Source organism: Hyaena hyaena, unplaced genomic scaffold (assembly GCF_003009895.1).
Source record: "Hyaena hyaena isolate Hyena2069 unplaced genomic scaffold, ASM300989v1 scaffold_632, whole genome shotgun sequence".
Lineage (NCBI taxonomy): Eukaryota > Metazoa > Chordata > Mammalia > Carnivora > Hyaenidae > Hyaena > Hyaena hyaena.
In genome coordinates this window covers 1-69,342 of record NW_024081263.1, presented here as the reverse complement: position 1 = coordinate 69,342, position 69,342 = coordinate 1, and the positions used below count along the sequence as shown (strand labels likewise).

The following is a 69,342-nucleotide window of genomic DNA, read 5'->3' as shown; positions in this document are numbered from 1 at the left end:
AAAATAAAGGTGCCTCTTGTACTTGTCCTAAAGGAGATTGGGCATGTCAGGGCCTGGTTCGGATCGGAGCCCACCGTAGGTGTGAGGTCCTGGGGTGATGGCTATCACACGTATTTACTGCTAAGTGAATCTTACAGCAGCCCTGCAAAGCTGGCTGGGCCAGCTTTCCCATTTGATTGACAAATAAACGGAGGCCAGGAGGCCAGGGGAGCACAGACATTGGGGGGGGGGGTCCACATGCAGACAGCTCTAACTCCGCCAGACAGCATGGAGGGTCCTGATTGTACTTTTCTGTCTGTCTCTGCTTCTCTCCCTGCTGAGGGCAGAGAAGCCGGGGCTGGACTGGGGCTGGGCCGGTTGCCAGCCTGGTGCCCAGATAATGGGCTCAGAATCCAGTTGTACCCTTATAGGGATGCCCCCCTCTCCCTCCTACTGTGCGCGCTGTGGGCTATGCTACCAAGCAGCCCTCCCACCCTGGGGGTGGGGCGGAGGGCAGCATCTCAGCTTTGGTGGAGGTGCTCAGAATGTAGGGAGCTTGGCGGGAGGTAGGTACCCATGTGACCCCCATCCCCGGGGGCTGGAGTGGCCTCAGGTGCCGACAGACTGCATCAGCAATGGGAACATTATCTAGAGCTGCCTTTCTTGATAGTGCCATGTGCTAATCAGTCTGGGAAAGAAAAGAAGAGGGAATCCCCAGGGAGCGATGGCAGGGAGGGGTGAGGAAGGATGGGGCAGGAGATGCAGCCTAGGAGACCTGGGGGGAGGGGAGGGGAGTGTGAAGGTGCAGGCAACCACCCCTCCCCCAGCCTGGGATTGCAGGGTGATAGAGCAGAAAGGCACCGTGTGTGCGTGTGCGCGCGCGCGCGTGTGTGTGTGTGTGTGTGTGTGTGGCAGGGGGCACGGTGGACGCCTTCACCTGGAACACAAGCCTATCTGACACGGCAGACAGCTCTGACTGGGGAGGGGAGGGCACTGCGGGGCTGTGGGCTGTCAGCTGTCGGGCCTGGAGGGGCGGGTGGGCGGTCTCCTGGGATTCACCGGGTCAGCCGGAGGTGGGGGATGGCTCTCAGGGTGAGCCCGGCCACTGGAGGGGCCCAAGCAAGCGGTTCTCCCAGATGGGGGTAGCCAGTTGTAGTGGGGGTGGGGGCAGGGCCGCCGGCTGGGGCGTCAGGGAGGGAGCCCCCTCCATGCAGGCATAGCTGGGCGCTCATGTGGGAGGGGGTCCCATGAAGCCCCTGAGCTTGCCCCGGGCAGCTGCCTCCCCTAAATGCTTCGCTGGGAAATCTCCGCAAGCTGGCGGAGCTGCGGACGCAACAGGCTTCTTATTGACAGTCATTAAGTCTTTAGCAAATGGTTCAGGGAGAAAAAATAGCCATGATGAGGATTTATGTTGGGCGCCCATTCCAGATCTCATCTGTGAAGGCTTTCGTGCTACTCGGACCCCCCTGGGGCCAACGATGTCCCGCTGCAGGGGAGCAGGGGGCGGGGGTGTCCAGGAGACCTGTTGGGAGCTGGGGGCCTCGGGGAGGGTGGTGGCAAGCTCAGTCCTCACAGCCGCCTTAGGACGGCAGTGCTATTACTTCTCTTCCTTCTCTAGATTCTCCAGATGCTGTAGCTCAGGCCCCTAGAGGCCAGGTTGCGTGCTCAGGGTCACACAGCTGGTGGGTGATGGGTGGGAACGGAATTCATAGCTTACGAAGCGGGGTGACTGGGACAGATGATCAGAGCCCCTCCACCCCACCCCCATGAAGCGGCGGGGCCAGGCCTGGCTCCCCAGCTCCCCAGTTCCCCAGCCACCAAGGAGGAGGATTCTTCTGGCCTCCGGCAAGTCCCCAAGCCTCCCTGAGCTTCAGTTTCCTCTCCTGTGAAGTGGAGCCGCCAGCAACGGCCGGGCTGGGCCTTGGGAAGAAATGTGTAGGAAGTGTTGGGAAAACTATAAATGCCAGACACACAGGACTTCGGCAGAAGCTGCCCGAACCCTCCTTGCAGGCATCAGAGGGCCACCAGAGGCGGGCAGCAGGTGGGGCTGATTCCAGCCCCACCCGCTGCCACTGCCACTCCCAGGGGAGGGGTGGGCGGAGGACCCGATGCTGTGTGGGGAGGCGTAGCAGACCCAGTTACTATGGACTGGGGCCCAGGGGGCCCGCCCAGCTGATCCGGGGCAGATTTAACAGGACTTTGAAAAATAAAAAAGGTAAAACAGCAAACGGCTGCCCGCTCCTCCCGCTGCAATAAAAATGGATTTATTTGTTCGTGGAATGAAATTTAATAACTTAGGTGGGAGATGAGGCGTGAACAATAATAGTTTTTTTTTTTTTTTTTTTTTTGCTCTTTCTCATTTTGGAAGGGGGGAGAGGAGAAGGAGTGAGGCGGGGACCGTCTGGGACACTGTTGGGGAAGCGGGTGGTCATGGGTCCGTGTCCTCCAGAGCTTGGTTAAGTGAACCCAGGAGGGCTCTGTGTGTTCATCGCTCCAGAGAACAGTCCATACCGTTCCTTGAACCTTCGCGCTTCCCAAGCTGGCCACACTCGTCTCTTCTCCACCTCCCCCACTCCCCTCCACCCCCTCCCCCGTGCACCTGTGAGAGACACTGGGCCTTTGCCCCTGCTGGACCCTCCTCCCGGACTGCCCTTCCACCTTCTTCAAAATTCTGTTCATCCTTTGGAGCTCCCTCAGGCTCCCCTGGTGCCCCCGGCTGGAAGAGCTCACCATTAGCGCCACCCCTCTAGGGGAAGCCATGTCATTTGTCCCCCAGCAAGGGGGCCGTGGGGTGCTCCCAGACACCAGGATTCCTGGGGCCTGGCACAGAGCAGCTCTCTGACAGTGTGTGTTGAATGAACAAGCAAGTGAAAGTCAAGGTCGGAGAGACTCGGTGTCTGCCTTTTTGCATCACCTGTGGCTGGGGCCAGGGCTGGGGCCATGGCTGGGCTGAGCCCAAGGAAAGAGTCCCCTTGGCAGCTTCCTAGGTGGCCGCTGCTCCTGGACCAGACTGAGGCCAGCCTGGGGCCTGTCCCAGGCCATGGAGTCTGCTTCCGGAAATCCTGCTTCTCCAGCTAACAACTTGTGTCACTTCACCTCTCTGGGCCTCAGTTTCCCCATTTATGAAGTGGTGGAGGCATTGCCACGAGACCGGGGCCCTCTGTCCGGCGGCAGGTCAGGCACGGCGGGAGGCTGGGCCATTGGCTCCATCCTCCTGAATGGGACCTAAGACGACGGAGGAACCCAGATCTTTAGGGGGGACCTGAGTAGGAACTCACTTAGGCCAGGTTGTGTGCAGGGGCTGGGAATGGCAGGGGGCCTGGGGGGAAACCTCAAGGAGCTCCCCAGCCTGCCCAGAGGCCCCTCCAGGTCCAGGCTCCACAGCCTGAAGAAGCCTGAGCAGCCAAGGGGGACCGGCCGCTCATGCGCTGCACTAGGGGTCAATAACAAAACAAACGCACTATTGACCAACTGCCGCGCACTAAATCCTCCCGGCAGACAAGATGATGTGAGCCCGGATCGACTGCTGGACTCTTAACCCGCTCAGCCCTGCCCCGCCCGCAGCCAGAGGAGGCAGGGGTGGGGTACAAGGCCTCTCTTCCTCCTTACGGTGCCCTGGGATGGAGGGGCTGGACCTATGTCCATTTCACAGATTGGGTCCCTAAGAATGCAGCCCGTTGGGTGCATCTGGGCGGGGCCCTCTGGGGCTGGAGATTTTGGAAGCCGAAGTGCAGAAATCCCAGAAGCTAAAATTTAGGACGTCAGCTGATTCAGCTCTTTCGTTTTTAATTAAAATAACTTCAGATAAATATGAAAAAAATACATGTGGCATCCCTGTAAGTTATGAAGCGTAATGATAAACTGCACGCTCTGAATCCACCACACAGATTCAGCCCAGCAGTTAAATGCGCTGACTGCTGGGTTAAAACACCCGCCATGTCACTTCCTGCTGTGTGGCCCTGGGCACTTTACTTTACCTCTGTGTCTTGGTCTCTACAACCATAAAATGGGGTCATAAAGAGCACCCCACCCTGCCCCAGTTACAGGCTTGTTCTGAAGATTACATATGAGTCTAAAGCCCTGAGAGCACAGGAAGAGGTAATTGCTCTAGGAGTTTGGGGGGATTTGGGGTGTATTTCTTCCCTGCTTCCTGTCCCAGCCTCACCCCGGGTGTGGCCCAGGGCTCTCTCACCTGGTCTTCTGGGGGTCTGTGGACCCCAAGACTCCTGTGTAAACCTAAATGTCTGGGAAGGTTCATATTTTCCAGGAAGTAGATCAGATTCTCAAGTTGAGCCCCTCCCCCCAAAGTGAAGACCCCTGATCTGTCTCAACTACCCCATTTTATGAAGGGTCTTATGCCCCAGAAGTGGGTAGAGACCCGGCCACCGTCAGCCAGAGACAGAGCCGGCAGGCCCGGCTGCCGATGGCTCAGAGCCACTTACATCTGCTTCAGGATGCCCGGCCACGTGTGCAGGGAGCCTGGGGAGGGGGCCAGAGACCCCCCACTGCAGGTTTCTGAGGGCCGTGGGCCTCGCGCAGAGCCCCAGGCTGCCTGATGTGGAGACCTGGTGTGTGCGCATGGGGTCTAGCCGGGACCAACAGGCGCTCTCCCAGCCACCCTCCTGGGGTTTCTGCAGGCGTCCCCGGCCCCTCCACCCACCCTCAGCTGTGGAGGTGGCACAGGCCAGGGGCGCAGAGGTCTGCCTTTGATCCCTGCTTGTCGCCCTCTGGCTTCCGCTCTGGCCAGGTTCCTTAGCCCCCAGAGCCGCATTTTGTCCATCGGATGGACAGGCTGGGACAGGCTTGGGGAGGATTAGCAGAGGTCACACGAGGCGCTTATTAATTCAAAATCAGCACCCGCTCCCTCCCGGCCGTGGCCTGGGTGCAGGAGGGGCCCAGAGACGGCACTGGGGGTGCGCATCTGCGGCGGGGCTGCGAGCCCGTGTGGTCTGGCGCGTCAGATGGTGTGTGAGTGTGTGTGCGCGTGGGTTCTCGCCTCCTCAGCACACTCCTCGGGGAGTAAAAGCTGGGCCTCCGCAGGGTAAACACTGCAGCTTCCCGGGGGGAAGCCTGGGAGACTCAGGGAGGGGAGCCCCCGAAGGCCCCCGAAACCCTGCAGGGGCCAGAGCGGCAGCTGGGACCCATGTCTGGCCAGGCCGCCTCTGGCTGGGCTGAGTCGGGTGGTGGGGAGGGGGAGGCTGGGGCCCTGACCAGCGGGAGTGCCTTGGAGGCCCAGGCACCAGGGAGAGGTTGGGGGTGGGGGGGACACGTTCCCATCATGACTATACCCAGGGCGACCAGTCTGCCCAGCGAGTCAGAGGGATGTTGGGGGGAGTGCCCCCTCCCACGCCAGTGCTGCCTCCCCCGCCAAGCAAGAGTTATCTAGAATGTCAAGAGTAGACATGAGCCAGCACGGGGCGATGTTCTCCTTTTATGATGGAGAAACTGAGGCACAGAGAAAAGAAGGAATTCCCCAAGACCCCAGAATTGAGTCTGTGAGTGTGAATTGAATGAGAGAGATTCCTTTACTTTTTCTACAACCAAAACTTCTTTTTTTTTTTTTTAAACATTTATTTATTTTTGAGAGACAGAGAGAGACAGAGCTCGAGCAGGGGAGGGGCAGAGAGAGAGGGAGACACAGAAACTGAAGCAGGCTCCTGGCTTTGAACCCGACACGGGGCTTGAACTCACAAGTTATGAGATGATGACCTGAGCTGAAGTCAGACGCTCAACCGACTGAGCCCCCCAGGTGTCCCAGTGTGATGGTAGCTTTCTACGTTGAGCCCTGGCTGAATGTTTCCCCACAGGGTCCCACATGGCAACCCTGGAAGAGAGGACTCATCCTCATGTTGTAAAGGAGGAAATGAGCTCAGAGAGGTTGAGTTTCTGGCCAAAGTCACACAGCAAATGGGGGTAGACAAGCAATTCCGATGTCACATCTGTGCCCCCAGCCTCCCCGCTGCATGCACTCCACCGCAGCCCTTCTCACATCATTGAACTGGGTGGTTCTCGAGGGAGGGCTGGCACCCCTGCACGCGAATGGTCAGACCCTCTTTCTCCTAGGAGCCAGACATCATTAAACTGCCCTGTGAGTATCGAATCAGATCACGCCCAAGTTCCTGGCGCTTGGGGTGGGGAAGGCTATGGTTGCCCCAAACACCCCCATTTCTATCTAGGAAATCTCTTGCATGGTCAAAGAAGAGACCAAGCCGGGGCTAAGGGGTTACTTCCTCAGCGCTGAAAAAGAAGCGCCTCTTCTACTCAGAGAAAGTGGGGGGTGAGGCTGACCCACAGGGCTGCTTAGAGGGCCCTCTCCAGGGAATCAAGGCCACTGTAGACAGGCTGGGACCTGCCTGGACAGCTCTGGGTCCTACCCTCCCGATGACCCCACCATCACCCTGTCTTGACAGAAGGTGGCCCCCTGGCTCTGAACCATTCCCGGGGCGCCATCTGAAGCCTGGCATTGTAAATACTTCATGTGTTTGGACCCCGATCACAATGTACTGTTGTTCTCATTTTATAGATGGTGAAGTTGAGGCTCAGAGAGGCTAAGTAAGTTGCCCAAAGCCATCTAGCTTGTTGGTGGCAGAGCCCCAGGCAGGCTCAAAGGGAGGCTCAGGCAGTGGGACAGATGATCCGGCCCTAGGTGGCTGGATTCTTGTTCCAGTCCATCCTGATTTGAAGTGGCGATCTAGCACTCCTGAGGAGGGGACAAGGAGACCTTGAACCTGGCCCTGGGCTGGAGGGAAGCCAGAGGGTCCGCCCAACACTCCTTGCCATTCTTACTCCCTTCGCTGCCTCCTCATTGGTGCCCCTCCCCCCAGCCCACAAACAGAGGCATCTCCCTAAAACCTACTCACCCGCCAGTCTCCTGCCCAGCCCTGGAGCCCTGGTGAGATTATGGAGGGCTTCCCCCCTGACCCCAGTGACCTTTCACATCTCCTGACCCAGTCGCCTGTCCCCTACTCTCCCTGTGCCCCTTGAATAAACCACGCTCATGCTCCTTGCTCCTTTTTAAAAGAAATCATCTTTTAAAATGTTTATTTAATTTTGAGAGAGAGAGGGTGCAAGCAGGGAAGGGGCAGAGAGAGGGGGAGACAGAATCTGAAGCACGCTTCAGGCTCTGAGCTGTCATCACAGAGCCCGACACGGGGCTCAAACCCATGAACTGTGAGACCATGACCTAAGCTGAAATCAGACACTTAACCAACAGAGCCACCCAGGTGCCCCTCTTTGCTTCCTTTTTGACTCACCCTGCGGGTTTCTACCACTTCAGCAAGGCTCTATAGCCCCTGGTCAAGGGCCCCACACTGAGGTGCCCCCAGACCTTCCACCTCCTGGGTCCAAAGATGCCCCTCACTGCACCTTGGTATAGCAACTCCAAGGGCAGGATAGGATAGGATTGTTCTAGAGGCTCCCCAGGTGCCCAGAGCAGCCTAGCACTCTGATCCCTGACCTGTCTCCAGTACCTGGAGCAGTGGCGGGCAGATCACAGGCTGGCCATATGCTCTGGGTGAAAGAGTGAATGAATGAATGAATGAATGAATGTTTCCTCTGCGGGGCCCTGTGCTGGCACTGAGGGTCTGAGAGAGCTGACTTTGGTGTCGCTGCTCTAAGCTATCACATAGTACCAGCTCATGTAATTTTTTTAACGTATATTTATTATTTCTGAGAGACAGAGCATGAGCAGGGAAGGGGCAGGGAGAGAAGAAGACACAGAATCCAGAGCAGGCTCCAGGCCCTGAGCTGTCAGCACAGAACCTGACAAGGGGCTCGAACCCACCAGCAAGAGAGCATGACTTGAGCCAAAGTCCGACGCTTAACCGGCTGAGCCACCCAGGCGCCCCTCAGCTCATGTAATTACACAGCCTTATGCAGTGCACACAATTCTCATCCCCATTTTTTAAAATGTTCACTTATTTATTTTTGAGAAAGGGAGAGAGCAAGCAAGGCAGAGGAGAATCACAAGCAGGCGCCGCACTGTCAATGTGGAGTCCGACACGGGGCTCAATCCCAAGAACCAGGGAGATCATGACCTGAGCCGAGCTCAAGAGTCAGCGCTTAACGGACGCAGCCCCCCAGGTGCCCCATCATCCCCATTTCCAGAGCAGGCAGCTGAGGGTGAAATGAAATTGCCCGAGGGCACACAGCTGGGGAAAAGTGGGCCCTTCCTGTCTGCTCCAGGCAAACGCAGGGACTGGGATGAGGTGGGTGGCTTGGGTGAGCGTGCGGCCAGGATGGAGACGACACCTGCTGGCCACGCCCACGTTGGCGGCTGAACCCGCTGGCCACGCCCACGTTGGCAGCGGCACCTGCTGGCCACGCCCACTTTGGCAGCTGCAAGGCTGATGCTGAGAGGTGGAGAGAGACTCTCTCCAAGGAAACAGAGTTGCCAGATTTAGCAAATAAACAGACCAGATGCCCAATTAAATTTGGATTTTAGAGAAATAACCAATCATTCGTATAGCATAAGTATATCCCACGTGATCTTTAGGACTTACTTATGCCAAAAAAAAATCTTATTTGTTTTTTTTTTGAAATAGACATGTAAGTGGGTTCCTATATTTTATCTGCCCGCCCCATTAAAAGATAGAGGGGACCTTAGGAGGTGAGAGCCCGGCGGTCCTGTGAGATTCAGCCCACCTTGAAGCGGGAGAAACCGAGGTCCAGAGCAGGCAGAGGCTTGTTACCTACCGACAGAGCTGAGGTGGGAGGCGGGCTCTGGACTCACACCCCTCCTCTTAAGTGGGCTGCCCTGGGAGACCAGGCCTGGGGTCCCCTGCCTCCACCTCAGCCCAGCAGAGGCACCCCAGCCCCGCTGCAGGCCACACGCCACCAGCATGAGGGGCTCCTCTTCTGCTGCCCCGCCCTCCCTCCCCTTCTCTTGCTCCGCCCTTGCTCATCCCCTCGGCTTGGGGCTAAGACTTCCACGCTTGGGAAGGATCTGCACGGAGTGAATTTTCACAGTTGGGTTATCGCCTCCTAAAAATAGGGCTGAATGATGGATGTGAGCTGTCGCCAGGCCCTCTAGCCGTGGGGCATGGGAGTGAGGGAGGGGGATGGGCCCGGGGGAAGGGTCCCTAGACCCCAGCCAGGACCCTCAACCCCAGGGTGACTCCCCAGCCCAGTGTGAGCCCGGAACACCCCCCCCACCCCCCAACGGCAACGGCAGGGGAGAGGCTGCTGTGTGCTTGAAGGCTTCAGAGCTGGGTTTGAGCCTCCAGGAGGAACTTTCTGGACAGCATCCGCAGCACCAGGCCCAGCTATTCATCTGCCCGACAGGCGCCCCCGCCGAGCAGCCGGGAGCATCGGGCAGGGCTGCAGCGTGCCTGGGAATCGAAGACCTCGGTTGTAGGAATGCCCTGCCTGCTCCCCTCCCCAGCTGTGCCCCGCTCTCCACTCTTTCAGCTTTTTGGTCGGTAATGACCCGTCTCGGCCTGGTGTCAGGATCCAGGTGTTGACGGGTGGGCGTCGGTGGAGATGTGGCTGGGGGCTTCAGGCTGCAGATGGGAAGGTGGAGGGCACAGGGGCTCCTTGCTGTCACCACACGTACATACACGCTCGGCCCAGGCAGTGACGGACACATAGACGCTGATGGGCGCGGACCTACCCGTGCAGATGCACTGGCAGGCACCCACCCGCCTCTCCCTTGGTCTCTCGGAGGGGCCTGCCCCACAGTCAGGCCTCAGGTTAGCACAAAGCACCCTCTGTGTGCCTGGGGAACGTCCTTCCCTCCCCTCCTCACGCCCTGTGCGTGGTCCCGCCCACAGGTGCTGGAAGAACAGGTCATGTCCATTGCCAGAAGGGTACTGCCCCTCCCCCACCCAGAGATGTGCCTGCTGGCTCTGCTCAGGGTGAGAGATGTGAGACCCCCTGCCCTTGGCCTCTTCCCCAGCCCAGAGCCCCCCACCCTGTCCCATCTGCCTCTGTTGGCCGATACTCTCCGGGGGTGAGGTGGCCTCGGAATTACGATATTAAATGCAGCTGCACCGAAATACGGCCCCAATCCAATTATGCCAGGAAAACAAGAGGAGCCGCTTAGGCTAATCTGGTTATTCCGCCCCGGCCTCCCTTGGCAGCCACGTAGGGATGCCCAGGAGGGGCAGCTGTCTGGGTGGGCAGCGGCGTGAGCGTGGCCCCGTGCCCCACCGGGACCCACGGGGCGGCCGCACGACCGGCGGCCTGTCCCACCTCGACATGCCAGGAGCACACAGCTCCTGCCGGCAGGGGATGCTTCTCGGCTCCCAGCCTGGTGGGAGAGGACTTCATCCCTCACCCTACAGATGCTTCCTGAGCTCAGATCTTCCAGCTCCCGGGGGCCTCATCTGGACAGGGGCACCCCGCAGGGAAGGGAGGGCCGGGGCTCCGCCCTCAGGGAGGGGACCCGGAGCTGGGGAGACAGGCCAAGAGCAAGGTCACAACCCGGTCTCAGGTGGGTGACGGCAGGGAGGGAGAACCCTTGTGAGGAGGTGACGCCAAAGGAAAGGCCAGGCGTGGGGGCCGTCAGGGCAGAGGGAAGAGTAAGGATGAGAAGGGCCAGAGGTGGGAACTCGTGGGGACCTCTGTCTGCTCTGTGTGCCCAGGAGGGGCCTGGCCAGCCTGCGGGGCAAGGGAGCTGGCCCATCACCCCAGGCCCCTCCTGGCTCCGAGCCTGGACCCCCCCGGAGGAGGAGGATTTGGGAAAGCAGCAGAAGATAGCGTAGAGGGCCGGGAGCAGTGACGGCTGGAAAAGCCAGGCCACACTCAGCGTGGGCCGAGGTGACAGTTGGGGCTTGGGGCCAGTAGGGAGCTGGGCCAAGTGACTAAAAGGCCAGGCTGGGGCCAGGAGCCGGTCCTGGGGAGGGAAACAAGGTCATAAGAATCAGACCTCGGGGCCAATGTGGGGTTCAGATTGAGGTGAGGCTCAGGGACCAGGGGAGGGTCTCCAGGCTGGACCTCTGCTCTTCTCCACACCATAGGCTCAGGGCACCCTACATGGGATAAGGCCGGGACTTAGGGGTGTCATCAAGGGTTTCTCCTTTGAGAGGAATCTAGGGGGGATTCCTGGACTTTGGCATTTAGAAGGTTAAGACCCCCACCCAGGCCTTCTTCCCTTAGCTCTGATTTCCCTGGGACCTGGGAGGCACCAGCCCTCAGGGACAGGCCACCTTGTGCCATCTACCCAGCACGGCCTTCTTCCTTCCCCCCATCTGTCCTTGCCCGGGCTCGTCTCCCTTTATGCCCTCTCTTAGACACAATAGCTCCCACGTGCTGTCTGCACCTCCCAAGTGCACCAGTTCTGGCTCCCAGGCACTTTCTCATTTCATCCCACTAACAGCCCACCGGGTAGGCCTCAGTCTCCCTAGTTTACAGGTGAGGAAAGCAAGGCCGAGGGAGGTGAGGTGACTCCATATTGAAACATGAGTAAAGAGCAAGATTTGAACCCAAGCCCGCCTGCTTCAGAACCTGTGATTTTCCACCCCACCAAACTCCTTTCTCTTGATCCTCTCTTATGAGGTTGTATTTCTGTAAGCTGCCGCAAATCCTTTAGGATGAGATGGGAATAAATAAATAAATACATAAGTAAATAATGAGAGGCTGCCACCAGACAGATACCCACACCAGCGACAGCCGGGAGCGGGAGGCAATGTGCATAGTACCATTCCCAGGCCCTTCTGCTAGTGTGTGTGCAGGATAGGGAGCTCCCGAGGTACCCCGGCCTCAAGACTGGGCCTGCAAAGGTCAAGGGTGAGCCAGGGGCTAAGTGGCACCTGCTGGGAGTGCGGGGAGGGCACTGGTGTGGGCAGGAGTGCGGCCAGCAGCTGGCGGGGGCGTGTCCAGTGTGTGGGGTTGGGGAGGAGCCTGACTCTTCACAGGGCTGCTCACTCCTCAGAGCGAGCCCCTGTGATCATGCAAATATGTTGACGCTGCTAATCCTGCCACCTTCCAGAGCCTTCCACACCTGGAGGATTAGCTCAGCACTTGCAAGGGACAGCTGAGTCCCCAAGTAAGAAGACTTAGGGACGTCCGGCCCAGACTGGAGCAGAGGGTGGGAATGGCCAGTGCAGTTGGGGGAGGCCAAATCCAGGCTCCTGGAACCTAGGGGGTCTGAAGAAAGGACCCTGTATTCCTGGGGGGGGTGACTCAAGGGTAAAAGTGGCCCCCAAGGGACTGCTGTCCCCTCCAGCACCCTGGCCCCGGTTCTGCGTGCAAGGGTGCTGGGCAGCTCACTAAGGTCCAGCGTTGGCCAGGAGCTGGCGCCAGTCAGCGCAGCCTGGCCCCAGGCCGTTGCCGTGCGGCGTGTGCAGGGTCTTGTTAGGAAGCTGGAGGGGAGAGGTGCTGGCATCAGGCCCAACTTTCACTGGTCCTTCAGGAGGCTGGGCTAGAGGTGAGGACGGGACGGTGGCCTCTGAAGCTTGTCTCCCCATCCTGCGTGTACCTGTTTGAGTCTGTGCGTACGTGAGCATGTGCATGTAGGAGGGAGTATGGGTGCACAGGTACATGTATGCATGAGCACACACGCCTTCTACCAAACTCTAGATTACTGTAGCCTCCTGCCCCGCCAGCCTCCTCCCCAGGCCAAAGGGACTCAGCCTTGGAAGGTGACATGGCTATTTCCGAGCCTGGATTCCTGCCAGTGGCAACACGGGGTGTGTGTGTGTGTGTGTGTGTGTGTGTGTGTGTGTGTGTGTGTGTGTGCGCGTGCATGTGCACTAACACACATACACTCACCAGAGTCCAGGAAAGGGATGGTTCTGTCCCTCAGCAGAATGGAGGGGCCCCCAGGTCCTGCCCTGTCTCTTCCCGGCCTGAGGCAGCCCAGCTCCCCCTCCCCTGTCTGTGACCTCAGGCACCCCCCCCCGGCCCGCCCCCCCCGGCCCGCCCCTTAGACAGGAGCTGGAAGGTTGTGGAAGTTGCAGGGGACAGCGGGTGGAGTGTGAGCTCTGGGTCAAAGGGGCTGTGCTTGGGTCATCCCTGCTGACCTCTATAGAGCCCATGGGCAGTTTCTTCACCTCTCGGAGCCTCACTTTTCATATCTGTAAAATGGGTACACAGTGCTTACTCAGGGAGGGACCCAACATGCACTAGGTAGTGGGGTGAGAACAGTGATGGGGCCCCTCAGAAGGGAATCCGCCAGGATGAAACCGGGCTGTGCGCAGGGGCCGCTCTGTCTGTGTGCTTGGGCCACCACACCGCATGCCCCGGGGGCCTCAGTGTCGTTTCTTATCCAGCCAGACTGGGCAAATCCAAAGCTACGCCCCCAGCTCCAAAGAGGTGAAGGTGGGGGCTACATGTAGGTGGTATTCTAACCCTTTATGTTACCATGTAAGCTCATGACAGTTGGTGCTGTTTTATAGACTGTCCCATTTTACAGATGGGAAAACTGAGGCTCTGAGAGGTTCAGCTGCCTGCACAGGATCCCCCAGCATGTCTGGGACTCTAGCCCGGCAGTTGGGCCTCAGGGAGGACAGGGTGCCAGGGACAGAGGGCAGCTGGGCGGGGCATTTGTGTGTGGACAGGTGGGGTGCCCAGGGCTGCTGCCCCTGGCGATGGGGGCTGGAGGGCTTGGGGAGGCTCTTGGAGGCAGTGATGTCCCTGGAGGCACAGGAAGTCCGGGGTGGAGGCAGTCCTCGCCCAAAACCAATTGTGTCTAGTTCAATTTGGAGCTGAAGTGCAAACGAGGCTCATCACCCGCTGTTCCCACCCCAAATCAAATTCAGGGCTGTGATTTCTCTGTGGGTGGCGGCCTTCCGGAGGAGGCAAGTTAGGGAAGGACAGCACCAGGGCCAGGCCCAGCCCCCAGGGCTAGTGGGCGGGAGCCAGCAGGGACAAGGCCATTTGTCTGGGGCAGCTGGCTTGGATGGCCGGGATCTTCCACCCAAATTAAATTTTAACCCGGCTCATAAATCTCCCAAGTCCGTCCCCGGCCACCCGGCTACCGTGTCTACCACAAGCCGCAGCCTGGGCGGGCACTGGGGACAGTTTTGTCCGGTGTTCTGTGTGGCAGGGGGACAGCAGGGCCTGCCTGCTTTGGGGAGAAGGGACAGTAATGCATAGACAGGCCTGGGGCTCCCACCGGCCACCAGCCACTGGGGATGGTCCTGTCCCAGGTAGCAGCTTGGGGTCATTGGGCTGGGTTCCAGGGGGGCCATCGGTGGGCTCTACCGTCAGAAAGGCCCGGGTTCAAATCATAGCTCCACCTCTTGCCAGGAAGGACCAGCTTCGGTCAGTTTTCCGACTTCTTGAGGCCTCAGTTTGCTCAGCCATGAAATGGGGGAATAACAGCCTCCCTCGTAGGTAGGGGTGTGAGGAGGAATAAGGGAGGTGATGTAGAGAAAACTCTTGGCCAAGGAAAGTGGGCTCCTCCCAGGGGCCATGACCAACCGGGCCCTGTCAGAGAAGTGGCCTGGGTGCCCCGCCAGTCCCCACAGCCCCCGTCCCCACCACATGGCGAAATGGCCTTGTACCTGTCTGCAGAAGCCGGTTGGGAAGCCTGCGGGCCTCCTTCCTCTGCCCCCCTCACCCAGAGCGCTGGGGGGGGGCATGCATTTTGCGGTGCCTGGAGGTGGGTCCTGGCTGGGAGGCTGGGCTGGCGCGGGGAGCCCCCAGGGCTGCGCTGGGGGATGAAGGGCCGCTCACCGGCCGCAGGCCCTTAGGCATGGCCAGAGGGAAGCTTCCGTTATTTGCTAAATTTGCTGTTCTCTGGGGGTGTAAATACACCAACCCAAGTGTAGAGCTTTTTACATACATGTCTTGTTCCCTGTGAACACCTCCCTGCTCAGAGGATAGAACATTCCAGTGTGGCCCCCAGCCCTCCCTTCCCCCAGCTTTCTACCCTCAAGTCCAACCTGTCCCTCCTTTCTCCCCTCTCCTACTGTCCTCAGGGTGAAGTCCGGGTCTGGACCCTTCCCATGCGACCCCAGCTACTGCCCACCCCCCCCCCCCCCCCCCCCCCCCCCCCCCCCCCCCCCCCCCCCCCCCCCCCGGGCTTCTCCTAGTACCCGCACAAAGCCAGCCTCCTCCCTGCCTGCTGACTCTGGCCCCTGCTTCAGGAATTAGATGGTAGAAGTTCAATCCGCATTTAGGGGAGAAAGAAACGGAGGAAATCGCGTCTGCAGTACAGGTGACAGCACTGAGGGGTCTGTGACGTGCCCAGGTCCCCAGGAAGCATAGGGGCAGTGGTCGGACTTGTACCCTCGCCCTCTGCCCGCCCTGTGACTTCTGCAGCCCCGGGGGGAGGGATGGCGGTGGGCAGGAGCCTGCCAGCCTTGGCCTGACACTGCAGGGGTGGACGCGTGTCCCCTCTTCTTCATGGCAGGGGCACAGAGAGGCAAACCAGGGAAGCCTTTTCCGCTACAGGTCCCCTCACCTGCCCCCCCCCCCATCTCCTGGCTGTCACCTCCCTGGAATACACTGGGTCCCAATGCCAAGTGCCTGGTTCACCCCAGACCCGTTCCTCGCCCTTCACGACCCCTGTGCCCAGCCTTCGGTCCACCCCACAGTCCTGCCTCTACTCGCACAGCAGCCACTTGACCGCCTCCTGGGGCGGCCGCCACGGTGATCTACGCCCCCCAAATGCATATCTGTCCCCCGCCAGCAGCGTACAATTAACATTCCCACCAGTAAACGATGCGGGGCCATATTTCACCCGCACCCAAATGTGGACCACAGAGGCATTAACAGAAATGATGGTGCAGTTAAGTGAGGCCAGGATTTGCGCACGTGCACGGCGGCTCGCAGGCCGGGAAACACACTCAGCCTGGCCTCCGGTTTCCTCCTCGGGACCCCGGCCCCATCTCAGTGCCCAGAGGTGGACCCTCTGCAAGGCCCCCAGGGACACAGAAGGGAAAATAAGCCTGCTGCTGGCCCCTCCCAGAGGGCCAGACAGGGGAGGCTGCTTCTGCTGCCTGGCGGCAGGGGGAGACATGGGGGCAGATTAGGGCCAGGGAGTTGCCCCTTCATGGAGCCCATCACCCAGACGCCCCTCCTCCCCTTCCACACCCTGCCCGACCTTCCCAGGCTGTAGGTCAGGCCAGCCCCCCCACACCTTGGCGCCCCTGTTCTCCCCAGGGCTCCTGCTTAGGGCACCAGGGAGCGCCTAGACCAAGGGAGGGTTCCCTGGGGTGTGTCTGCTTCCCACCCAGCAAGCAGTGCCGAGCCAGGCACCCCGCGCCCCCACTGTCACCACTCCCTGCTGGAGCTTGGGCTGGGGAGCAGGGACCCCAGTCCCAGGCTGCCAGGTGCTACCGTGGATGCCCTGAGGGGACAGTAGCCAGTGGAGGGGGCACAGCGTCAAGCCGACCTCACTCTCTGCAGCCTGGACGTGGCTGGCTGGCTGGCTGGCTGGAGGCCGGAGGGGAGGCTGGATGCCTGGCCCAGCGAGGGCTTCTCTGCGCTGGGGTGATCCACTGACCACTTTCCATGGGCTGTTCTGGAAGCTCAGAAAGGGCGGGCGGGGCAGATGAAGGCCTAGGTCCTCATTTGTGGGGTGAGGAAGAGGCGGGAGAGGGCCGGATTATGTAGGGAGGGGAGTCCACGCCCCCATCACCGCCTGCCTCTCCTGGCCCCCTCCTCTGCTCCTCGCACGGGCTCCTGGGCCGCCATGAACCTCCTGCCCTCACCCCAGGGCCGCAGGGACTCTGCTACTCAGAAAGTGCTTGGCAAAAATAAAGGTGAGGCACCTGGGGAACTCCTCCAAGGCAAGTCCGTAGAAGTTGCTGCCTCCTCTGGGGAGGTGCCAGGCTTGCCCCAGGGAGCCGTAGCTAGGAGATGGGAAGGCCTGTGCGTCAAGAAGCTCAGGGCTGGGGAGGGGCTCGGGGACCTGGGGGCAGGGGGACCGGGTCCAGCCACAACTCTGCCGCCAAGAGAGAGACCTTGGACATGGCCGCTCTGGGAGCTTCAGATTTCTCGCCTGTGAAAGGGAGGCGCACACATGCTCCTTGCAGGGCTGCGGCGTGTGAAGGCGAGCCGGGGCACGTATGCCAGCCTCTCCTTCCCCTGCTCACCCAGGACAGCAGAAGGTGAACCCTACTCTGACCTGCAGGTGGCAGCGGGGGCAGTGGCCATAGGCTGTGGAACTGTGGGACACCACAGTCCCCTGCTGGCTTGGGCACATCTGCCCAGCTGGGGGGTTCTCAGGAGGTAGCTGTGTCTTCCCTCCTCCCCTCCCTGGACGGCTCAGCGCAGCCTCCAGATTCCAGCCTGTCACAGCACCTTCAGGCAGGCCCCTCGGCCTCTGTACCCGTCCATCCATCTGGAAGGTACCCCCACAGGCGCAGCACTGGGTCACGTGCCCCGGACACCGTCCCCCCCTGGCAGCACCGCCTCTGGTCTCTAAGCTCCAGGCCTGCCAGCCCTTTACAGTTCATCTCTCCTGGCCTTGAGCGGGTCCCTCCTCCTCTGTAGGTTTTAGTACTTCATCAGCACAGGCTCAGAGCCAGGCTGCCCTTTATCAGCTCTGTGACCCCTTTCTGGGTCTCAGTTGCCTTGTCTGTGAAACGGGAACAACAGGCTTCCTCAGAGAGTCATTAAGAACATGAAAGCGTGGGGCACCCGGGTGGCTCAGTCGGTTAACCGTCTGCCTCTTGATTTCGGCTCAGGTCATGATCTCCCGGTTTGTGAGTTTGAAGCCCCACATCAGGCTCTGTGCTGACAGTGCCCTTCTCTCTCTGCCCCTCCCTGCGTGCTTTCTCTCTCTCTCTCTCTCAGAATAAATAAACAAACTTACACCAGTATGAAACCAGCCCATGCAGAGAGTAGAAGACTGTGAACACGGGAGCACGGCACACAGTAGGCTCTCAGCGGGTGGAAGCAGTATTCTTATTACTTGGTAGGGATCAGTGTGTATTGAAGGGGCTGTTCACAAAGTCATGGGCGGCGGCGGGGAAACCAGCAAGAGAATGGCTGAGGCTGTCGAGAGGGTCACCCGAAAAGGGAGGGGATGCAGCCAGGGAACCCTAGCTCCACCAGGCCGTCATCCTTCCCTCGGAGCGAGCCACAGGGGCCCCCTGTGGCCAAGGCCAGCCGGCAGCCACAGGTCCAGAAGTCAGCGGGTGACCAGCAGCCTCCTGGCCCCAGAGCAGAATGGGGAGTGATCTCAAAGTCCCCCGGGCCCCAGAACAAGCTGACGGCGGGTGGGTGACGCTGAAGGTGGTGGCCTTTCATGGCGATTTAGAGCACCCGTGGACTCTAGGTCAGCAAGAGCAGGGTACAGCCTTGGCGGTTACTAGCCGGGAGACCGGGGTGAGGCGGCCACCTGTCCCGGGTGCCCAGCTGTGACTGGGAAAGTCGCAGGCAAACCAGGACCCGCAGCAAGGTCCAGCTCTGTCCCTCAGTCTCCCCATCTGTAACATGGAGAAGGAGCCCTCTAGCTGGTGGAGTGGGACCGGGATTCGACACAGGAGGGTCCCTGGGAAAACCAAACCAGACCCGACAGGGCCCATGGATGAGTGTGTGGGTCTCCAGCCCTCGCCTGTCCTCGGGAAATGGATCCGAGGCTGTTTTTCCGTCCGGGAGCCTAATAGTCAGCAGTTATTCAGCGTCGCGTTTCCCAGTGGGTAGGAAAGCCACAAATAAGTAAATTCAGCCAGCAGGGCACAATTATTGAGCCCAGTGCTTTATTTCCCATCTCGTCTCCAGCCCCAGCCGGCATCGGGTCGATAATAATTTATGTCACAGCCCCCGCAGCGGAGGGGAGGTGGCCAAAACGTGCTTACGTCTGCTTGGAATCACCCTGCCTGTACCAGCCTAGCGTTCACAGGTGGCTGCCGGGGCCGGGGTGGGGACTGGGGAGGCTGCACCCAGGGAGGAGGGGGAAAGTGGAGGCCAGGGGCAGGGCCAGCTGCCTAGATGGGAGGGGCGGGCATCCAGAACACTGTGCAGGCCCAGGCTTCGTCCCTGACCACCAATCAGGCCCATATTCCATGGCAGGTGCCGTAAGAGTATAATGGGGCAGGGATGGGGCGCCTGGGTGGCTCAGCCGGTTAAGCATCTGACTTCAGCTCAGGTCATGATCTCACAGGTTCGGGGGTTCGAGCCCCACATCGGGCTCTGCGCTGACAGTCTGGAGCCTGCTTGGGATACTGTCTCCGCCCCCGCTCTGGCCCTCCCACACGTCACCCTCTCTCTCTCTTAAAATAAATAAATAAAATGGGGCAGGGAGAAGCAGTGGGTCTCTCCAAATGGTGGGAGGTTTGTCCTATGTCCAAGCTCCCAGGGAAACTCTAAGGGAGGAAGTGAACCAAGAGGGAGGGCAGTGGAAGGGACCATTCTGGCCATGGCCTTGACCGGAGTCTGATCCACGGGAGACTCCAGTAGAAATCGAAACAGAGTCGTATATCATGGAGGCAGGGTGCAACCTCTGACCCTGAGCCAGTGAAGGCTCTGTCTCCCCGAAGCTGCCTGGAGGAGGAGGAGGACATGATGGGGAGGCAGCTGAAGCCGTGGGCGGCCGGCGCTCGCAGGGCTCCGTCAAGGGGCTCAGGGTGCCCCGAGGTCTCCACTCAGAGTCTCCAGCCTGCGCGGCATTTGCCAGCACTCACCCTGCTGCGGAAGGAGCGGGGCTATGATTTGGATTTCATAATTTATGTAGCTGATTTCATCATGTTTCATGTTCTGTCATGTTTCCTGCCATTACAATTTCATTCCTCCCTCTGGGGACATTAGAATGTGAAACTGGCATCTTGTGGCGGAGGTGGCACCCGGCCCCGCGACCCAGGGCCGGGCTGGTGTGAGGGTGCTTTCGCAAGCTGTGGGGGGCCGAGGGCCCTGGGCAGGCAGGGGGAGCAAGCTTTACTGAGTGCACATGTCTGGCAGGTGCCAGTAGTAATAGCTGACTCACATAGGTGCGTTGGGGAGGGGGGGCAGGCTGGTCCTTAAGGTGCTCACCCCATGCCGCCCGTAACCTTCACCACAGGTCCGCAACGGCGCTCCCCTCAGTTCCCCGCTTCGTGGATACGGAAACCGACGCCCAGAGATATGCCACGCGGGCCCCGGGTAACACAGGGGCTGAAGCTGCCTGAGAGGCTCAGCACCACCTAGTCTTCCTATAACAGCCCTCCCAACCCGAAGAGCAGCTGTGTTTTAGTGCGAGGCCCAGAGTGGCGGCCAGGGGCTGGTCCAAGGCCACCCAGTGCCAAAGCGCTCCCCCTGTCCCCGTCCCTGTGGTCCAGCCCCTCTTCCCCGTGCCCCGTGGCCTCTGGCCTCACTCTGGCCTCTGGGCTCTCCCAGGTGGCTCCCGCCTCTCCAGCCCTCTCTCTGTCCCCAGCTGACCCAGCCCCATCTGGGGAGGCCCCACCCTCCGTCTTCCGGCAGGAGGTGGGCCAGAAACCTGGCTTGCCTGGGGCTCCCTCCTGAGGGCCTCAAAAAATAACCCTCCCAAGCCAGGGCCTATAGCTGTCTCTGCTGTATTCAGCCGGACTGCCTGAGTCCCTTTCCTGCTCCCCACCCACCAAAAAGTGGGACCAGCCCTTCCTTGGCCTTCATTCGGGGCAGGGGATGGTGCAGGGGTGGCTGGTGCTGCCGAGCAGGCCCAGCCCCCTCCCTGGCCCCCGTCACAGCGTGACCACCCAGGGTGGCTGGTGGCCTCAAGGCCAGCCTCCCAGAGAAGCTCTGAACAGAGCTCGAAGGAGGGCTCCAACTTCCACCCACCGATGCCTCCCCTTTCCTTGTCTTTTCTTTCCGCCTGGCTTTTAAAAAAAATTAAACACAGACGGTTTCATCTTGGGAGAATTAGTATTCCAGGCAGGGCTGGGGGATGTGATTAGAATGTCAAGGCTGGAGCCACGGAGCTGGAAGGGGAGTGAAGAGGTGCTGTGCCTGGCGCCCCCCCCCCCCCAGAGGGGGCCGAGGGCTCTGACCTGCCGGCATGCCGAGGGGGCACGGTGGGCCTAACAGGGCCAGGCTGCTTCAGGCCCGCCTGGACGCCCGTATCATGGGGAAGGCGGAGGCTGAGAGTGTGGCCGGTGAGCTGGCCGTGGGTCCAGGATTGGAGGAGGGCATGCGGGGCCGGCTCAGGGCAAAGACTGAATCAGCTCATCAGCCCCATCCACTGTCCCTCTACGTTCGGCTCTCGTTTGCTCAATGTTTGTGTGCCAGGCACTGAGCTGGGTGCTGGGGGGCGAGGGACAGGGACGTGCCTGTCCTCACCGCTGCTTGTCACTGGAACAGACCACTACCTGGTACATGGCAGGCACTCCCCAAAGACTGGTTAAATGGACGCCTGAGGCATCTCCCAAAGCGTGCATTGAAGAACACAAAGAATCCTGGGCGGTTACCGGGTAACTGCTGGAGTGGATAGAATTATATTGGTAGCTTTGCAGCAGGACTTCTCAGAGCCTTTAACGTGCTCACGGCCCTGCGAACCTGGGGAGGGAGCGCCAGCCTGCAGCCCCCACCAGTTTGAGCACGGCCCTTAGTCCCTGGCCATGCAGGAAGTCTGGTTGTGGGCCCAGAGGATGGGGCACCAAGCCAAGACAAGCGTGGGTCTGTGTTGAGGCTCCGCGGTGGACCCACTGTGTGCAGGGCAGGCTCCAGAAGGCCTATTTCCTCAGGTGGAAAATCGAAATGGGAATGATAGTGCCCATGGGTTCAGAGAGGTGATGGATGAGTACTGTCTGCCTCAGACTTAATTCAGGGATGCTAGGATGCTAGTGTTGCTGTTAGATCATCCCCATAAAACACTTAGCTCTGTGCCCAGGACCCCTCTGGCAGGACTCTGTTACGTTAGCTAGATTGTCACTGCTGCTGACACCACCTGTGCCCTCAAGAGCTCACAGCTGGGGGCACCCAGGCGGCTCAGTTGATTAAGTGGCCGACTTCAGCTCAGGTCGTGATCTCGCAGTTTGTGCGTTCAGGCCCCACGTCGGGCTCTGTGCTGACAGCTCGGAGCCTGGAGCCTGTTTCAGGTTCTGTGTGTGTGTCTCTCTCTCTGTTGTTCCCCTGCTCACGCTCTCTCTCTCTCTCAAAAATAAATAAACATTAAAAAATTAAAAAAAAAAAAAAAAGAGCGCCCAGCTAAAGCGGGGGAAGACAGAATCCGGGGTGGAGAGTGCAAGGGCCAGGGTGGGGAGAGCCCTGAGGAGGACTGAAGCCGAATGGGGATGAATCAGGGGGGTGACAGTGTGGCCTCAAGGGGGAGGAAGCCTGAGTGGGCCAGGTTCATTGTCATTCAGCCTCTCTGCTGATGAGGGGTCTTCCAGTCCGGGCCAGGCACCTCCCCTCAATGGCGGCCTGGGCCATCACTGGGCATCTGTGTCTGTTACCAATTTCTTCCTTAATGGAATCCCTCCCAGTACATGCCTCCTGGTCTTTCTAGATCCCTGGTTCCCCCAGAACGGGTCAGCTCCAGAAGACCAAGGACAGGAGAGTGCTGCCTTCCTTGAAGAGTCCCATCGGCCCCTCAGTCCCTGCCCCAGCCACCGGTGCCCCCCCCACCCCGGGCCTCCTGCCCCGCAGTGTGGCTGTGCCCGTCGTAGGGCCCAAGAGCAGAACAGGGTGGCTGCCTGGTCTGATGCGGGCACAAGCAGGGAGAGAGCAGGGTGGAAGTGACCTCCTTCAACGCACGGTCTGTCCTCCCTTTAATGCAGCCCATCTAGATGCAGGAGCTGGGCCCCTCTGTGCTTGCTACAGGTGCCCACCTTGTTCTGCGGAAACAGAGAAAGCCAGGCTGATGGAGGGCGGGGTGCCAGAGGCCAGGGACTTCCTGAAGGAGGGGGCGCTTTTTAGCCTGAACCGAAAGGCGGGCTCTCGGAGTGAAAGGCTCTTGAGTCACCCAGTCTGCCCCTGTCTGACCGCAGAGGCCAGAGGCTTGGCAAGGCTGGGCCTCCAGCTCCTCATCTACCGGGATTCAGAAAGTCCCCCACCCGCCTCATGGCCATGGCATCCCTGGCTGTCCCTGGGGTCCACAGGGGACTGAGGCCTAAGTGCTTCCCCAAGGTGCACCGGGGTTGGGGGCCCGGGGATGGCTTTAGCCCAGTGCCTGCATCCCGGGAAGTGAATGCCTGTGTGTTGGTGGCCACAGGTCAGGGAAGCCCCTGGGCTTGTAGGTGCTGGGTGATGCCAGGCCCCGTGTGCCCCAGGAGCAAAGATACCAGGGGTCTCGTTAGCCACGGCTTCAGAACGAAGTACACCTCGAATCCTTTTTCTTCCTCCTTCTCTCCTTAAGGCAGGCTCCCAAATGAAAAGGAAATAGATACAATGAGCAGCAATGAGGAAACCTCAGAGGAAAGCCAGGCATCTGCCAAGATGGAGAAGGAGCATCAGTCCACTCTCGCACGGCGCGTGAGGTGTGGGCTTCCTTTCTTCCTTCTATTTTACATAGTCGCTTGTTTTTCCCCCCTTCCTCCTTATTCAGCTGGTCTCTCAGACCATGCTTTAAGTCCTTTTGAAGTGTTACAACCATTTTCTCCTCTTTCAATTAACAAGAAAAGGAAGCTAATAGCTTTCTGAGCCGCTCGCTGTAAATATTAACAAAGTCTGGCTGCACGGCCAGGGCGCGCAGTGTCGCTCTCTCGGCCGGAGAGTGTTTACGGGAAGGAGGGGAGGGGTGGGAGATTTCCAACACGGAGACGAAAATCCCTTGGCACGGGCTTCCGTGGTTCAGGGAAACTAGAAAGCCCCGGGGGGAGCCAGGCGAAAGGGCGCCCGTCCCTGGGGGCCGGAGGCTGGCACACTTGGCGGGGAAGGAAGTGGACCCTTCTGGAGGGAAAGGCAGCTCCCATCAGCTGCACCCAGGGAACTTGGGCGGCGCAAGGGCACGGCCTGGAATCCCTAGCTTGTGGCTTTCGGTGCGGTCAGTGGTGGGGATCTATGGATGACTGGCGTTTGAACACAGCAGCTAGAGGGTGGGTGCTGGTGGTCCCCAGGGTACACACCAGATCGTGGTCCCTTCCTCTGTATGGAGCAGGGCTCCCAAAGGAATCTGAGCCCGGGGAGCCGGCTGACAGAAGCATGTGGCAGAGGACGGGAGGTGACAACCCCTTGAATGGAGCCTGGGTTTCTGAAAGCTCCTTGGCCCTGTCTCTGGGGGGCCTGCAGCTGAGACCCCCTCCCCCCAGAGGCCCCACACCTGCTAAACTCACCAGCAAAGTGCGGCGTCAAACAGCTGCATAAGAGCTGCTGTATAAAGGCCATGTAGGATCCATTTCATGGCCCGGGTGGCCAGGGGCCCCATGTGACAGCACACAGAGGCACCGGTGGCTGGGGAGTCCGGGGCTTTTGACCTCAGCTGAGGCCCCAGGCATGGAGAATGGACAGCTGCTGTTCTGCTAGCAAACGGTGGCCAGTTTCCTGAGAAAGGTCTGGCCTTTGCTGGCAGCACCAGACTCGTCATTCCCCAGGTTCCCTGGGATCCCGCTGGGGCTGGGTGCTGACCCTCGTGCGTGTCGGAGCTGAGTTACAGCAGGGGCTGCTGCGTGGGGCTGGGCCGCCAGGTGGCCTCCTTCCCGGGAGGCAACAGGCAGTAGGCAAAGAGCCTCATGCGGCCCGGGGCCTCTGTGCCTGTTCCCTGTTGGGTGTGGGCAGACTCCAGCCACTGTGCCCTCCCTGCAGGCAGAAGGGCAGGCCTGTGGAGGGCTGGGCCTCGCTCTCCCCCTCCTCTGCCCTGCTTCAGCCTCCTCCTCCAGAGGCTGAGAGCAGCGATCCTGAGCCCAGCTGAGCCTGGCTGCCCTAGGCGGCCCCGCCCCCCTCGCCCACTCTCGCAGCTCACTGGGGCTCCAGGGTTCCTCCCGCCACCCGTCCACACTCGCAGATTTCCAACCCTTCAGGTGCCTGACTGCTCTTCGTCTTATTGCTGCCCAGGGACGACAGTACCCACACGACAGTCTTTCAAGGTCCCCCCCTGGCAGCGGCACCCTGAGCTGGTAGAATCAGGTCCCCAGAGCACCCAGACGGTGCATGGGTGGGGGGGCTGCCGGGCCCAGTGGGGCAGGCAGGCGGGCAGCGGGTGCCAGCAGCCTGGGCCAGTTCGGTCCCTGGGGCATTCTGCCTGCCCAGCACCAGGAGATGGGAGTGAATTCCAGGCCACCTCTGGCCATAGCTGCCCCTGCTCCCCAGGTCCCGGCTCCAGCCCACAGTGGAGAGGGAGAGAAGCATCCCATGGGGGAAGTGCCACATCTGCTCTCTGAGAAGCTGTTCTGGAAGGGCAGCCCCCCTTCCCCCCACCCCCCTGGGCCCCTGGAGCTGATGGCTTCTCTGGTCTGGGCACCATCCACCACCCCTCCCCCTCCCCCACCCCCATCCCCCAAGGGTCTGCCTCCCAGGGTGGGCGAGGGCTCCCGCAGCAGCCCACAGAGCGGCTCCCACACTCGCTCCCACACCCATCCACCAAAGTCTGGGTTTTGTCAGGAAGCGGTTTAATTAGCAGACTGGAGGCTTGGGGTTCGCGCTGTGTATGCAGGCGCTCTCGCCTCCGCCTCTTCTCACCTGCTACAGGGTGGGGTGCCGGGGTGCAGTGCTGCAGTGCCGAGCCTGGGGGCCAGAGTTGGCAATAAGGGGGCAGGGTGGGTCTGGCTCACAGTGCAGGAGGGAAGAGCGGAGGGAGGAGCGGGAGCCTCCAGACACACCCCCTGCAGAGGCCTCCCCGCTGCACCCCTGCCTTGGCACCTAGAGGCACCGCCTCTCAGGCAGGCCCCGAGCCCCATGACGGGCTGGCTCCTCCAGTGAGGAGGAGAAGGGGGCGGGAACCCACCAGCCCCTTTCCCTCTACCCCACTGTTCCCCACCCCTGCTCCTGGGGATACTGTCCCAGCTTCTCACTGGGTCCCTGTCATGCATCCGAACACCCTCAAGTTCTCCCCAAAGGTCTGGGCATACCTCCCCCTGCCTGGTACCTTCCCTGGCTCCCCACTGCCCTCTGTATAAAGACCAGGGCCCTCAGGAGGGCATGCAAAACTCCCCCCAAGGCCAGAATGCCACCCCTCACTGCAGCTCGGGTCACTACCCCCCACTAACCCAGTCAGAGCTTTGGGACAGCAGCCTTCTCGCCACCAAGCCCTCCTACCCTGAGCCTTTGCATATGCCAGTCCCTTGGCCTGAAGTGCCCTTCCCACCCCACCCCTACCGTGCTGGCTCTGTGGCAGGAGCGGTCCATACTCCCCAATGGGAGAGCTCTCCCTGCCCTGTGGCCCCAGCCCCTAGCCCCCTGCCTTCTACAGAGAGGGACCGCGGCTGTGACAGCTCCTGGGTCCACACTGGCACGAGAGAGGAGTGACCCGCGCACTGTGGTGGCGGTGGGGGAAGAGAAGCAGGCCCTGCGGATGGCCGTCCTGGTGAGAGGAAGTCAGCAGCCAGAGAACAAACTCTGGTTTTGAGTCACAAAGAGCCTTTTCATCTGCACAGGTCCGACACAGATGCTGACCTCAGCCTGGAAGTCCCGAATGAAAGAAAACCCCGGGTCTCCTAGCTCCAGCCAGCTTTGACCTGCTAGCGATGATCTGAACTCTGTCCTCTTTGCCACGGGGCAGTTTTGCCCAGGAAGGGGGAAGGGGGCAGGCATGTTGTTCATTTAAAACGCCACTCGACTAAGTCACCAGCCACAAAGCCCACCTGGGTTTCCGGCAGCACGTACCAGGCATCTGATAAATGATACACACATAATAATCCATCCCTAGGAGCCATAGGTTGAGATGGAGCAGGAGGGCTAATTGCTAATATAGGAATTAATATCAGTAAGCACCGATCCTCAGGGCAGCTGGGAACTGCAAAGCTGGAGAATGTTTCCACTTCGTGGCGGGGGGCGGGGGGAGGGGAGAAGCCCTGAGGTCCACAGGTGGGGTGTGTGCCCTAGAAGATGGACAGGTGGGTGGTCGGAGAAGACCCAGCCACACCTGCCCTCTACCTCGCCGCGGAGTTCACATGTGACCGTCATGACACAGGAATCTGGAGGGTCCCAGAACCAGAGCCCCCGTGGTCCACCCTCCCAGGCCGGACAAAGTGGCCTTTTTGCTCCCAGTATGGGTCTCCCAGTATGGCCCTCTGCAAACCAATGGCCTCCCCATTGGATTTGGAGCTCCTGGAGGAAAGGGGCTCCTCCTAGTACCCCAATGTCTTGCATGGTGCCAGGAGTGTGACTGGACTCATTATATGTCTGCTGGATGGAGGGATGGATGGATAGAGAGATAGAGAGATGGAGAGATAGAGAGATGGACAGACAGAAAGATGGACAGGTAGGTGGATGGATAGAGAGATGGAGGGAGGGGATAGTGAAAGATGCACAGGTGGATGGAAAGAGAGACAGACAGATGGAAAGGGACAGGTAGATGGACAGACGGATGGAGAGAGAGGGATGGATGCACGGATGGACGATGGTGAATGGACAGAAGGATGGATGAATGGAGAGCTATGTGGATGATGGGTGGGGGGGAGGGTGGGTGGGGGGAGAGATACATGAATGGGCAGATGACTGCATGAGAGGGGCCTCAGGAAAGACCCAAGTGCAAGGGCCAAGGGGCCACCTTGTGTTTGGTTGCTGAAGCTTCTGTTGCACTGAGACTTGGTGTCTTGCAGAGAGAGGGGAACTGGCCCAGAATTCAAGATCTTGGCGGTCATGCATGTGCGACCTTGGACAAGCCTCCCTTCTCCATGTCACTGCCCCTGCACGATGGGGGACGGGCCTCCCTGCCCTGCCAGCTGTGCTGGCCTGTCTCAAGGCTCAAGGGAGATGGCAAAGCAGAAATGACCTGGAACACGATAAGGCGCATTGTTCCCCTGTAGACAGTCTATGCGTACAGGCAGATCCAGCCAAAGTGGAGCGGTGTAGACATGTGGGATTGTGCACTTGGCTTTCTTTCCCCCTTTCCGGTTCTTTTAAGACAGTCATGATGTTATTATTCATAACAGAAGTAAAATTGTAAGCATCTCAAGTACTTACAAGTAGAAGCTTTTATTACGTTGACCCAAAAAAAATGGTTCTCTGGCACCGGAGCAGAGACCTGGAGCCTATGGGAACAGGGGAGGCAGAGCGGAGGGGTGGGGAGCAGAGAACGCCCTGTAGGGGGAGTGCCTCTGAGCTGGGCCAAAGTGCCCAGGGTCCGAGCCTTTGGGAGGGCGCAGATTCCTATTGTCCTAGGTCAGTTTGACCACCTAGAAAGTCTACATACAAATGCTCAGTTTGTTTGGGAGGCGTGGCCTCAGCTTCCTCGAGCCGGTATGGCGCCCCCTGCAGACCGTAGATGTTTGCCAGGAGGGCACATTTGACTATTCCTGGGCCTTGTTTGGTTCAGTGAGCGCAGGTGGCTACTAACAACTGTCATTACGCACCCACACTTGGGAAGAGCTCACGCCGCCCAAGCACCGCCAGGCAGCATCTGCAAAGCTGGGGGGACCCACCCAGAGCCTTGTTCAGTCCCCGTCGTCTTTCTAAACGAGAAAGGAGAGTGGGGGCCACAGGGTGGGTTCATGAAGCATCTACGGTGTGCCAGGCGCTGAGCCAGGTCCTGGGGGACCTGCCTCGGAGAAGCAGACATTGTCCCTCCCTTTCAGGACACCGTGGGTGTGTGTGACCAGGCACCCCAAGGAGGAGGGTGACCCGACGCAGGAGGGGAGGGGTGATGTTGGGTGGACTCTTGCTGGACTAGGAACGGTGTGGGGAAGGGCATGGAGAGCGCGCCGCCTCGAGGCATCCCAGGAACGCTGATGGACCAGGCAGGGCCGTGCCTTGTAGGGCTGCAGAGGCTGCCTAGGAGCCCTGCCTTTATCCCGAGGACTGTGGGAAGGGCCCGATGCCAGCGGGCAGAGGCTGCCCTTCTGGATTCATAACTTCAAAAGCAGAACTTGGGCCATTTCTCTGTCATGGGGGATGGGCAGCCATGGCTGGCGGGTGCCTCTGGGCTCTGAGGACACGGCCCCCATCCTCTGAATACGGAGGCCCGGCTGCCTCCGCCTCCACCCCCAGCGGTACAGAACAATTTCCTCGCCCCGGCCAGGGAGGCAGATGACCTCATTGGACTGTTTCCATCTCTCGCTTTCATAGAGAAATTACAATTTATAATTGGATGAAATCGCGCGGCTGTAATAGCAATAAGAACCCGCGCCGTAGCCCGGCAGTCACCCCTCATGCAAGGACTGTCCTCATCTTCCCCCCCCCCCCCCCCCCCGGCCCTGAGCTTGGAGGGACCGCCCCCCCCTCCCCCCCACCGCTCACACCCCAGGCATTTAGCAGGCGCTGGCCATGCAGGATCTGTGGGGCTTGCTGGTTCTGCAGCCTCCTTCCTCTCGGGGAGGCTTGTCCCAAGGCCCCCCGCTTACCCGGCCAATCGTCAGCCCCCACCTGCGCTCCACCTGGACCGTACCCACCCCTCGTCCCACACACGCACCCCTGCCAGGCTGGGCGGCGGTTCCACCCTCAGGCTGCGCTCTGGGGTTGTTGAAACATACGCCCTAAATACCTCTGGTTTTATTTGTAACGGCCCCAGACAACAAGCCTTCCTCAAATCGGCCACCTTCGGCCCGACAAGAGCGCCCAGATGCAGCTGAGCCCATCTGGATCCGATTTCAAACCGGAGCTAACCCTCTCAGATGTGTAATAAAAGCCCTTTTCCAAAGAGGGGCTCCTGCAGGGGGAACACGGAGGCCGGGGCACCGCAGGGCTGCAGGGCGCCACGCTAATGAGTGAGAGGCGATCGGAGGGCTCGGGTTTGGTTTGGGTTCTGAGGAACAGCCAGCCCTGCCCCCCAGGTCTCTGCGGAAAGGGGATATGGCCTCGGAGGGCACTGGGGGTGTGGAGGCCTGACCCCCTGGCCTAGGAAGCGGGAGGCCAGGGACCCTGGGACCCAACTTCTCCACATCCCTGATGCTCCTGCTTCCCAAGGCGGTGGTGGGGAGGGAAGGCAGCCATTCTTCTGGAAGCCGAGGCCGAGGTGGCCCGGCTGGATCCTTTGAATGACATTTAGCAAGAGGAGCAGGTGCTGGGGGAAGCGGAGCCAGCTCGGGGCCGCGCAGGCAGCCCCTGCATGGCCAGGAGCCCTCAGAATTTCATGGTTCTCTCTCCCGATCCTTCCGCCCCCCAGGAAAAGGAGACCGGGAAGCTTTGAGGAAGGTGATCCCAGTGGGCCCCTGTTCGTTATCTGGATTGGGGAAGAGAAAGGAGATGGGGGAAAAGCATCCCAGCCCCCTCCCGGCCTCACTGGAATGTGATGCTCTGGAAAGCAGGTTCCAGAAAGATGGGAGGAGAGGAGGCTGCAGCCCAGGCTGCCTGTCCCTGTGCGGCTCCTAATTTCCTTGGGCTTAATCGCTTGTATTGTTTTTTGGCAGGTGAGGAGGCAGGGAGTGGGTGAGAAGGACTCCCTTTTGGACAGACAAGACCAGGGGGCGAAGCGGGAATAACTCCCCCCCCCCCGCCCCCCGCCAGCCTCCTGAGCAAGAAAACCTTCTCTACAAACCGGAGAAGCGAAGCAGGACTGAGCGCCCACGGCAGCCCCCCTCCCCACCCAAACATCTTTCCAAAGGGAAGCATGTGGGGCCTGACAGCTCAGCGGCGCATGTCAGCAGCTCCAGCCCCACGGTGAACATCTGAACTCCTCAGCGTGGTAATGGACCCCCTCCTTCCCCCCCGGAGACACAGCCTGAGTGGCAGGAATACCGATCCTTTGGAGAGTGGCTCCCTCTCAGCTCTGTCACGCAAGAACGCTCTCTGCACCGGAGCCCATTCTGCCAAGTGACTTAAAGGGATTTAAAAAAAAAAAACTTGGTGAAGAAAAGGGGGTAAAAGCCACGCGGAAGCTTTTCAGAGGAGGTGGCGGCCACAGACAAAAAGGCAAAAGTTGAAAGAAGACAGCGAGAGGCCACCTCCGCGGGATGGACGCCAGGCTATAGGGCATGCCTGGGGAGCAGGGGCGCAGAACACCCTCAGGCTGCACACGGGGGTGCTGGGGCTGCAGCGGGGGGGGGGGGGACCTCTGCAGACCCCTCATGCACGCCCCTCCCTCCGGGGGGAGAGGCCGGCGGTGCCTGAAGCCTAGGGGACAGAGGACACTGCTCCAGACCCGAAGCCACGTCTGAGCACAAAGAGCCCAGCAGCGCACAGGGTGTCCTCCCTGCTCCCCGGGGCGCCCCTAGCTCCACGCAGCACCCCAAGTCTGTGGCCCACACCTGACTGCCAGGGCCGTGGGTCCAGAATGTGAGTGTGTCTGGGCCCAGCGCAGCCAGAAACATCCAGCTCAGAGACCCCGGGCAGACCCAGCAGGCTCCGGGCTGCAGCTGAGCAGGTAAGGCACATGCGGATGGGCTCTGGGCGGCCCAGGAAGGCCCAGTGGCTCCTTGTGCCCAGAGAAGGCAGAGCGCCGGTGACAGCTGGGGTCTGCTGCTTCCCGGCTGGGTTGCACTGGGGCATCACAGGGCCCCCCAGGTCTGCAGCTCCAGTGCGCCCGCCCCACACATACAGTTCAGGCAGCCAATAGTGTCCGCTTGCCTGGGGAGGGGTCTTTTGCCACCCAGTGGCCTGTGCTCTACTCTAGGGGGGGTGGACCCAGGGTATAAGGTCATGGCCCTTCCTGGAGTAAACTGCGGGGCCTGCTGCTCCAGCGGAGGGCGGGTGGGGGCAGGGGTGGGGAGGTCTTACTTTGAGCCCCTCTGAGTTGTGCCCACAGGGGGCAGCAGTGAGGCCTTGGGGGGAGGGAGGCAGGACCTTTGGTGACCTAGGCCACTGGCCGTGGCACCTACTGCCCTCCAGCTGGAGGGGGGTCCTTCCATCCAGGTCTGCCCCTGCCCTGGACAGAGGGACCAAGGATGGGGCTGACCCAAAGCCACCACCCAGGACTCTGCACCCACTGGCCCTTGGGCATTGCTTCTCTCTGGCTTCCGGCCCAGCCCCTCTGTGGGTGAGAGTGGCTTGCTGGGGGCCCAGGGATAGGCAGGGCATGGCCCAAGATCACACAGCAGGTCGGAGGGCTCCTCCCCTTCACTCCCCCTGAACATCCAAGCTTGTCAGGTGGGGAGCTGGGTCCTACCTTGGAGGGCGGGGCCCACTCTCCAGGGCTCCCCAGAGGCCAGGAGGGAGGGCTTGTGCCTCCCCAAACACAAATCCCAGGCAACTTCTAGCAGCGGCGCCCAGGGCAGGGCAGGGAAGCCCCAATTCATTACCAAGATGGAAAATGACACTTCTCTGCACGCTTCCCCAGGAGAGGGGCTGATTTATGACTGCGCCAGGGCCCGGGACATTCGTCAGCGCCGCGCGACGCGCACGCCGTCTGCGGGGGCATTAATAGCCGTGTTATTAGCCACCGGCGTGAAAGATGCCCTGCGGATCGGCTATTTGCTGTTATTTATTATAAAGGCGCGCCAGCCCGGCAGCGGGCCGACAGGCGTCACGATCGCTGGGAGCCCGAGCTCGCCCTTGCCCACCTGGCCTCCCCTCCCCCACCCCTACCGCGTGTCCCCCACTGCCCGGCCATTTGTCCCTATTCACCTGCCAGCCCCTAGGAGGGGTTGGGGGCAGTTCCTGGGGCCCCAAGCCTGTGCCCCAAATATTGATGGAGACTCTGCTCAGCGCCGGGCCCTGCTTCTAGTGAGCTGTGGGACTTCCTTGCATCCCAGGGCAGAAAGGCAAAGAGAGACAAGCCGGGCTGTGGGGCCGGGTGGACACGGGTTGGCGCCCCATCCCTCCTGTTGTGAGCAGTGTGACCCCAGGCACATCCCTCCCACTCCTGGAATGTGCTCCCCTTTTGTGCTCTGGGGGCTCAGCCTCTGCAGGGCAGGGGCCAGCTGGGAGGGGAGAGGAGGGGAGGTCACGAAGGACCCAGCATGCAGCAGGCGCTCCACCTCGTCAGCTGCTGCCACTAACAGGCCCTTAGGGTTAGAAGGGTCCGCAGACCTGCTAGTAGGGGGAGCCACCCCCATGAGCCCCTGTGTTCGACCCTGGGCACCATCAGCCTCCCTGTGCCAGTCTGGTAAGGCGTTTGAGAGTTCAGAGCCAAGGCTGGAGGAGGAGGGCAGGGGGAGGAGTGGCCGCGGCCGCCGGGGGTTATCTTTCAGCCCTGGACCAATCCCTTGCGCTCTCTGGGCCTCAGTTTTTCCTCCTTGGCGAAAGGCAGGTCATTTCCAAAGTCCTGTACCTCCCCGATTCCAGGGTCCTGAGGGCAGGGACCACCCTGTGCATCTCTGTGGGGTGCGAGGAGAGAGGCCAACTTAAGAAGGTGAGGCCGGCCTCCGCTGCCTGGAGGGCAGATCCGCAGTTGGGGTCAGGGGTCTTCCTCAGGTTTCTCTCTCTGGGGCTGGGATGGTCCCCGCTGGGCAACTGAGAGGGCAGGTAAGGACAGCAAGTCCAGGGCCTGGGTTTGTGTCTGGCTCCTCCACCACCGACGGCACGATTCAGACCAGTCAGTCCCGCCTCCTCTCTAGGCTGTCGTGCTGAGGGCACCTGAGTCATAATCACCTCCTGGGGTGGGGCTGGAGAGGGGCCAGCCTCTGCCTCTTCTCTCCCACTGCCTGTTTCTAGGTTTCAGATTGTGGGGCCTCCCTTTTGGCTTCTTCGTGCATTGGTTCGTTCAGCAGATGTGTAGGAGCATTCCCATGCCAGGCTCTGTACTAGGCTGGTGAACAGGGTGGAGCTACCCTGGGTTATAGGTGTTCCCATTCTAATGGGAAGGGTTGGATAATCAATTCATGATCAATAAACAGGAGGGTCCGCCCGGCCAGGACTGGCGTGTGGGGGATGCCACACAGCTCTCCACCCCCAGCCAGCCTCCAGCCTTTGCTTTAGTACCAATAAGCATCGTCATACGCAGCCTCTTCCTTTCTGGCCCTGGCAGCCAGGATCCCACTGGCTACTTAGAAGCCCAGCAGCGCTGACCCTACAAACCCCAGGGGGTCCCTGCCTATTCTCGGGGGCTGGCACCAGCGCTCCCACTGCTGCCCTCTCTCTTCCTTCCTCCTGACCGCCCAGAAAAAAGGCTCTTGAGCCCCTCTTCAACCTTCTGAAACTCCCCTTCCATCCCTTTTTTCCTTCCCCAAAGGAATTAAGCCTCCATCCTGGCAGCTTGACTAAAAATGCACACAGACAGACAGAAATATCAGGTGCAGGAATATCTTATTAAATAATTCGGGGAGAGCGAGAGAAACAAAATTACACGTGTCTCCTTTCATCCCCCACTCCCTCCCGGCCCTGAATAGTTTAATATCGAACACTGTTATCAATATAATTAACCTCCTAAGACACAATTTTAAAGTCTTGTTTTTGAAAGGGATTTGCATTCTCTGAAGTTCAGGACATCCCGCTGCCCGGCACCGCCCAGACGGCCTACGCGGGGAGGTGAACTCGAGGTACATTTTTAGTGGATTTGCATACCTGTCTGCAATTACCGCCAGTGGTAACCGCTGATGCATAATGCATGCAGCATGAAATTAGAAAAATAATTAACTTTAGGTTTTAAAAGAATCCCCTACCCCCCCACCCTCCCTCCCCTTCCACTACGAGTTCTCAATGGCACCACTGGGTATGAACAAGAGCAGAGTCGTGCAGGGCTGGGCTGGGAAGGCCTTGAGGGTCACGGTGGCCAGCCCCCTGCTGGAAGGAGGTACCTCCAGTGGGCTCAGACTGGCCTGAGCCTCAACAAGGGCTTGGAAAAGGCCTGCTCACCCAGAGGTCTCAGGGATCCCCATCCCCCCGGCCTGCAGTTTACATCTAGACCTGCAGGGAGGCGCTGCCTGCTATTAAGAACAGCAAAGGGTTGGGGCGCCTGGGTGGCTCAGTTGGTTGGGCATCCGACTACAGCTCAGGACATGGTCTCATGGTCCGTGAGTTCGAGTCCCGCATCGGGCTCTGTGCTGACAGCTCAGAGCCTGGAGCCTGCTTCGGATTCTCTGTCTCCCTCTCTCACTGCCCCTCCCCTGCTCATGCTCTGTCTCTCTTGCTCTCAAAAATAAATAAACATTAAAAAAAAAAAAACAGCAAGGGGGTCCCCAAAGGTTCCCCTGTTCTGGATGGAACTTTGCATCAGGCCCTCTGCTCAGGCTTGTCGACAACCGTAGCTACCCTCACGAGATCCAGGGAAGTGGATAACTTAGCCTCCCATCTTACAGAAGAAGGCCTGAGACCTGAGGCCACCCTCAATAGGTGGGGCAGCTAGACTGAGCTCAGGCGAGCCCCCTGGGCTATGTGCCTTACAGGGGTGGGGGTGGGGGTATCGTGGAGATGGGGGGAACTCTTCCCAGGCCTCACTGAGCTCCAGGAAGCAGAGGCCAGCCCCCTGCCCCATGGCCCTCCTCCTTCCGTCTGTAGTTGAGCTAGAGAGGTAATACTGGCCGGCGGGGAAGAAAGTGGGGGGGGGGGTGCCCTCATTAATGTAAACAAAGGTTTGCGGAGGACTCACCACAGGTATGGAGGTGATCTTGCCTTGGTGAAGCTCCCTGCCTGGTAGGGGTGGATCATGGCTCCTTTTGGGGCCAGGGTCCCCTGTCTCTCCCCTGCTGGGCTGAGAAGCTGCTTCCACCCCTAGTCTGCACGGCACATCTTGCTCCAGCCTCCGGCCCTGCTTTCCAATAAGGACGTGAGGGCCTGACAAGGTTTAGGGAAAACACAATGAACTCTCATTGCTGAAGAGAAGGACCGGAAAGGGAGAAGGGGGGGCTCCCTGCCCTCCCCCCCCCCCCCTGGTTTCTGCAGCTCAGCTGAGACAGACGGACAGCTGCCCTGAGTGGGTCATAGCAGCTCCCTGGGGTCCCTCCCCGGGACAGGGTGGAGTAGCTCTTCCTCCTAAAGCCACCGGTCCTGGGCCGGGCCCTCCACACAACCCTCTCTTGTCATCTTCCCAGGACAGTGGGCTTCTCAGCAGCGTGTCACAGGTGAGGAAGCTGAGGCCCAGAGAGGTGTCACTGCAGGTCACAGTTGGGAGCTGGTGAGGCCAGGTTCCAACCTTGCTTTGTTGTCCCTGATTCTGGTTCCCATGCCTCCTTCTTGGGGTCAGCACCATCTGGAATTTTCTGATTCCTCAAGTGGGGGCTGAGACTGTGCCTGGCCCTTCGGGAGACCCAGCCACATGCGCTGCCTCCACTGGTGAACAGGAAGGCAGGCCAGGGCTCAGGGGCAGGAGGCGGCCTGCCCTGCCTTCCCACTTCTTGCCAGGGACCCCCAGCTCTTTCCGGAAACACGCTCACACCTAACTGTGCCTTCCGGGACCTGCAGTGGTGGACGCCATCTCCTAGCCAGCATGCCGGGGCCTGGCTGGGCCTTGTGTCCTGCGGCTGCCCTCACTGCAACCCTCCCTCCCAAGTGGACCCCCCAGAAGTCCCCGGGCCTCCAGCAGCCCAGCTTGATGGGACTTGGGGAAGACACCAGGTGAGGGGTTCCATCCAGTTGGCAGAAAAATATCACCCACCAGTGAAGTGGTTGTGAGCAAAGCCAACACGGGGTCAGCCTTGCAGAGGCTTCTGGGAAAAGCTTCCTGGGGGTGGGGGGTGGGGCTCTAAGCTGAGGTCTTGGGGAGGAGTAGGAGCTGGCCCAGCCTGGCATGAGCAGTGTGGGGAGGGCATTGGTGTCCGAGGCTCAGGAACGGCACGGAGCAAAGCCCCAGAGCGAGTCTGAGGGAGGCCAGGGCCTTTAAGAACCGGGGGCTGGGCTGCATCTCAGAGTTCCAGGGGAGACCAAGGCAAGAGCTGAGCTATGAACCCCACCGACTACTCACACACACACCCCGCCCCGGGCCTGGACCGCTCCCCGTGAGAGACAGGCTGGAGCAGCCTGGGGTCACATAGGAGGGTCCTGGCGTTGCTGGGCCAGCTCTGTGCGGCCCAAGCTGTAGCTTGGGGCATGGGGCTGAGGGTGCACAGTTTGAGATAGAGGGGACCCAGCATCATGGTGACTGACAAGGGTCTCTGTCACGAGCTGGGCTCCAGGCTCCCAGTCTACCCTGGAGGCACGGCAAGGGCAGTGGGGTGAAGAAGGGGTCCCTGGAAAGCAGAGGAAAGAGGCAAGCAGGTAACACAGAACCTAGACAGGTGTGCCTGGGGGCAGTCAGAGAACTGCAGCAGCTTTTATGCCTCACGCATCAGGTATGTACGGGTCGCATTCACGAGGGTAACTGTGCACGTATTTTCTCATTGAACCCTCAGCAGTAACTGAGAACCCCTGGAAGGGGGACTATTATGATCGCATTTATAGATGAGGAAATTGAAGCTCAGAGAGGGTGAGTGGCTTGCCTAAGGTCACCTAGTGGCAGAGGCAGGGCTCGAGCCCAGGTTCCTCTGCGGTGGAAGACGGTAGGAGCTAGTGGCTGATGGAGAACGCCAAGAAGGACGTTCCAGGTCCCCCCTTGGCTACGGGGGGTCTGTATCCCTCCAGTCTGAGCCACCTCCCTGCTCCCTTCCCAGAGAAGGATCCTGCTGTCGGTCACAGAGGTGGCAAGTCATAACTCACGTTGTGCCGAAGTCTGCGGAATCGGTACCAGTGACCCCGTAAAAGACGGGCAGTTTACCGGGTTTAATTTGATGGCCCCATAAACCATCAGACACACAACAAAGGAATAAAAAGGCCACCTGGCACCCGGGCAATTAGGCTCCTCCAGCAAGGTGCCTCTTCGTCCCCACCCTCAGACCCCCAGGCCCCGCCCTGCTTTGCAGCCTTGGGGAAGGGGCGGTGGGGGAAGGTGGAGCCAAGATGGATGAGCCCCGCAGACAGGGGAAGGGAAAGGCCTTGGGTTCCTGCCTCCCAAATGCTTCTTGGTTATCCATCAGGCATCTCTGAAAGGTGCAATTTAGACTCTATTATGATGCCAGGGCCTCTGGAAGCTGAGGGCTGTGGCCATGAGCTGAGCGGGGACCGGAAACTGATGTCTGTGCCAGAGAATGTGGTGGCTGGCCTTGGCTTTGGCCTTAACAAGTCCGCCCCTTGCTCAGGGCACTGCCCCAAAGCGGCCAGGCCCGGGAGCCACCCGCAGATGACAGACCAGGGAAAGTGTGTCTCCTCTAGCCAGATGCTGGGGGGACAGAGGGACTCAGATGTGACCTCTGAGACCAAGGCAAGGTGGGCTTTGAGTAGGCGGGAGCCTTCCTGTCCCCAGCACCTGCCCGAGCCCTGCCTCTTTGCTCCTAGGCATCTCGAGACAGGATACCCAGGCTCCATGACCTTCATGTGTATGTGATAGGCTGGTACAGGCTCAAACACGTGTTTGTGAAGGGGGTTGGGTGACACCTGGCTGGTTAGTCCCCCTCATGCCTGGGTTTATCCCTGTCCTCTGAAGGCCAGCACGTCCAAGGTCTATGCAGCAGCTCGGTTTCAAGCCTGTGCTCTGTACGGTTTGGGCCAGTGCCTTCCTCCGTCCTGGATCTAACAGGAGGTGAGGGAATGTGGTCGGACAAGGGCCAGGCAGAGAGGGATGCCCACGCTCCGGGTGGACTTTCCAGGATGCCTCTCGCTGACACCGAGGGAAGGGGGGCTGGCCAGCACGGTGCAGGGCTCCAGAGGGGGGTAAGAGGAGGGGAGTGGGCCAGGGCAGCCGTGTCAGCGAAACAAAGATGATCGACAAATCCCCCGAGAGCAAGCTCAAGCGCAGGAAGCAAAGACCGACTCCAAGTCCGGAGGGGCGGGGCTGTGAGTGGGCTCTGGACGGGGCTGGGCAACGCGCTTCAAGGAACAGACAGGAATAAGCAGGCAAGCGGGTGCTCATAGAAGGGGGCTTACGCTGACTTCAGGAGCCCAGAGTGTTGGACAGGGTCTCATCAGTCCCCCTTCGTCCCAGTTTTCCAAGGGGTCCTGTCCCTTCTGGCTCCACGTACAGAACCCATGCACCCTTCCCCTTTGCCCTTACTTGCTTCTAGCCAGCTGCCCTCCGCCGGCCCTTGACCTGCCTCGGGTCCACCTGATGGACAAAACTTCATGCTGCTAACAGGGCCTGAGCAGGCTTGTGCGTTAGCCATGGGCAAAGCCTGAGCTTGCTGCAGAGGACCTCGGAGCTGCCGAGGTGCCCTGTCAAAAGGCCCCTATAAATGCAAATGGGGGGCATGAGTGGGTAGGGGTGAGGCATTCCCACCTAGCTCAGCACCTCGGGTGATCACCGATGCCGAGCCACACCAGGCCTACACAGCCCCTGGTCCTTGCCCATGAGCACGGGACATTAAAGCACTAGCCACCCAGCAGTACAACCCGCAGCCCCCAGAGATGGGCACGACACGAAGCACCATAAGCCCAGTGGCCCGGGTTCTGGCCCGGGCTCCCCCTTACTGCTTCTCAAGTGGTCTTGAGTGCGCTAACTTCTATGAACTTTTCTCTTCTGTTCAGTGGGACTAAGAAGGGGCATTGACCTCAGGTGGGAGGGTTAAGTGACTTAAATATTCCTAAAGCTCTAGGAGAGGTCTTTACTCTGCTGTCCCGCCAGAATGGCATCCCAAGTGGCTGGAACGCCGGCTGACACGTGGGGGAGCTCCCTAAAGATCTGTTGGATGGCTGGATGGACAAGTGGGTGGGTGGACACATGGATGGAGCAGAGGGAGGCTCTGTCCGCTAGGAAGACTTAGCAGGGGAGGGGACATAGGAGCACAGTCCTGAAGGGGTGAAGAGGAGCTTGCTAGATGGATTGGAGCAGTCCCGGGAATGGAGAGGGACGGACAAAGGGAGAGGCTTGGCCTGGCTGAGAAATGGAGCTGTTCAGTCCCTGGGGCCCGAGAGTGAGGCTCCCCACTGACTCATTCGGCGAGCAGAGTCCTGATCCACTCTGGATGCCAGGCTGGGCCGGCTTCAGGCTGGGGCTGCAGCTCACACTCCGAGAGGCGGGGATCGGGTCCCGCCGTCGAAAGGCCTTCGTGAACCTAAAGGCACACGGCAGACCTTGGCCGGCTACATGAAGACACCTTCCCAACTGGGGTTGAAGGATAATTTCTCTTTAATTGATTTTTTTTTTACTATGAACAGTCAAACAACATGAGAAAAATCTATGCTGCAATTTTTCCATTTGTGAAAACCTAAATTACACCTCGCAGCCAGCTGCTTCAGCATGGACCCCTCCTTTTTTTTATTTGTGTCATTTCTTTAAATGCAAGAAAACAGATTTATGGATATATATATATGTATATGGATGGATGGATGGATATATATATATGTGTGTGTGTGTGTGTATGTATGTATATATCTGAAAGTTGCATGATTTGGGAAGGGGGCAAGATGTGGAATAATTTTCCCGCACAACATGGAATGCAGAGCTAGGGAGGACACCTCTGATAAAAAGAGTTTTCTGTAAATACACAAGAAAGTGATTCTGTTGACACCTCATATCCTGTCTATAAAATGCATGAGTGACAAACAAGACGTGTTGTTTTAATACCAGACTATGAAGTTCCTTGCTCTCCACCGCTCACCAGTGGCTAATGCTGGCAGCTTCTTTTTTTGTAGGTTCTACTGACAAACCCCCCCCCCCCCCCTTTGAGCTCACAGGCCTCACAGCAACGAGCTTCTCCTTCAGACCCTGGGTACGAGCCAGATAGGGATGCGAGTTTCCGTTCCAGTGAGAAATAGCGGCTCTGAATCCATAAAACACGCCTTAAATCCATCCCATCAGCATTGACCAGCCACTTTTAGCATTAGCCATAAAGACTGGCTTAGTGTGAAGTCTTGAAAGAAGAATCAGAAACTGCGGCGTGGCTCTCACTAAATTAACCTCACCCTCGGCTCGAAGTCACCGTCCGGGAGGCCCGAGACCGCGGCCACCTGATTCACAGACATCTTTGCTCCCGATGAGATTTAACATGAGCCAGATGTCGTTAGAGCCTGACCTCAGCCCGAGGGCTCACCTGTGATGTCACCTCGGGACACAAAGGGCTGCGGGGCGCGCGCCTCGAGGCCTGACCTCTGCCCTGCAGCGACCCCTCGGCGGCCGGCGGGTGGGCACCGCGACTTGTTCTCACCACGCGTGTCTTATGCTCCTTGCAGGTGTCGTGGCTCCAGATCAGGCGGGGCCCGGCTTCCCCCAGCCGTCCACCATGGTGGCGGCACATCCCGCCGCCCCTGCTGCCGCCGCCCCTGCCGCCACCGTCACAGCCACCGTCGTGATGACCACGGCAGCCATGGACCTGCGGGACTGGCTTTTCCTCTGCTACGGGCTCATCGCCTTCCTGACGGAGGTCATCGACAGCACCACCTGCCCTTCGGTGTGCCGCTGTGACAACGGCTTCATCTACTGCAACGACCGGGGACTCACCTCCATCCCCACCGACATCCCCGACGACGCCACCACCCTCTACCTGCAGAACAACCAGATCAGCAATGCCGGCATCCCCCAGGACCTCAAGACCAAGGTCAACGTGCAGGTCATCTACTTGTACGAGAACGCCCTGGACGAGTTCCCCGTCAACCTGCCCCGCTCCCTGCGGGAGCTCCACCTCCAGGACAACAACGTGCGCGCCATCGCCAGGGACTCGCTGGCCCGCATCCCGCTGCTCGAGAAGCTGCACCTGGACGACAACTCCGTGTCCACCGTCAGCATCGAAGAGGACGCCTTCGCCGACAGCAAGCAGCTCAAGCTGCTCTTCCTGAGCCGGAACCACCTGAGCAGCATCCCTTCGGGGCTGCCGCGCACGCTCGAGGAGCTGCGGCTGGACGACAACCGCATCTCCACCATCCCGCTGCACGCCTTCAAGGGCCTCAACAGCCTCCGGCGCCTGGTGCTCGACGGCAACCTGCTGGCCAACCAGCGCATCGCCGACGACACCTTCAGCCGCCTGCAGAACCTCACCGAGCTCTCGCTCGTGCGCAACTCCCTGGCCGCGCCCCCGCTCAACCTGCCCAGCGCCCACCTGCAGAAGCTCTACCTACAGGACAACGCCATCAGCCACATCCCCTACAACACGCTGGCCAAGATGCGCGAGCTGGAGCGCCTGGACCTGTCCAACAACAACCTGACCACGCTGCCCCGTGGCCTGTTCGACGACCTGGAGAGCCTGGCCCAGCTTCTCCTCCGCAACAACCCCTGGTTCTGCGGCTGTAACCTCATGTGGCTGCGGGACTGGGTGAAGGCGCGGGCGGCCGTGGTCAACGTGCGCGGCCTCATGTGCCAGGGCCCCGAGAAGGTCCGGGGCATGGCCATCAAGGACATCACCAGCGAGATGGATGAGTGCTTCGAGACGGGGGCGCAGGGCGGCGCGGTGCATGCCGCAGCCAAGACCACGGCTGGCAACCACGCCTCAGCCACCACACCCCAGGGCTCACTCTTCACCCTCAAGGCCAAGAGGCCCGGGCTGCGCCTCCCCGACTCCAGCCTCGACTACCCCATGGCCACGGGCGACGGCGCCAAGACCCTGGTCATCCACGTGAAGCCCCTGACGGCGGACTCCATCCGTATCACGTGGAAGGCCACGCTGCCCGCCTCCTCCTTCCGCCTGAGCTGGCTGCGCCTGGGCCACAGCCCAGCCGTGGGCTCCATCACAGAGACGCTGGTGCAGGGGGACAAGACGGAGTACCTGCTCACGGCTCTGGAGCCCAAGTCCACCTACATCATCTGCATGGTCACCATGGAGACCGGCAACACCTACGTGGCTGACGAGACGCCCGTGTGCGCCAAGGCGGAGACGGCGGACAGCTATGGCCCCACCACCACGTTTAACCAGGAGCAGAACGCAGACCCCATGGCGGGCCTGCCCCTGGCGGGCATCATCGGTGGGGCCGTGGCCCTCGTCTTCCTCTTCCTGGTACTGGGGGCCATCTGCTGGTACGTGCACCGGGCCGGGGAGCTGCTGACCCGGGATCGGGCCTACAATCGGGGCAGCCGCAAAAAGGATGACTATATGGAATCGGGGACCAAGAAGGATAACTCGATCCTGGAGATCCGAGGCCCCGGGCTGCAGATGCTGCCCATCAACCCTTACCGCGCCAAAGAGGAGTACGTGGTCCACACCATCTTCCCCTCCAACGGCAGTAGCCTCTGCAAGGGCACGCACACCATCGGCTACGGCACGACGCGGGGCTACCGGGACGGTGGCATCCCCGACATAGACTATACCTACACATGATGCCGGCCGCCCGGGCCGCCCCCGCCCCGGCCCCCGCCTCCTCCCGGCCCGGCGACGACGTGGCCTTGCCCCAGCCTGCTGCCATCCCGTAGCGCAAGGAAGAGAAATTCCCTGATGACTTTCCCAGCGGAAAGCAAAGTTTGGAAGAAGGGTTGACAATTTTTGAGAACACGACAGTGGGAAAAAAATTTTTTTTTTTCTCTAAAGAATAGAAGGTAGGAGGGGGATTTGACGTTTGTGAAGACATAATTTATACCAAGTTATGCCAGTTGCGGAGGGAAGGACTAAAAATAATACTGCAGGCAGGGTTGGGTCAGGTGTTTTGTTTTGTTTTGTTTTTCTTTTTCTTTTCCTGAACTGGAAAGATACTACACAGCGTCTGTGTGTGCCTCGTGCTCTGTTCAGGGCCGTCACAAAAGAGCCGTCAGAGAGAACGGCCAACACGCAGGGCCCCCACGCAGCCCTCGCTGCCGGCTGCTCGCTGGGGAGGACAGCGTGACGGGAGGTTTTCAGGCTCCTCACAAAGGAGAGGGGGGAAGGAAAGATCTTTTTTTTCGCTACGGAGATATTGTCCTGAAGCCTCTCCCCCAGGTTCTTTCCGTACCATTTCCCTCGCAGGTTTGCAGAAAGAGCACGTCTTTTGCTGCATTCTTTGAACAACGGTGTAGTCGATTAAAAAGCAAACTTCTCTTTTTCCTATCCCGAAACCCCTTCGGTTCCGTGCATCACAGCCCGTGGAAACCCCACGGTGGCGGGGTTCCCAGCCACCCGGTGGTGCACCCATCTACCTGTCTATCTCTATGTCGTGTCTCTAAGTACAGGTGGGTAGACAGAGCCACACATACGGTCCTTACTTCTTGGGTCAGTTCGTACAATTTCCGGAGACGATAGAGTCACAAAAATGTTGTTCTCGCCTAGAAATCACTGAGTAAGTAGACGGAGCGTGGGGGGGCGGGGCAATGCTGTTCCTAAAGGCGGAGGTGTGTCTGTCCTGGTCGGGTGGCTTGGGAGACCCCGGCAAGGGGTGCTCTGGGTGCGATCCTATCTCAGGTTGGCCAGAGCTGGGCCGCACTCCTTTCTGATGCAGAGAAACACTTTCTCTGACTGCCAGTGTCCTTGTCTCTGTCTCTCTGTCCCCGCCACCCCCCCAGCACACAGATACAGTCACCTCAACAGCGACTCTCTGTTTTCTCTGTGCTCCGTGCTTCCTCCCGGGACAGGTAATTGGCGCGGGGACTTTTTCTTTTCTTTTATCAGCTGATTAGCCCTAATGGTTTCCATGGCTGCTCACACGAGGCCCAGAAAAAGACATGAAAATTCTCAGAAGAGCCCTGGGAGACAGCAACCCCCACTCCCACCCCACCCCCGCTGATCGCAGAACACAGCACTCAGCACCCACCCCCGGCACCCTGCTCCGAGGGAAGAGGGAAAACCGGAGCTCCGGAGGGGCCAGCAACAGAAGGGCACTGACCGGGGGCCCTCGGAAGAATTCGGGTTTTCTTTCCTCCCTCTGGAACGTGAGTTGCCACCGTTGATCAACATGGCATTGCGGATTTGGTGAGCCGTGAGAGAAAGACGATAATGAAATAATGGCAGCAGATCTGGAAAGGTGGGTGGGGCGGTCCCTGGCCTCCTGCCGCCCTCCTCACCCCCCCACCCCTGGCACCCAGGGAGCCTGGGTCACCCCCTGTCAACAGGCCACGTGTGCTGTGCCGCGGAAGAGCGATGTCAAAGCAGAGGCACTGGTCCGAGGGCAGGGAGGATGAGAAGGTGTCCAGCTCTGGGCGGTGGCGGTTTCAAAAGGCCTCAACTGCTTTGACAAAAAAACAATGGCGGGGACAGGAAGCTGAACACAGGGCTTCCAGGACAGTCCTGGGGGCCGGCCACTCGCAGCTGGTGACAACATGTGACCGGCCCCTTTGGCGAAGAGGCAGGGGTTGAAAGAAGTGGACCTAACAGCCGCCTCGGCGGGGAAGGCCAGCTCCCTGGCCCCAGGGAGGGGTGGAGGCCATGGATGGCTCTGGCTCGCTGGAAACTAAAGCCTCCCACCCCCACCCCAAGCCCCCCTTCCCCACTTGAATCGTTTTCTCATACGATGAGATCAGGAGAGAGATTTTTTTCCAAGCCTTAATTTCATGTCTCTGTGAAGGTCGCCCTCCCTTTGCCCTGCAGCGCCCCCCGACTCAGGCCCTTTCAGGCAGCCTGGGGAGGAGCAGAGGGGGTGTGGGGATGTGGGGCATCGGCTCAGGAAGGGGGGGGCAGGGACCGAAGCCTGAGGTCCCTGCTGTTTCCGAAATGAGGTCCCCTCCCTCAAGGCACTACCCATGCCTTCTCCCGATGTCCCAGTCCTCGGCCTCCCCACGGGGCCCCCAAGTCCCTGCTGCGGCCACGCCTGGTCCCCCAGTCTTACTCGGGGTCCTCTTTTCTCCTTGTAGCACACCAGGAAGGGGTCAAATCATCCCCTTAGAGGCCAGGAAGGCATGTGGGGAACGGCAGGTGGCCATGTAGAGCGCGGGCTGGGAAGGCCTGCGGAAGATAAACTTCCCTCCCCCCGCAGCACTCAGCAGGCCAGACCCACCTGGGCCTGAGGACCCTCGGGTGTCCCGCTCTGGGGGCTCCGGTGGGGGCTCACCGTGGCCTTGCTGCAGGCGTCCCCGAGAGGACAGTGGACGCTCGCCAGCCAGGCCCTGGGGCCCGCCCTCACGTGTCCTGCCCTCAGCATCAGACATCTTGCCGGGTCCTTTCTGAGCGAGCTCCCAAGTATCTGCCTTCTCACGGCCCCCCGAGCCAAGCAGGGGGCCTGAAGCCAGGTCCACTCTGAAACCATGTCCCCTCCTGGTCCAGCTTCTCTGAGCTCCTCCCGGCCTCCCCCCTACCCACTCCCTAGCAGCACATGAGGATGCAGGGGCCAGACCACCCCTTCTGTCTAGAATCTCCCCTCTGTGGGCGGCCGCCCTGACCCTTGCCGCCTCTAACTAGCCAGCACACCCTTGTTGGCCTCAGCGTTGATGAGTGTATTTTGTGGCATTTATAGCAGGTTTTAAGTTAAAAAAAAAAAAGAGAGAGAGCCCACGACACTTCTTTGGTTAAGTGGTTTACCCTCCGTGGTAATTAGATGTAGTGATTAGAATCTCTTTTCTATTACATGGCAATTTTCCTTTAAATTTTTCCCTAAAAAAAAAAAAGAAGAAGAAGAAAAGAAAAAGGGAAAGAAAAGGCAAGGAAGGAGGAAAGGCAGGGCCAGGCGAGTCATTTGCATTTTGCGAATGAGGCCTCTTGTAAGCTCAGCTCAGGCGTGGGGCCCAACGTATGGAATGCTTAAGAGATTACTAAGAATAAAATCTATTAATTAGTCATACTCAATTCCGCAGACATGATGTGCATCAAAAACTTTTCTTCCCTTTTCTCCTTCCCTTTTCCTGCGGCCTCCTCGAGGAAGCCTCCATCTTCTCTACATTGGCTCCAGCTTCCTGGGCTGCCTCTGCAGTAACATGGCGGCCGTGAGGCTGACTAGAGGGCCTCCCCGCCCCGGGGCTGGGAGGCCAGGTTTGGGGACAGGAGCTGGGGCATTGGTCCCTTCTGGCTCTGAGTGACAGCTGGCAGGAGAGGGGATAACAGCTGGGAAGATGGCAGGGGCCGGTCGGGGGGGGGGGGGGGGCAGGCTTCCCCACCCAGAGCCCAAAGCCCAGGCTTGCTTGTGCTTCCTCTCCCCCTTCGTCCTCCCCCTTAGGGATCTAGGGAGGTCCTCCAGGAGCAGAAAGTGATGAGGGGTCAGGAAGCGTTTCCGGAGAGGCGGAGGGAAGGCGTGTTTTGTAAATCCACAGCCTTTGTTTCCCCTTCCGCAAAGTATACGGTGGACTGAGGCAGGAGTCTAGCTGGCTACACCCAGAAAAGCTGGGTGCTCCAGAGGTCAAGTAAGGGCCCCTCCCTTCCACTGATTCTGGAAGGTTCTAGTTGGTCCAGTGCAGGTGACAGAGGCCCAGAGCCGGAGGGACAGGCCAGGTGAGGGTCCCTGCAGCATCTGAGGAGGCTGATGGGCCTGGAGAAGGGCTGGGCAGCGAGCCCAGGGCGCACTTGAGCCTCCCTCCACCTGCCTGGAGCCCAGAAAGGAGGAAAGGACACCCCCCCTCACCACCACCACCACCAATGGCAGCTCAAGTCCCAAAGCCAACCTACTCCCTTCTAGAAATCTGCTTCCTGCGGAACACGCCAGGGAGGAGGACGGGGCTTCTGAGCCTCACACTTATGAAAAATACAACAAGGAAAATTGGATGCGGCAGACAGGGAGCAAGGGAGCCGGGAAGGCAACCAAGAGAGAGCTGGGGCGTTCGCTGGAAGGAGGGGCCTTGGGGGGAACAGGGGCCTGTGTCCCCAAGGCCTAGACCTTGCTCTTGGGGCCAGGAACACAGCCAGGCTCAGCTGCGGGCATCCCTGTGTCCGTGTCCCCTCGCGGCGCTCTGATCAGTGCAGGTGATGGGCGGAGACCGCGCGCTGGATCGGCGCCAGAGCGAGTGCTAACAAGCAATTCACAGCCCTGCGCAGGCCTTCCGGAATCCAGACAGAGGAGGCATCTTTTTTCTTAAGGAGGGATAAAAAGGCTCAAAAATGCAAATCATTACCGTTTACAACCAAGCGAGCCTGCTAAATTGATTAGAAGAGATTAAACTCCTTGGAGGTGAAGGGAAAGGGGGATTTTTCGCATTTTCTGAACCTGCCCCCGGTGGCCCTGTGCAAAGCGGGGATTTTCCAGCCCGACTGGCGGGTTGCCCCCGTGTAGCCCCAGGAGGAGCCGGGCGTCCGCGGCGGCCGGCGCCACGCGGTCCAGGGTGCTCAGAAGCGCGCGGCATTGGACAGAGCCTGGGCTCCAGCACTGTTCTGCCTCCGTCCAGCGCCTCGTGCTGGGGCCTCTGGGACTGGGTGGGTTCCGTGACCGTGACCTACTCAGGTCATTCAGAAACCGTCCCAGCCCCCAGTAGAGGCTCTGGCCCTGCCCTTCAGATTCCGTTTGCCTTCACGTGTGAAAAGCAAGGTGAAGTGGCTGGTCTAGTTTCTTAGAGAGTTAAGACTCTACAGCCCTGAGCTTTTCTGCTTTCTTCCTGTCCCAGGGCGGGTCTGTGATTCATTGGGTGCTGCCAGTGAGCGCAGAGCAGGGCCAGTCATAAAGGGAACGCTGAAGGTCAGGGAGGAGAAACTCTGGGCCAGCAAAGGAATCCGATAGTGAGCTCTCTGTCCCTCGGAGCATTCAAGCACACGATGGGGGCTGTGGCAGATATTTTCCTGCCTAAGCCAAGAGCCTGGTTCTTTGACTAGAAGATCCTGGTTTCTCCCCTCACTTTATCATATCCCAGGACCCTGTAAGGAAGGTATCAAGAGATGTTGACTGTGCTGCTCAAAACGACCAGTGTCCCCTGAAAAACCCCAGGTCAGGGCCATCCCACCATCAGGCGGCCCAGCCCTGTCAAACAGCCGCTGCGGCCACCAGAGACGCTGCCAAGTTGCTGTTCTCAGTACCCAAGAGGCACCGGGAGAGGAAGTGCACACCCGCGCACTCCATCTCAGAGCCTGGATCTGGGGGCTGGAGTGGGACCCACCCCTGCGGCGGGTCCCAGGCTGCTCTCGATGCCAGGGCCCTTGCCCTGCTGAGCTCCCTCTGCTGTCCCACTGCGCGCTCTCCTCCCCACTCGGCGCACTCGGCGCTGCCGGCTCCATCCATCCATCGGTCCCAGCCAGGTTGACGGCTGCCTGGGGCATTTTTCACTCTGTGTATTTAAGCATTTACCATTTCTTTTGAGATGGTCCAAGTAGTTGCCTGAAATATCCCCGCTCTCACTGCTTTAGAAACACTCACAAAAAGATTCCCTTGGCTCTTGAGCGCCCCCTCCCCGCCCCGGCCCCTACCCCTTACTCCCCCCCCACCTCTGAATTTTTAATACATTGTTTCTCTCTGGTTTGGGAAATTCCGTTGTTGTTGGGGTCAGGCCCACTGTCTCGCTGTTGGCAGACGGCAGGTGTGCCTGAGACCCCCGATGCTGCAGGGGCAAAGCCAGGCTCTTTCTCCTCCGTGTCGCCCCTGAAGACATGGTGCACCAGGAAGACCTTCAATCTGGGTGCAGCTCCCACCCTGCTCCCCGCTGGGGATCCTGGAAGGCCCCGGGGGGGCTTTTTTTGAGACCGCTGTCACTGCCCCCTCCCGCTCTGTTACTGAAATGCCCGGCTTATGCTGGGAGGGCAGTCTGGGCATGCAAAGGGCACCTGGTTTCCTGGGGGGTCTTCCCAGGTACCCACCTCCTAGGAAAGCTAGCCCCTAAGGCACTGTGGCCACCACGGTGCTCTGGCCGTTCTTTCCCACACCTACCCACGCCGTACCCACCCACCACCTGAAAACCCAAAAGGCCAAGTCTGGGGAGTCTTTGCAGGAAGGTCCTTACTGCCACCACCCCTAAATCTGTTTTAGACAGGCCCTCAGGGTCAGTGGCCGCTCTGACAAGATGCCAGGTCCCCGTGGCCCTCTGTGCCGGGTCACCGAGGCCCAGCACAGCGCCTGGCACACAGGGGTGCTCCGTCTTCCCTCCCCGATCCTCCCTTCCCTTCTTGTCCCCCCTGCTCTCGGGATCCGGTCAAAGGTCCCAAGCGGATGTGTTGGCAATGGCCTCCCTCCCATCCTGCCCCTGCGTCGCCGGCAGCCAGCACGGGGAGGGGCTCCTCGAAGCTCTTTTCCCTGCGCCCCTTGGCCCCACCGATCCCCAGCTGTGATCCTGAGCAGGAGATCCAGCCATTCGGTGAGATCTAGCAGCCAGCGGAGTGACTCAGTTTCCCCTCTGCCAGCGGAGCCTCAGGTGGGTGACGAAGAGGGCAGAGAACCGGGTGCTGTCTCACCTTGTCTGATGCTCCCACCCAGAAGCCCCGCACGCCTAGCCACCCGGCTGCAGGAACTAACTGGGCTGTCTCCTCCAGACAGAAAACCCAAAGCGACGGGAGCCAAGAGTCAGAGCTGCAGCAGACTCGGGGCCGCCACTCGCCCGTCTCCCTGGAGCCGGGCCTTCCGGGGTGCCTCTCACCCGCGCCATGCAGGGTACCTGTTCGCAGAGTGTCCTGCCCACCTCTGGACGGCCCGGTTTTCGAAGGGTCCTGGGCACCCAGAAGGTGGACATGAAACCCTGAAACTGGCCTTCAGTGGTTGTTTTTCTTTCTTTTTTTTTTGTACCCGACCCAGCTAAGAAACCCACCCTGGTGTCCAGGGCCCAGCGCCAGGCTGCACCACGGGGGGATTCTTGGGAGGGAGGGCCCTGGTGCCTTCCAGCTCGTAAAGAGATGCTAAGAGCCGTGGGGAGGAAGCCAAATAGCCCAGCGCTGGCGGTTCGTCATCGGCGAGGGACAGAGATGGTGTTGAAGGGTGGGGGAGGCTGCGGGGCTGTGAACACGCGAGCCGCAGACACAGCAGAGTCGCACGGTTCGGCTGGCTGGGGCGGCCGCCTGCTAATTACGAATGTCACCAGGCAGGTGCGAACAGGGGGGTAAAGGGAGAGAGTAAACTCAAAGAAAACCCTGCACACAAGCACTGCACAGTGAATGTTTTTTAAGAGCCTCCAACAGCAATTCCCTTTCCTGATGTTAAAAGGTTCTTTGTATCTCATTTGCTATTGTAACGATTTCTGGAGCCACCCGGCGCTGCTTCGCTCGGTGGGCTCCGTTTCCAGCCGTCTGAGGAGGAGGAGGAGGAGGAGGCCAGGGAGGGAGGACGGAGCGGGTCCCTCCGCTCCAGAAGGAAGGGTCCCCGGCCACAGGGAGCCCGTGGCCAGGGTCCCTTCCACCTTCCCAGTGGAGGCCTCGCTTCCCTTGGAACCCCGGCCTTCCTCACCTGCTAGATCAGCCCTGTGAGGTCACCTGGCCGCCGGCTCCGTGTCCTCCCTCTTTCTCTCTGAAGGGTACAGCAATCTCGGGGGGCGGGGGGGCGGGGGGAGCTGAGCAACGGGACCGCATCCGCCGCTGCCCACTGCCGCCCGAGACCCAGGCCAGCCTGCCTCCCTCCTGACGCCCACCCCCCCCCGCCCCAGACAGGGGTTTTTGGGAAAACCACGACACACAGACACCCACCACGCAACAACACAAACCAAAGTGCACTGCGAACCGCCCTTTGGCCTCCTTGTAGGTGCCTTGAAACTTCAATGTTGAGATGAATGTGATTAACTATTTGGTCCTTTTTTCTGTTCGTCTGTTTTCATATAAAACGTCCAAGTCCACTTTCCTTGTCCTTTCTTGAAATAAATAGAAAGATTTAACTTTTACAGTCATCTCGGCTGCTGACTCGGCTTGGGGTCCGGCGCGCCGGGGCAGGGTGGAGGGGGGCGGGCGTCTGTGGCAGGTGGGGTCTCGACTGCCCCCGCGTCTCCCTGGGCCTCCCCTCTCCGAGGTTCAGGTCTGCTGTGGGGACCCCACCGGCGCGGAGTGGGGAGACTCTGGGCTAAGTTCCCTGGGGCCACTGTCAGGGTCAAAGTAAGGATTCTGCCGCAGGGAGGAGGGACCTCTAAGCCGGTCCCATTGGTCATGGGAAGGTGGCCGGCAGCTGAAGGCAGACGCCGAGGGGGTCTCCCCGTGGACGTGTGTTTGTGGGGTGTCCCGTAAGAGCTCTGGCAGCCATGAGGGCCCCTGGGTGAGACTGGACGTGTACGGGCACTGCGGACACCGCCCGCCCAGACACCCCGAGAGGCACCCCCGTGCTCGCCAGTTAGCTCTAAGCCGCATGTGGTATCGCACACCCCGAAAAGGGGGAGAGAGGAAAAAACAATGACTTTCCATGAGAACAATAGCCGTTTCTGCTAAATTTAACATAAAATAAGAACTCATTACTTCTGCCTTAGATCGGAGTGCACGTCTGGATGTGGGTTAATGAGTTTTCCCCCCTCATATTCCAAGGAAGCGAAGGCATTCCAAGCATGCCTTGGTGACAGGTGGCTCGGCTGGGGTGACACGGGGCGCTCTGATGACACAGGCATCCCTCTCCCTCCTCGCCTTCTCTTGGTCCTCACTGCCCATCCCGGCAGAGGCCAGCGGAGAGAGACCACTGCAAGGAGCGGCACACAGTGTGGCCTTTGGAAAAGGACCGAGTCCGTCCCTCCAGCTGTGGCTGGGAGCTGGCACACAGTGGGTGCACGGGGGGCCACCCAGCTCTTTCTCACCTGAGACCCATTCCCCAGGGCTGCAGCGCAGTCTTAGAGCACCTGAGAGCACAGTCAGCCAGCCGGTCAGTAGGCATATGTGGAGGGCCTACTGTGTGCTGGGACTGGGTCGGGGTGTCCTTCCTGCCTCCCGGAGGAAGAGGGAGGAATCCCCACGGAGGAGACGGGGGCCTTGCCCGGGTCCACCAGTGGGGAAGGTGTCTGGAGAGCCGTGTTCCCACTGCGGGTGCTTCTTCGGATGAGGAGGGCTCAGAGAGCAAGAGAGAAGACCTGTCTGCAAGGCTCTGCTTCCTCCGCAAGCCCAGAACCCGGCCGCCTGCCCAGCCACACCAGCAATTCCCCAGGCAGGCCCGGCCCTGACGCTTGCTCCTGGTCTGAGTCCTGCTGAGTTTCTGGGCTCAGATGCCCTTGAAGGCCCTTGAAGGTTCAGCTCAGGCCTCTAATGAGGCCGTCCCCTCCGGCTCCACCCCGGGCCCCACAACGCACAGGTGGCCAGCTCTAGCGCCTCCCTTGCTGGGGGCCCCTGGCTGGCAGGTGTCGCCAGCCACCCATTCAGGTCCCTAGAGGGCACTGGCCTGGCACACGGGAGGCACCCGCGAACGTGAAGTGAAGGAATGAGTCGATAAGCACCAGTACATCAGCCAGCTGATCACTTTATCAGTGTTGAGTCCCAGTAATCCGATTTGCCCCAGTCTTACTTCTCCCCTCCCCCTCCCCAATCAGGGCAGGGGGTGCAGGGAGAGCAGGGGGCAGCGGACGAGGCAGGGACGGGCCTGCGCCCCAGCCCATCATCCCCTGTACACAGTGGAGACAGCACCAGATACCAGTGCATCCACAGGGCTCCCGTCCAGCCCGGGCAGGAGGTGAGGGTTCCCAAACTGTGTTCCTTAGCCCCTAGAGCTAATGAACTTCCTGCCCGGGGGGAGTTCACCGTCATGTGCATTTGGGGACAACTGGATTAGCGCCACTGCTGTTTTGGAGGCTCCTCAGACAGGCCCTTGGAATCCTGCAGAAGTGGGTTGGATTCCCCAGCGACACCACTCATTCCTGGGGCCTCAGTTTTGGCCTCTGTAAAATGAGCACATGGGAAGAGCTCGCAGCTCTTACTTTTACCACCATGAGAGCATCGACCTTGCTAATGCGTGCTGGAGGCTCCTCGGAGGGTACAGATTGCTGGGGTCCCCTCCGCTTGTCCGGGGAGTGCAGGCCCCCATCTCCAGCACACGCACACGTGCACACACACACACCCCCCATAGCATGTATTCAGCGTCCCTGGCCCCTGGGCACAGAGTCAGGCACTAAGCTGGCTGGCATTTCTTACAAGGAGACTCAGGTATCTCCAAATGGCGGGGGGCCTGTTCCCCAGAGCACCCCAACCGTAGACAGCCAAGGTCTGCAATCTCAGGCTGCCCCGAGCTTTCGGCTGCAGGAGGATGGGGTGTGGGGGTGGGGGCGTCCTAAACTTCAATAAGTGGTCTCAGGGGTTGGAGACCCAGACAGGATTGGGTCACAAGAGGGACTCCCCAGGACCTGTGGGGGAAGCTCCAGGATCTGTATTTCAGGTCTAGAGAAAGAAGACCTTCCAAACGTAACTAACCCTTTCTGACAAGGCACAGGCGCAGATGGTCTCAGAGGCTGTGAGCTCCATCCTCACGGGAGAGCGAGCAGAGCTGACTGCCAGTCCCTCAAGGGGACGTGAGTTCCAGGTGGTGGAGGGGACCCACTGACCCTGAAGAGCCCCTTCAAATGGACGCTGGGAGGTGGGAGCCCTCCCCACCTGCTTCAGCACCCGCCTTGCCCTGCTCCGGCCAAGCAACTCCTGGCTCTCTCCTCCCTGAAGCAATCTCGGGACTCACGTGTCACTGAGGTTACAGCCAGGTATGGGATAAGACCCCAGATGGCTGCCCTGTGGCCAAGGGGCATCCCATGACCCAGGGCCTTGGCTTCCTCTATCCAATGCCACCTGTTCGGTGAGATGCTGGACTAAAAGTTTCAGTCCAGATAAGACAAAGAAAGAGTGGCCATGAACCCCGACCCTGGACCCTGCCCTTGCCTGGCCACTGCCAGTTTCCAGAAGCTTCCCTCTTCCCACGCCCCTCCTTCCCAGGAGGCGTTTCTGGCCTCACCAAACATCTTGGAGAAGAGGCAATGGGACCCAGGGAGGAATCAAACCCCAAACCACACCCCCACACCTAAGTTCTGTGGCCAATTCTTGGCGCCCTGCTTAGGAGCCCCCGGGTAGACCAGAGGACAGCTTAGCTCCACCCCTACCACCCCAAATGCAGCATCAGGAGGCCCGGGTGGAGCCAGCTCATCTACTCTCGGGAGCCCAAAACCAAGTGTGCTTCTGGCCACCTCCCCTTCCCTCGGCCATGCCCCAGGCCCGCTGACCGGCCCGCCACACCGTCCAGCACCTCTGAAGGACCCTCTCCTCCTGCAGCAAAGTAAATAGGCTCTCTCCAGCCACTAACTGACAGCACAAATGAAATCCCGGCGCTCCCCCTCCGAGATTTACAGGGGAAGTGAAATCTTATTTGCACTCCTGCCAAGCCTGGGCCACGATGAAATTATGCCCTGAGAAGAGACCCGGCCGGCCCCTCGCGGAAGCGGCTGCATCAGAGATGGGCTTATTAAAAGCCACAGTGGCCACATTTCAACCTGTTTCAGGTGTTAAGTAATTTACTGCCACCCAGAATTCAGTGGCAGGATTTTATCTTTTTTATTTCCGCGATGCAGGCAAGTGCCCCCCCCCCCCCACTGAGGTCCCTACATGGGGAATTGCGGGTCTAAGTGTTCCCCCTCCCCAGCATTGCAGAGGGAAATGGGGGAGCAGGAGCCTGGGAGGGGGGGCCGGAGCGGCAGCAGACAGCCCCGCCTCGCCTCGGGGTTCCGCCAGGCTTGGCCAAAGCTCAGAGTGACAGGGAGACAGGCTCTAAGATCCCACACCCCACGTTTTGGAGACTACTGATCTCCCAAAGACTCGGTAGGCATCTTCTAAAGGCAGCGATAGTACGAGTCCTGTGAGAGCCGACACCAGCTCTGTCCAGGACCTGACCCCTACCCCCACGATCAAGTCTTTATTAAGCACCTACTGTGTACCTAGGCCCTGCTCTAATGGAGGACCCTGCAGTGAGTGGGACCCCCAAAGGCCCTTGCCAGACGGGGCTGGTGTCAAGTCAACATTTGTGGTTGATTAAAATCTCTGAGAGGCAAACTAGCTCTTGAGAGGAGAGACGGCGGCTTGAGGGGTGGGGCACCAGAGGGAAGGGGCAGGGAGGGAGCCCCCTTTACTGAACTATGTGCCAGCGGCCACAGCAACCCTCAAGGCAGGGTCTCCTCCATGTCACTGCGGTGAGGGGTTCATGCTCCGCCTTTCCCCTTCCCTGGCCCCCAAAACTCTTGGGGGAATGCACAGCCTCCCATTCACAGGAAGCTAGGACAGGGAGCCCTCTGTGCTCTGGGGCTCACGGGGCCACAAAAGGCCCCGAGTCCTCGGAGCCCCTTCCCCGGGGATGGCTGGAGGGCTGTTTGATGCCCGCTGACTTTGGGAGGATTAAGCCTATTACAGAGGCTGGCGGGGTCTTATCCGACGCCCTTTATGACACCCCCCCCCCTTCCCCACCTGTTTTCAGATACTCCAGGAAGACTAAGGGGAATCTTCAAAGTCCAGGCTGAGCCAAGAGCAGAAATTCTTTAATTAGCTTTCTCTTGGATCAGGGCCCTGGCAAATGGATTAGTTGTGGTAGGGAGGGAGAAAGGGACTGGAATCCTTCTTAAAGCTGAGATTACAAGCCCGGGGTAAAGGGCTGGGGGGGCCGTCGCCAGGGATGGCGGGTCCCTGAGCAGCCCCCTCTCCCGCCGAGCCTGTGACTCCCCAGGGGCTAGCAGATGGAACCTGTCACCAGGAAGGCGCGAGAGATGTGCTCCCAGCGAGGCCGTGGTCCTCGGAGTTGGCGTGGAAAGATAGTTGGCAAGGCCGGGCTGTGTGCCTGGGTCTCCTAATGAATGTGCTTCCTTTCCGTGCGGCCGCCCAGATCTGGGACTTCATAATTAGGGGGGATTTCCAGAAGGGGCACCCATCTGTGAGAGGTAAGGCAGCACAGGTCGATGGTGCCAGGCACCAGACATCTGTCACCATACCCCATTCTCACAGAGTCCCATTTTCGAATGAGCAAACTGAGGCCCAGATCTAAGAAGCTTGCCCAAGGCCACAGTGGCAGCAATTTCAATCGGAACTGGGTCTGTCCGGGATCCTCCCACTGCCCCAAATCCCTAGGGAGGCCTGAGTAGGGTCTGTGAGCCTGGAGGAAAAGGCTCCAGTGAGCCTGCACCAGAAATTGCTGCTGGGAAGGAGGCTTCCCCATGCAGGCCTCTTCCAGGAAGCCTTCCCTGACCAGCTCAGAGCACTAAGGCGCTTACACTCTGTTGTCCCCACCATACACTGAGCACTTTTTAGAGGCAGACACTGGGTCTTCATCACCCATACTCTGCACGAAGGAAGGAGGGCTGGGCCCACCTCGGTCTGGCGACCACAAAGAGAGGCCTGGTAGGAGGCTGAGCCTCAGGAGCAGGAAGAAGGGAAGGATTCTGGGAGCCAAGCTCCAGGCTGGTGTCTGTCCCGGGCCCGGGTTCCCTTGCCGACCAGCTTTGCCCAGGGAGGTGCACTAGGGGTGGGTGGGTGAGCGGGAGGATGATTCAAGGACTCAGAGACCCAGATTCCCCGACCAAAGCCGTTTGAAGTCTGACTCGCGCTCTCCCCCTTGAGCTCCGCATCAAAGGCAGCTCCACTGTGGTCCGGCCACGCTGCGCTCTGCAGATAAGAGCTGCCCTCACGGGGCAGGCTGAGAAAGGGCATCTGGGCCACCCCCCGGCTTCCCTCTGGCCTCCCCCTTCCCCGCGCAGCAAGCTGACCCACCCCCAAGCCCTCTCTGGGGTGCTCCTGCCTCCCACCTTCCTGACCCTCTGGTCAGGGCTGCCCCAGGGTCGGGTCACTACAGAGGTCCCAGGTCCCCACGGCACCAGCACCTGCCGAACGAAGCTGGATGAACGGCCGTCCACGGAGCACATGGGAGGGAGGTCTAACCCAGGTCGGGGGAGGGTCCTCGAGGAGAGGACATCTGAGCAGGGACCTGGAGCGTGACCAGCGCCGGCCCAGCGGAAGCAGGAATAAAGAGAGCTTCTGGCAGAGGGGGAGGCCAGGAGGTGTGAGAGCACAGGCAGTTGTGAAACCTGAAATCATTGCTCTGGGCTGGGGTGGAGAGGAAACCAGAAAAGGCAGGAGAGGTTCTGGGGCCCGAAGATGTGAGTGTCCAACCAGGATGCCCGGAGAGCCGAGGGCACTCCTAGGGCAAGACTTCTCCCAAACTGAGGATCCCAAGGGTGTTGCAAGAAGCCACGATAACAGCTAAGGCTGCCCAACTCTGGGGGCGGGGGATTCCCATTTCCATCTGGTCTCTGTAAGTACCCGCTACTGTGTTGTGCAGTAGAGCCCCGGCTCCAGCCACGAGGCTACAGACAGCCCTGCAGCCAGAGGCTCAGCCGAGCAGCAGAAAACAGCATCGTCTCACGAGTGGCCAGGCCCAGAAAGACCCAGGACGAGGGAGCTGCAGGGAGGGGGCCGCGGGGGGAACCAACCCCCCCCAGAAGCATCACCAGTGACAAGCGGGATAAGCCAGGGACATGAAAGGCAGTGGCGGTGACCCTGCTGAGATCTACTGGGAAGCAGAGAGTTCTATGTGTTTTCTGGCGTTATAACAAGAATTCCCAGGGTCCCACTATGTGCCGGTTTGGCGGAGCCGCTGGGGCTGAGCCCAGGAACGGGCCGCTCTCCCGCTGCCGCTGCTAAGCACCTGCGAGTATCAATACTTCCAGCCTCTGCCTCTCGGGCAGTGAAGAATGATGTCTCTCATTTCAATTAGCCTTTTCCTGATTACTAGCGAAGTTCTGCATCTTTTCACTTGTTTACTGGCCATTTATTTCTCTCCTACCGGGAATTGCTTGTCTGCAGCCTTTGCCCATTTTTCTTATTGATTTGTAGGAGCTCTTCACATATTAAGAGGAAAGCAGAGAGGCCGAGAAGCAGCTTTTTCCTGGGGCAGAGCCTCAGGGCCTCCCGCGAGGCTCCCTCGGTCCCAGAAAACAGAGGAAGAGTTGCGTGGGTTTCTGGATGCCCACCCCCCCATCCAGCCCTGAATCTCTCTACACCCATCCGGCTCCCAAATGGCCAAGTTTGTCAGAAGATGGAGCGCCCTCTGCAGGTGAGAGGCCCTGCATGTCAGCTGGCAAAGCCCTGAGGGCTTGGTTTTTCCGGCCAGTGGCTGGCACCCGCGGGGAGCTGGCAGGTGTAGGTGGGCATCTGGGAGGAAGGGAAGCCACTCACTGTTCCAGCACAGTTCAGCGGGGGTCTTGCAGCACAAGGAGCAGGTCCCGAAGCCTCAGGCTGACCCTCCCACCAGAATTCCGGAACCCCATCTGACGCACACCCTCCCTGCACCTGCTTCCAGCCATGACAGTTCCTCAAGAGGGACCCAGGACCAAGCGGACATGTCTGAGCCCTGCTCCCTCGCCCTCTGCCCCCGGACCTCCGACCCGGTGGTTTATTTGCTTTCTGATGCTTTCAGCATTTCAGCAGACAAACAACGCAGCCCATAAAACTGATCCCCAAGGCCTGCAAAGGCACTAATGTTGGGGAAGCCAGGAAAGAAGGCCGCTGTTTTCCTGGAGTAACAGGCGCCAGGAGCCCTCGTGGGAAAGCTTCTGCAGCTGGGGCTGGCGCAGCACGGGGGGTGGAGGGGGCCCACAGGCTTCCTCCAACCAGGTGGCAAGTGGCCATCGGCACCTGTTCCGAGGGGCCCATGGCAGCCGCGGAGGCTGCGAACTCCCAGTTTACCTTTTTTCCGAGTCCCCTGAATTTTATCAAACGTCTTTTAATTGGAAGTATTTTTGGCTGCACCAGCCCCGCCCCCGCCCCCCCCCCCCCCCCCCCCCCCCCCCCCCCCCCCCCCCCCGCTTCCCAGCCCCGCCCCCCCCCCCCCCCCCCCGCACCAGCCCAAGACCTTGGGAGGACTCAGTGCCACCCTCCCTCGCCCATCCTCCATGAAGCACCTGGAAGAAGAGTCAGACTGCAGACTGCAGGCCACCGTCTGGCGCCGGCAAAGGTCACCCCGCTGTAGCCAGAGCAGGAGAGAAGGTCCGCGCTGAGGGTGACCTGGCAGAAATCCTGAGCAGCCAAGCCCTTCACCCAGCTCTGTGCCACGCTTGGGCGAGCCCTTTGGGAGGGCAAACCATACTGCCATTAAGGGAGCCACTGTGACCTCTGGATGACAAGGGGGGGTCTCCAGGCCTGGAAAGCTCAGCCCTCCCCCTCCGCGCTCTCCGAACACCTTCCATCCCAGGGCTAATGATGTGCCGGCTACCCAGGAGGACACCTAGAACTGTGAGTGGTTAGCCCGTGTCCACTCCCTTCCCTTCGTTCATTTACTGGCTCACTCGCTCATTCATTCATTCAACGGTGATATGACATAGTGGCAAGTACCAGGATACAGAGCGAGATCTGGTTCAAGCTTCCTGCCCGGGGACACATCACTAAATAGCCCTGCATCGCAGCTTCTCAACCTGAAAGGAGGGAATACCAAAGCCACCTCCTTCCCCTCCTTCCGCCACTCATCAGCTCATCAGCTCAGCTCGGCTCATCCTTATTATCATCATCCTGGGCTCGGCGAGTTGCCGGATGAGGGCGGGACCACGTGTGATGCTGTGGGGCAGGAGGCTGGGCCAGTGTGACCGCAGGCGCAGAGGAGAGAGGGCCCCCCTGGAGGTAGCCGGAAGGATCAAATGACCCCAACAGTCTTTCCAGGCAAAGGTGAAGCAAGGTTGGGAGACAGGGCATTCAGTCACTAAAGGTGCCCACTTAGGGTAAGATCCATTGTGCAACCAACAGACCCACAGACAAGGGTAAGGGAGGGACGCCACCCCGGGCCCGTGGGGCCCCCCTCCCAGAAGGCACTCCTCCTCTTTCTCCTCCAGGATGAAAGCACATCATGGCATGGAATTCGCTCAGCCTCCAGCTTAATCACAAAGAGGTGGAGGGAAGTGAGGTTCTGCTCACCAGGGACACGCCCCCCCCCACGCCTCCAAGGAGCCCCAGAGTTTCTTTGGGGTCCTGGAGGGGTGGGGGAGTGGGGTGCCGGCCCGTGGAAGCACGGGGGCAGCTTCCGGGGACTCTGGGGCTGGCTGTGGGGCCGAGGGGCCGCATTTGCATGGAGAGCGCTTGGTGGCTCTGGAATTTATGCAGTTGCCTGTGTGATTCCGGAGGCGAGACGAATCTCCGGCCGCTTTTCTCAGCGGGAACAAGTCTTTTCTTCAAATCGATGGTGACACATTTTTAAACTCTGATATTAAGGAGGGAAAGATTTTTCTGGCCCCCTGGGGGCAACCCTTATTAGTCACTGGCTCATCTGAGAGTGATCGCAGAGGCAGACTCAATGGGCCTGGGCAAGGCCAGAGGCCCGGAGGCCAGGCTGGCTGACACGGGAATGGACAGTGACAAACAAGAGGGCAGAGGGGGACTCACAAGTCAGAAGCAAAGCCATGTTGGAGGGACTTAGAGAGCGAGGCTTGGGGGGGGGAGGGGGGCCTCTGGGGTAAGGTACAAAGTATCCGTAGGGGAAATAAAGAACCATTGGTGAAGGTAATAGAGGTAGAGGATGGAGAGAAAAGGGAGAGTAGAAAGAGGCATCAAGCTCAAGTATAAACTGATTTCCACATGTAAAGTTATAGAAAGTAAAATCTCATTCCCCATCTTGCTCTGGCTGCCGGGAAGCTCAAAGCCACATTTACATTCAGTTGCAACAGACTTGTTCAACCTAGTTTTGAGGTGTTGTCTGGGCAGGGCCAGGGTAGGTGCCAGGAGCCAAGCTGACCCCCCAAGCCCCCTAAGAACATAAGATAGAAGGGTGGGCATGATCCGGGGTCTCTCGGTAGACGGGACACCGGCATCAGGTGGCAGGTGGTACGGCTTAGCAGGGGGCCACACCCAGGAACAAGGTCAGAGGTTGGCGGGGTGGAAAACACGTGCCATGGGCATCCAGGCTGAAAGCTTCCCGGTGTGGCCAAGGGCACGGGGCACATTCTTACGGGATCCCCAGCTCAGTGTCTTCCCCTGGTCCTTGTTTCTTCCCATCCCTGTTTTAATGGCTCCCTGGTTTTATTGTACCTATTTTTCAGTGGGAATAGGTGGGTTAAATATTTTTTAAAAATCAATTCCAGCTCAAACGCCCACTTCCTCGGTGATAACAGCCACCATTTATTGAATTCCAACGGCTTGTCACATTTTCATGCATCTTTTCCATCCCCTCAATCACCTTCCGGGAGGGTGGGGCAGGGGGAGGGAGTGGCTCTTCCAGCGGGGTTTACAGAAGAGGAAACTGAGGCTCGGAGGGGAGCTGTATCGTGGTCAAGGTCACAAGAGTTCATAAGTGGCCACGGCAGCTCTGTCCAGCCGGTCCCCTGGCACGCCCCCAGTCCCACCCCTGAGCCCCAGAGCCCAGCACTCTACTCTGTGCACTGGGGACGGGGGGGGGGGGGGGGGGGGAGGTGCTGGAGGTGAGTGAGACCAGATCCCCACCCTTCAAGAGTTTACCAAGGAAGTGGGGACAGAGGGAAGAAGGCCATTGCCATTCACAAGGTCCAGTAAGCTATGTATAACATTTCCCCCTTCCAGGGCCTGGCTCAGGCTGCTCTCAGGTGGTAGCTGGTCCCCAATCACTTTTCCATTACAGAAATCGATAACTTGAATTACTCCAGAATAACTAGCCCCATCATGCCTCTGCAAAGCTAATTCTTCTGTGTCCGCATTTGCCCATGTGCTTCTCCCCGAGTCTGGAATCTGTCTTTATGAGACAATTCAGGTAGAAGAGAGTTTTTCACCCGACTGTGACACGCTGGCAGAATGAGAGCAGAATTTGGGGTCTGACACGTAGGTTCGGGTCTTTACTCTGACACTTACTAGCTGTGGGTGCTCGTCAAGCTACCTAACCACCTGGAACATCAGTTTCCTCATCTATAAAATAAGAATCCAAATATAACCACTCACCAGAGTGTTAGAGAACTAAATTAAATAGTAATATACATGAATATTCCGGGGTTATATCAGGGAACCAGTGACCCGTGGACAAATACGTTTATTCTATGCAAGAATCTGAAACCCGGTTATAAATCTGTATCATGAGGCCACTGTATAATGAGGTCCTCGTGTAACTTCGGCAATAACAATAATATTTTACTTGGGAGAAATAAATTCTCATTCACCAAGATGCATTTTCATCGTGCTCTCATTTTACAGATGACAGAGCTGGGACTTGGGATAGCCGAGTGCAGCCCTAGGGGTCGGCAGACTGATGAAGGCTTCTGACTCCCCCTTCCCACTCTTCCACCTCCTTCGAGGTCCCTGATTCACAACCGCAAGGCCCCGTGCAGCTCCAGGCTGCCCGGCTAAGTTCTGCCATCCGGCAGGTGCTGAAATGACAAGCCCATTAAATAGCCCCTTGGAGGAAGAGCCGTGAGCTCCGCACAGTCTGCCCTGGGCGCTGCCAAGAGAGTAAATCCTCCCAAAGTTGCCTGAGAAGGGTCGTATGGAAACCTCAGAAGGCAGGACTCTGAAAGGAAAGAAACTGACATGACCAAACACCCATGTCATACTAGGCACATTCTAGGCCAGGTTCTCAGATTCCTCAAAACCAGGTGCTCTCAACCAGTTTTTAGCGGGTGGTCACATACTCCTGTGAGAATCTGCTGAAACCTGTGAACTCTCTTCCCCAGATAAATGCACATTATTTTGCAAATAAGTAAAAGAGGTGGGGTCAAGGTTAAGAGCTCCTGGTGTAAACCCTGGCCGTTTTAAGATTTTCTTAGGTACCAGACACCTTCTAATCTTTTGGAGACCCCACCCCTCATTATATCAGACATGGTCATATATATCCACAACCCACACTAAATTACACACACATACACACACACACACACACACACACACACATAGGGTTCAGTTGAATTACAGTGGACTGTTTGTCAGTGTTACATTTTGTAGGTATGTAACGAAACATTAATTTCAGTTTTGTGTTTTCTTTTCCTACTTTGGACCCCATAAACTTTTTTGGTAAATTTTATTGAAATGTACCATACCTATAGAAAAATATACAAATCTTAAGTGTACAGCTCAGTGAATTCTCAAAGGTGAGCCCGCCTGTGTAACCAGCACTCTGCCGGAGAAAACAGATCATGAGCACCCAGGAGCTTCCCTAGCCCCCCTTCCATTCAGCACCCCACCCCAGGTCAGCTGCTGTCTTGACATCTAACACCGTAGAATACCCTTCCCGTATTAGAATACGTTACAAGTAGAATCATAGCTGGTACTCATTTTGTGTCTTGTTGCTTTTGTGGAACTGATAAACTTTTATTTGGGCCTCAGACACCTTTAGAGGCCTGTGAAAAGGCTCATAGGCTCTGGGCACTGTCAAAATCGGGGGTTCTCTACCTTGTTTTCATGCTAGAACCTCCAGGAAAACTTTTTAAAGTTTTTAAAAGTCCTGATGTCCAGGCTGCACCCCAGAACAATGAAATCAGAATCTCTGGGGTTGGGTCCAGCCGTCAGTGGTTTCTCTTGCTCCCTGGGTGACACAGATTGCAGCCAAAGATGGGAGGCACTGGCCCCGGCAATTTTGTAAATTATTAGTACCCCTATCTTACATCTGGGGGAGGAAACTGAGGCGCAGAGAGTCTCCACCATGTGCTCCTCTCATAAAGCCTGAACTCCAGTTCAGATCTCATTAGGAGTGGTATTTGCATTGCCTTCATGCTTCGTAAACAGTGAAGCCCAAACGAAGTGTAGGTGCCTGCCAGAAACTTTCCTTACTCTAAGTCCTTCCGGAGCTGTGGACAAGGGAGCTGGGGTTTCCCAGGAAAAAAGCAGCACCTGAGGACTGGCCGTAGGGAGAGTCACCACCAACGGGACTCCATCTTTGCCCCAAAGAGTTTGGGAGCCCTGGGGTTGTTTCCCAGGCTGCTTTGATTCCGGGGTGCAGTGCCCGATTCTGCCGCTCGGCGGCACCACAAGCTTCTGTAAACCTGTGGTTTTCACACACCCCAACGGAAGCTGGAAAGCAGAGTCTGGCAGCAGTGACTACTGGGGAATGGCACCCGGAGCTTCCTGGGGGTTCCTCTGCTCCCTGGGGCCTGACGGGGCCTGTTCCTGGCTGGCGAGGGGGACGCAGAGACGTGGCTGTGACCCAACCCAAGGGAGAGGCCACTTTCCCCATAACTGAGCCAGCAGAAAAGAACCAGGGAGAGAGAAGCCATGCTTCACCTGCTTCTCCCGCTCTGCCCTTCACCAGGCTGCCCCTGTGGCTCTGCCGTTGAAGAGCACAGCCCACCCACACTCCTATGTTGCCTAGAAGTGCCAGCCCTGGGCTTGGAGATACCAGACACAGCTCCAAGTCCTTAACTGGGAATCTGCCAAATCCTAACCTAGGATGGCTGAGGACCTCAAGCTCTGACAGGGTCCCTAAACCGGGATTAACTTTGCCTAGATTCACAACCAAGCTCTTCCACTTCCTAGTTGTGTAACTTTGGGCAAGTTATTTAACTTCTGTGAGCCTCAGTCTCCTCATCTGTAAAATGAGAATAATAATCCACACCATACAATTGTTGTGAAGACTGAATGATTATGTGGCATCTTAGCCTAGCACATGGCTCATAGTGATAAATGTTAGCTACTATTGTTTATTATTACTACGAATCATAACCTATCCAATAGAACAGAATGAATTTACCCACATGTTAAAGAACAGCCTCCATTGTGACAACCCCTCACGCGCCAGGTTTGAGCAGAGGCAGTGAGTCCAGCCTGCCCCAGGGCTCAGGCAAAGGCCAAGCTGCCCCTTAGGAGCCGCAAGCACGAGTGTAAAAGCCACCCAGAGTCCCCTTCAGCACCACCCAGAGAGGAGCTCCCCAAAGCCTCCACCCTGGGGCTGGAGCCATTGTCCCCACAGTCTGGTGAGATCCTCTCTTGGTCCACAGACCAGAGAGTGTGACTCTGGCCACCCTGCAGGCAACTTCCATCAAGATGCCGTCGGCATGGTATCAGACTGAGCACTGGGTCAGGAGATCTTGGATCTGAATTTGGTATCATTGTCACTCAGCTGTGTGAACTGGGGCAAGTCATGTGACCTCTCTGGGCTTCCATTCTGCCTCGTTTAGATGATCTTTAAATCCCCTCCCAGCTCTAGCATGTGGTTTTACCAAAGTATCTGGTACACAGTAGGTGCTCAATAAGTGTTACTTAGTTTTATAAAATCCAGGATATGACTCTGCTAGGTTCCAACACCCACATGCTTTTCTAGCCTTTAAAACTGAACTACTTCTGTGATCCAACCCCTTAAAGAGCCCAACCCAGGGTCAGAGCTCAAGACATGGGTATTTATCTACTCATTACTGACTTTTGACCTGGCTTTCAGTCAAGCTGCTCCCTCCACCCAAGGCTGCAAGTGCCCCATAAAGGCTCCAGGTTAGAGGATCCAGAGCCTAGCCTCCCCACTAGACCACAAGCTCTAAGAAAGTAGGGGTGGTCCTGCCCACGTCAGCCTCACTGCTGCTTCAAGAACACACTCAGCCCTACCTCGTTGGCATGAGGTTGGTGGGCAGCCGGGCATCCCCTCACTGTGGCCCTGGGGCATAGTACTGGCACCGCATCACCATCGGGGACAGAAGGGGCACAGAGCCTCAAGCTGGGCAAGTCCTTTTATTGGAAAAAGAAATAATAAAAACAAAGGCCACTGCATCACCTGTGCCCGGCGATCCCACAGGAGAGGCACAGGTCAGATGTAAGGCCCGGCCACACAGTGGGCCAGAATGGGCATGGGCCAGGCTGCAGCCCTCTATGGGGGATCCTTGGACCAGGACCTGCCCCCCTCAGGCTCAGGAGCTGCCTTCTCCAGCTCCCTGGGTAGGCACCTCCCTCCCACACACTGCTCTCTTGTCCAAAAACAATCAGGCCCCGCTTTGGTTCCAGAAAGCTACCTGCAGCAGCTGGTCTTTCACATGCACTGGTAGCACCTCCTGCCGGCTGGGGCAGGCAGCCTCTCTCTGTCCGTCTTCAGGGCACAGGGCCGGGGCTGCTTCCTTCCCACTGGCCGCCCTGAGCCTTGGCAAGTGGGGCCTCATTGGTGGGATGCTTCCCTTCCCTTTGAAGAAAGGAGTTTGCCTTTTCCCCTGCAGGTTGCCAGTTCCTTTGAACATCCACAGAAGCCTTGTTTACACAGCTTTGGAGAGCTCCAGAGCCTGGGTGGGCTGAACGGGCAGCATGTGTGGCCCTGTTGCCTTGTCACGGGGAGCTTGGGGGAGGGACACAGAAGGTCCCAGAAGGCTGGCTCTCCTAGACCTCCAGCTTCTCTTCTCCTAGAATGTACACAGTAGAATCAGAAGGTGGGGAAGACTCTGTAGGCAGGGGAAAGACCAGGAAGGAGAGCCAAGCTGGCAGCCCCAGGCAAGGGGCAAGGAGCTTTAGGACATTTATTTACAAGGGGACAGGCTGGCCCCTTGCAGGGAAGCAGCCACAGACCATTACATACAAAAATAAGACAGGATGCAGAGAGGGGCAGTCATTGGCCTGGCAACCAAGGGGAACAGACAAGTGCACGGTCACATACACACACACACGCACTCACAGGTACGACCACACGTGTACATACACTCACACAGCTGCACTCACCCATGAACATCCACATGTGCGCTCATGCGCACACCTACCCATACACATGTGCATGTATGCACACAGTGCACTCACACATATGCACTCACACACGTGCCTGCATGCACACGCACACACTCTCACATACACACAGGTTCTAATCTCAGGAAGTTGGCTCCAGTTCTGGAGGTTCAAACCTCCCAAGGCTACATGTCTCCACTAAGCGTTTCTCCAGACCCCTGGATAACCTCGCAGCGCCCCCGGCTGTGTGCCCCTCAACCAGTGCCTGATGTCCTGCAGAATCTCAGGAGTTGGCTATTTCTTGGCAAGGCCAAGGTGGCCTCCAGGCTTTGAGCGGAGGAAGGGGAAGCCAGGAGCCTAGAAGAGGGGGACAGGGCAGCTCCCGTCTCCCCAGACCTCGAATCTGGTGGAGGCAGGATCACAGACAGGCAGAGCCCCTGCAGTGGCACCAGAGAGAGCAGACACTGGGAGACAGCCACGGGGAGCAGGACCCTGGGGGATTCGGGGTGAGGGATCATGCGGGATAAGGGCATTCTCTCTGGGACCTGAGCACACACACACACACACCCCCCCCCGTCCGTGCGGGATAAGGGCATTCTCTCTGGGACCTGAGCAACCCCCCCCCCCCCCGTCCGGGGTGTGGGGAAAGGAGCTGCAGAAGAAAAGGGCTGTCTAAACTGTGTTACCCCCACCCCCACCCCGCCCCAGCCTTTCCCTGGAAGATCTGGCTGCGTGTGACCCGCCAGGCCCCATGAGGAGAAAGTGCCAGGTCAGGAAGCAGGCCGTCCTGCCGGGGCGAGAGGCAGGAGGGGGAAAAAGGGGGCGCGGGTAGTTGGCCCGCGGGAAACACCAGGCCAGTCCCCCTTCCTCCCGCCCCCCACCCAGGGGAGCAGCGGGGGCCCAGAGAATGACTCAGAAGCGGGTGCTCTGGTAGCGCAGCCGCCGCAGGTCTGAGAGGCCCTCAGTCCGGCCATACACCTCCCTGCAGGGACTCTCGGCCAGTCACCGGGCCCCCGCCCCGCCGCCGCCGCCGCTGCTGCCGCTGCCGGAGCTGCTGCCGCTGCTGGAGCTGCCGCTGCTGCACCGGTCCTCGTAGATGGAGATCTCGATCTGTGGCCGGCGTTAAGGAGGGAGCCCCTGCCAGCTGCGGAGAAGGGGCGGACGCACCGGCGGACGAAGGCCAGCTGGGGAGCGGACGCGAGGCCTGGGCCGCTAGAACCCAGCCCCTCCTCGCTCTTGCACGCGCTCGGCGCGTCCGCAGCGACCAGCAGGGCGAGCACTGCGCAGGCGCACAACCCGGATCGGAAGCTTCCGTTCTAGTGGGTCTAATTACCAAACACCCGGACTGGTGGTGTTACCGCATGGGAAGTGGGAGGACCTCGGTGTCCCGAGTTCTAATCCTGACTCGCTTTCTCTCGAGCTGTGTGACTTTAGACCGGTCATTTAACTTGTTACCCATCAATGACCGCGAGTGTAAAATGGTGGCAATAATAGAATCTTGGGGTTGCTGGGGGACTGACTGAAATAACGTTTGTAAAGTGCTAAGCACAATGCCTGGCACTTAGTAAAAATGCAATAAAAAGAAGCCCCTCTTATAGGGCTTTGTAAACAGAAGATTCCGGTCTTTGTGTTTTCTTTACTCTTTTTCCTCTCAATTTTCCAGTATATTTTATTTTTTAACAACTCTATTCTCAGAGTGGGATGTGTGCACACCTTGACCATACTTTTCCAGGTGGAGTGAGCAGACCTATAACCCATTCCCGGGCCAGCCGCCCATCAACACTTCATTTTTCTGATCTGTGAAAGAGGGACACAGGACGTACACACAGGAGGACACGAGACTGTAGACATGTAAACGTGTGCAGAAGTCCGTGTGTTCCTTAAGGGGCAGTACAGCCTCACAGTTAAGTGTGGGCCGGGGCTCAAACACTGGCTCTGACGTCCACCAGCCGGGTGACCCTGGGCCAGTGATTTAACTAAAGTGTGTTCATGGACAGAGTAATGAGAGCTACCCACCTTATAGGGGTATTATGAGAATACAAGGTTTCAAAGCAGTTAATATGATACCTGGCATGTATCGCACTGAAGAAATGCAGGCCAGTAAAAGTAAACCCTGAAATTCACAAACGGCACTGATAACTTAAAGCAGGGAGTGGGGGGGAGCTGATGACCAATGATGAGGGGAATCCCTAGGAATCCCCTGAGCAGAGGCCCGTAAGGTGGTCCCTATTTCTGGGTGTCCTCACCAGGGAACCCACTGATTGGCAGCTCTGTGCCCTTGCACAGAACAGCCAGGAAGGGGGGCGCCAGGGTGGCTTAGTCGGTTGAGCGTCCGACTTTCGCTTAGGTCACGATCTCGCAGTTCGTGGGTTCGAGCCCCGCGTCGGGCTCTGTGCTGACTGCCAGCTCAGAGCCTGGAGCCTGTTTCAGTCTGTGACTCCCTCTCTCTCTGGCCCTCCCCTGCTCATGCTGTCTCTCTCTCTCTCTCCTAGAAATAAATAAAACATTAAAAAAAAATTAA

General features: G+C 58.9%; 1 protein-coding gene and 1 long non-coding RNA gene across 2 annotated transcripts; one reads left to right on the top strand and one right to left on the bottom strand.

Moving 5' to 3' along the window:
- The first annotated feature begins 40,856 nt into the window (after window positions 1-40,856).
- FLRT1 (fibronectin leucine rich transmembrane protein 1) lies at window positions 40,857-43,548 on the top strand. Its single transcript, XM_039257713.1, has one exon. It carries the CDS (start codon window positions 40,857-40,859, stop codon window positions 42,879-42,881), a length of 2,025 nt encoding a protein of 674 aa, XP_039113644.1. The 3' UTR covers window positions 42,882-43,548.
- Window positions 43,549-65,838: 22,290 nt separating this feature from the next.
- On the bottom strand, window positions 65,839-67,467 carry LOC120249170. Its single transcript, XR_005532791.1, has 2 exons — window positions 67,430-67,467; window positions 65,839-67,366 (listed from the first exon to the last, which is right to left on the bottom strand). It is a non-coding gene; the product is annotated as an uncharacterized LOC120249170 (long non-coding RNA).
- Between the last annotated feature and the right edge of the window lie 1,875 nt (window positions 67,468-69,342).

What these genes read in the sequence shown, in the direction of transcription:
- FLRT1 (XM_039257713.1), top strand. Translation starts at nt 40,857, where the DNA reads ATGGTGGCGGCACATCCCGCCGCCCCTGCTGCCGCCGCCCCTGCCGCC.